The 64712-nt window shown below is 32.4% G+C and overlaps 3 protein-coding genes across 6 annotated transcripts; 1 reads left to right on the top strand and 2 right to left on the bottom strand.

The window, feature by feature from the left end:
• Positions 1 to 9310: 9310 nt before the first annotated feature.
• Positions 9311 to 16348, bottom strand: LOC133177044 (palmitoyltransferase ZDHHC6-like). Of its 3 annotated transcripts, none has more exons than XM_061312133.1 (10): positions 16310 to 16348; positions 15870 to 16128; positions 14015 to 14106; positions 13684 to 13840; positions 13283 to 13411; positions 13118 to 13171; positions 12723 to 12884; positions 12364 to 12551; positions 12213 to 12259; positions 9311 to 11979 (listed from the first exon to the last, which is right to left on the bottom strand). In XM_061312133.1, exons 2-10 carry the CDS (start codon positions 16095 to 16097, stop codon positions 11864 to 11866), a joined length of 1173 nt encoding a protein of 390 aa, XP_061168117.1. In that variant the 5' UTR covers positions 16098 to 16128; positions 16310 to 16348; the 3' UTR covers positions 9311 to 11863. The 3 variants fall into 3 exon arrangements, with proteins under 3 accessions (XP_061168117.1, XP_061168118.1, XP_061168119.1); XM_061312134.1 differs by having other exon boundaries at positions 16302 to 16337; XM_061312135.1 differs by having other exon boundaries at positions 16263 to 16313.
• A 312-nt stretch (positions 16349 to 16660) lies between these two features.
• On the top strand, positions 16661 to 20631 carry LOC133177076 (anaphase-promoting complex subunit 16-like). Of its 2 annotated transcripts, none has more exons than XM_061312167.1 (3): positions 16661 to 16747; positions 18728 to 18808; positions 19805 to 20631. In XM_061312167.1, exons 1-3 carry the CDS (start codon positions 16675 to 16677, stop codon positions 19906 to 19908), a joined length of 258 nt encoding a protein of 85 aa, XP_061168151.1. In that variant the 5' UTR covers positions 16661 to 16674; the 3' UTR covers positions 19909 to 20631. The 2 variants fall into 2 exon arrangements, with proteins under 2 accessions (XP_061168151.1, XP_061168152.1); XM_061312168.1 differs by having other exon boundaries at positions 16674 to 16739.
• Positions 20632 to 34084: 13453 nt separating this feature from the next.
• On the bottom strand, positions 34085 to 51958 carry LOC133176990 (atrial natriuretic peptide-converting enzyme-like). The gene is made up of 19 exons (XM_061312064.1): positions 51655 to 51958; positions 51223 to 51282; positions 50873 to 51003; positions 47513 to 47580; positions 47247 to 47410; positions 46865 to 46900; positions 46420 to 46656; positions 44490 to 44576; positions 44134 to 44400; positions 43755 to 43898; positions 43353 to 43460; positions 42842 to 42958; positions 42028 to 42160; positions 41648 to 41761; positions 41475 to 41524; positions 40693 to 40873; positions 40192 to 40457; positions 39814 to 39971; positions 34085 to 34459 (listed from the first exon to the last, which is right to left on the bottom strand). The coding sequence occupies exons 1-19, from the start codon at positions 51947 to 51949 to the stop codon at positions 34265 to 34267; spliced, it is 2811 nt and encodes a 936-aa protein (XP_061168048.1). The 5' UTR covers positions 51950 to 51958; the 3' UTR covers positions 34085 to 34264.
• Between the last annotated feature and the right edge of the window lie 12754 nt (positions 51959 to 64712).

Here is a 64712-nt window from a genome sequence, read left to right as displayed (position 1 = left end):
TCATTTAAAAATGTTACTATATGTAGTTTAAAAAAATATTCTTCCATTACTTTTACAATCAAGAAAGCTTGTTGCATAATTGGTAAGACTTTGTTGTAAAAGAACTGAAGATCACGTCTTTCACTGACATTTTAATAACACATACCATATAGACAAAAATAAAGAGCTAGTGCAGACGTGGAATACATTATTATTGTTCCTTCTGTGTGTTCCATCATATACTGTATAGATAATGATGCAGAATTAAATTACTGGTAATCAAGTCCAAAATCTTAGCAATATCTGATTTGGAATCATATGGTATGTAAATGTTTAGAAATATATATCTGCGGTTGGTACATGAAAAAAGAAAAGAATTTATCCACGCAAATTATACTCTGTAGTGTGCTGGTGTAGAAGCTAAGGAGATTATTTTGCAAAAGGAAACCGGGTAATTTAATGTATACCTATTTAAATTAGGTCTGCTTAGCGTCATGGGCGGTGTCAATTCTGACGCTTGATGAATCCCACTGGCCCTTGGTCCATTCTGACGTGCCTCAGAACGGCGATAATTCACTTATAACAACGAGACGCCTCGGTATTAATTCAATAGTAAAACACTATTCCTCATTTAGTCCCCTGCTTTAACCAAATATACACCATAATTTGGCGCTCTGGAAGACAAATTTGTCACATTTTGCTGGCAAAATTGGTTAATTGGCCGACCAGAGCTTCAAATTTGTCGGTGTAATTTATTAAAGTTGTAGGAAAGTAATTGAAATTGTCTCATTTTGCCATATAATGTATGGGTTTACTGTCCATAATGAAGTTAGACAGCTTAATTAGTTCTAGAATCTCAGATCATCGAAGGTACTTGAATTATTTATTTTATAGTCAATCATCTCTTGTGCGCCTTTCCGTCGTTTTTCGGAATGCATCCTAGTTTTTCATAGTATGTGTCAACTTTTAATTGATTTATCTTTTTCTGTAGAGAAACTAATTCAATATATATTATAAATCTACGACAAAAAACAAGTGGTCACCACGGGGCGCCACCTGTAACGAAGAACTGACGCACCATGAAAAGCCCGGATAGAATGGGAACACCTGATCTTTTTTATGACATGATTTCTAATGACCTTTAGATCCAGCCACGTTTATGAGGGTAATACACAATTTGGCGAAGAAGACAAAGCAATGAAGTCGGTAATGTCACAACATGAAATGAGAATGCATTATTAACCATAGATCTCAATTTGATGCTCCTTGAGCAGTAAAATTCCAAATGTCACCAATCACAAACTTCATAATTGATAACATCTTTCTATAATCATGTTGCTATGAACAATATTCTTGAACACACACTGCCTTCGTCGGAGTCAGTTTCAATCACCAAAGCCTATATAATTTTTTCCATGGTGAAAATGTTGTGTTCAAACAGTATTTAAAATTTAAAACGCAACTGGGGAAACCTTTCTTTATGACTAATTGTTTACTATATGTACGATGTACATGTATCACTATATTATAAACAAACATTTGTTTGAGAGGGAAAAAAGTCCTAGTATGCTAATTAAATAACTAGGTCATTGTAATACATGCTTTTGTTACTATAAGCAATCAGCACAATTTTGTCACAATATTGATTTGGATATAACTCGATAAGTAAATTCAATCTGCTTTCTGTTAGTCATTGGATATGCAAGAACTCCTACATAGCCTATACAAAGGCGCAGACAGTTTGGACAACCAGAGTTGTGCGGAGAAGGGCACTTGATTGGTCATTGAAAAAGAAAATAGTAATGTACGTATATTTAACAAGTGAAATAAAGGCGATGAAAATATCATATTAATTAAGACAAGGGCTTTGAGAAATATACATGTAGGAGTTACAAGTAAAAATTTGAAAGATTTTCATTAGGCGCCGAATGCACTTAAATAGCTGTAAACAAAATGGAATTTAAAAATGAAAATGCAACGGAAAGAATTTTTCCTGGCAAGTTTTTGATTTGCAAGTATTCGAATGAAATATGGAGATAATGAAAAGTAATCAAGCTCAAAAGTCCATTCAAACAATACAAATCAGGAGCAGAGCAAACAAGGACCTCTAAAACATCAGAGGTGGGATCAGGTGCCATGGAGGAGTAAGCATCCCCGGCGTATGCTCATTGTCATGATATAGCATGGAAAAATCGGTAGACAACTCAGTGTTAAAATAATGGCTTAACAATTAGAATAAAAAACGACAGTCAGCATTCGCCTTATTGATAAATTGTATTTGCTGACAAAGTCATTGATTCGACCACTGAACTTGCGATATGATGACTTTAAACAAGACTGTTGATATCTTTGTTTCATCAACTTGTTTTTCAATCGTTTGCCTCGTTTTAGGTATTGTTCGTACGTGGAGTTTGCTCTTGCGTATCGAATCAACTGGGAGATATATATATTGCTACATAAGTAAGGAAAGTTGACGACTGAAAAGTTGAAGTCATCACATTTATCATAAAGTTTTGTTTTTAGGTTACCATTAACGTCCTTTTTTAGAAAAATATCCAAATATGAAACAGATGTGTCAGACCCTTTGTTATCTTTTATTTCAAGTTTACTGGGATATATCGAGTCAACATATGAATGGAAGTAAGTATTGTTAATTGATAATACGTCGTCGATATATCTACATGTCGAGTTGAAGGCCACAATAAGTGTCTTCTTCTTTTCATGCATAAGTTTTTGAATAAATTCTGCTTCATATGGATATTAATAACGGGGTGCAATTGGTACTCATTAGAATTACAACAGATTGTTGAAAGACATAATTTCTCATAAGTACATAGATATTATCAATTAGACACTCAAGCATCTTTTTTTAAAGAGCCATTCTCTGTAACGACTTGAACTTTTATATAGAAACTGTGGCACGCATAGTCTCAGAATTTCTCCAAACTCTCTATGATAAAAGTCTTTAATACCGTAAACTCAAATCAGGCAGAAATTGGTTGCTACGTGTCATGATTACCATGGCAACATGTCCTGAAGTTTGAAAAATGGCATTTTTCAGCATGTTCAGAGTCCCACAGTTAACGTTTGCAGCAGAGCAAACAAGTGGCAATGATTGTTTCTGAAAGTTGAAGGCCTGATGTCTTAAATGCATGATAAACATGTTTGGTAAATCAACTTTTACATACGTTACTATGGAAACAAAGTATTCAAAAGTAATAATTTTGCTTATTTAATTTTATAAAATCATACACTTGAGAATAAAAAAAAAATTATAGGTTGAAATGCAAGCAAATAATAGACAAAAGATCCTTGTAACATATACCAAGGAAGAAATATGATATTTCTGATAGGTTGGCAATGGTTGCCATGGTTTTAATACCAAGAAAAGATTTTAAATTTACTCTCTTAGTGATTAAATCTAATCCTATTTTTTTAAAAAAGCATATTTCTATATAACCAAAGATCAATTTTTAAAGATGTTTATGTGACCCTAATTCTCACATTTCAAAAAATTCAAATTCAATTCTTTAAATAGAGCGTTGCTATGGAAATAAGACGAAAAAATATGCATAAAAATCTGAAAAATATTCTGTTTCCTTGGATACGTACCCTTGTATGTAGATTCCCAAAACTTTTATGATTGGTAATTATGAACAACTAACCTGACTTTCAATTTTGACTGCCACCCAATCTCTAACTGGATGCAAAAAGCTGGCACATAGGGTTTAATATTGATATAAAATTAACAAAATCGAACATTTTCCCTTCTTGGTTACCATAGCAATAGTGTTGTATTTTTCAACAAACGTTATCAATATATGATATTCAACTTTAGTTTTACCAGATAAGTACTATTCAAGGTGAGTCAAATAATATGTTTCTTGAATAAAAGGTAAGTAAATTCCTAAGGCAGCAAAAAAATATCACTTTAAACAACTGGTACATTGTTTCCATGGTTACACTGCAAAGTAGCAATTAATCCCAATTTTTCTTATGTTATCGGTGTTGCAAGGTCCTCAGGATGTATATGTGCCAGTCATAAATTTTATTGTTTTTCCTGAAGATAGTAGCATTAACCCAATCTTAGCAACACATTTTGGATGGTAACACTGTGTTACCATGGCAACCATAAAAGTTATTTTTAGAATAATATTGCCAATACCTAATTACTTAAGGTCAAATATTTTTATGGTTTTTTCTTAGGTTGTTGATCGAGTTTAATCATTTAACACCCATCATTAGTGAATATTGAGCGTTTTTCTGCATTTTTCAGCATCTAAAATGTATTCCAAATGTATCCATGGTTACCACTTACTTAGAGATAAATTCTAAATAGTTTCTTTATAGCATAAGTGGCAACAAGGTGTCAGGTTTTGGGGAGAATGGTTTGTTTGTTATTCTTATTCTTTATTAAGGCTTAATAAAGATTCAAAGTAGCTGAAAATCTCAATTTTTCCAACTTTTCTGGCTGTTACCATGGCAACCAAGACACATAGCAACGAAATTTTATTTGATATATGTTTCTGGTGTCAAGTTGTAATAATGGGCAAAGTTTCATCAAAATCGGTGACCATGCGTGGCAAAGAAGTTTAAGGATATCCAATCCTCAGGCAGGAAGGATAACTCTTAAATTTATTACTTTATTTAAAAAGTCTCAAAATGAAGCTTGAAATTGAGATCTTTTCGTGCAACAATTTTCATTTTATGCATCTTACTATGATTCAAGGTTCTTTGAAGTCTTAGAAACGGTCTTGTAAAAAGTTGAAATTTGTACCCCACAAAAGAAAAAAATGAATTCATTTTTAGAGAAATTGAATTTCCTTTAGTCTAGCATTAGTTACTGCTGATTTTAGCATTGTATGAAATTAGATGTGATATGTGATGTCTAGCAATGATAGCACAAGCTTTTTACACTATTTATTATACCACAATTGAAGTAAAAAGAGGAACTAAAATACTGTATAAGCATAAAAAAGATACAATTTTCTCCAAATGCATGGATACCTATATTTTTCTATCCTAAATTATATTTGTTAATCAATTTTCAATTAGAAAATGCATATCTGGTGTTTTTATTCGCATTTCCTGAAAATATATTTGAGATTTAATAAATAGAGGATATTCAATGTTTTGTAGATGAATATGGAATTTATTTCACGAGTGGGACAGGATTTTTTGATATTTTCACGAGTGCGAAGCACGAGTGAAAATATCAAAAAATCCTGTCTCACGAGTGAAATAAATTCCATATTCATCTATAAAACATTGAATTTTCTGTTTATTACATTTTCTTTGATTTTCCCTTGGCCTCTGTCTTTTCTTAACACAGTGTCATAGGCTTGACGTCATAGTTAAGCGGTTGAGACGTCATAGCTTAGAAGTTGTTTGTCAGATTGAAAACATTACATAGCATGGATTTTAGCAACATATTTAGGAAGAAATTTGCAGTTTTAGCTCTATCAAGATGCGTAGTTACTACCTCTATCTTATGACAGGCCAGAAATTATTTTTTACTTACTTTGATATCCTTTCACACTGTGAGAGAATATCATTTTTGGTATTCTTTCACACTGTGAGAGAATATCACTTTTATTCAATAAATAAATCACAGTATTTCACTGTTGAAAATGTAATAATTTTCCCTATATAATATGATTAACTATAATAATGAACTTTGAAGAAATTCCATGGGTAAAATCGCGTTATTATGTGAAATCAGAGACATTTTTGTGAGCATTTTCAATTACTTAAAAGCTGATTTTCAGAACCTGAGGATTGGACTACCTTAAGTGTTACAGAGAATCGCTATTTAAAATATCTACTTCAGAGTACTTGTGTGTACAATGAGAATGTTTTTTTAACAAAATAATTTTGCAAATGACCAATGACAAGGTAAGTAAATTTACAAGTTCCATTTTTATTGAAAAAGCAGATGTTTATGATGTCAAAAAGCCTGGACTTTAATTTATAGTAAGGAATAGTTGTATAAAGTGTTGAAAAGTCGTACGTTTTGATGCTATTGATTTTGGTAAAATATGTGATTACAAATTTTCTAAAAGTTGCTTGAAGTTTTTAAGAATTCACATCTGATTTACACCACTACTCGAATATATTGTTGTACAATACTCCTTAAGTTTCTCCTTCACTGCTGTTAATAGTTTAAGTATAATGAGGAGTAAAGAAAGGGGCTTCGTAGAACATTTACTGGAACCCGCTATGTATCTTTGTAAGGATTTTTATGAAGTTTAGGGATCCAGTATAGGTATGGTAATTCAAATTCATTTTGGGAATATTAAAAACACAGAAGTGTAAAGTGTATTTAAAATACGGACATATGATTTGGAATACGATGATTTAGCCACCTGAGGAGTACAATATTCACCGAGCTCGAAGGGCGAGGTGAATATTGTACTCCTCAGGTGGCTAAAACATTGTATTGACCAATAATTGTTTATTATATAGGTAGTGACTGTTCCTTCGCTAGGCGCATTAGCAGTGAAAGTCACGGGTCTTTCGGATGAGACCTTAACAGCCGAGACCCCCTGTCATGGTAGGCATTGGCAACATAAGAAATTCTCACTGCTCAATGATCCCTGCATGCCTAGTAATGGTCTAAACTGAAGCCCTTCACCGGTATATGGTGGCGACTCGTATGAGTGAAAAATTCTCGCAAGGGACGTAAAATAAAAAAAACTCGATCAATCAATAAAAGTAATAGTAACTGAAGTATATTCACCTATATTGGTCAAGTTTGTTCAGGTAGAGCTCAATGTAACACAGACAAGCGCTAAAAAATAATTAAAAAAAGAAAACTTTTCCTTCATTATAGAATTTCATATCAATTACCGCTGATTGCTAAGTGTAGCGGGGAAATAAATCCTTTTTATCCGCCAATGCGTGTTAGCAACGTTTCATAGACGTCATATGACAAGTTTGCACAGGCAATTCCATGGTAAAGTTTGGTAAAAAAAGAACCAAATATAACTAAGACTCAGATGATGGTGTACTTACAAGCACTTTCTCTGTTATGTTTTCATTTCAGCTGGTGAGTTGATTTAAATTCATTTTAAATAATAATAAGAAGAAAATCAAAATTTTATATTATTTAAATTATAGTTCTGAAGTGTTTCGTTTTATTTTTATATTCTTTATCATAAGTAATTCTTGATCAGACCAAATTACACATCATTATCTAAACTGAGTTGTATAAGGGATGTATGAGGGTTCCAAATATTGTCGGGATGGACGGGGAGCAAAAAGATTGAATTTTGAAGAAATACCATAGGTAAATACACATTAATTTGAGAATTATAGACATTTTTGAGAATATTTTCAAGTGCTCAACTCCTAATTTTCAGAACATGAGGATCGGACTACCTTCATAAATTTAGATTTACTAAAATAAATATTACTGTTATATATAAAATATAGCTACACGAGTTTGAAAATTTCAGAAAGTTTGTTTGTTCGTTTAATTTTGGTTACTTTTTTATTTTCTTCGTATTTTATAGCTTTGGAAATGCCTTTAAAAAAATAAAACGGGAAAGCGAATTTTGAAAAATTATCAAAATTTTGTGAAATCCATAGCCAAGGTTTAATGTGACATTACATAAAGCAGCCTCACTCGTGTTCGATGTAACGACGATATTGACCCATGATACTAGACCGTCAATCATACGGTAATGCCGTATCTGGACTATGTATATTACACAAATTATTGTTTTAAAATCTGATTTTCTCCAGTCTCTTAGGCGATTAGACATTATATAAAATATAAACCAGAAAATAATTTGGTTAGCTTCGCCAATAAAGACAGGGGAAAATGAAATATGACTTTAGTTATTCCGGATTATTAAATTGTATTCGAGTTTGTTCTTTATCATACCTTCATATTAACTTGCTAATTCAATAACAACTGAATAATGTCCAGTTATTCCGCATTGCGTTATTTTTCCACATTGCTCAATGGGATGGTTTTTGGGGTTTAAAAATAGTGGCCTGTATATTGACTACAAGTCGTGAATTGCAAATTAAGTTTTTTTTTTTTTGCGTGATAACCTCAAAACAAAGCTACAAATTATGCAACTAGCAATATATCTTCCATTTCAGTTTAAATATCAGATGCCCGGTGGTAAAGTAGAAACATGTAATGTGAAAATATATATATACTCGGACTTTGATTTTTCTGTAATCAGATGGATAAACTAAATTATTTAACATTCTAATTCGTGAGGATCTTGATGTATAAAGTTAAACACGCAACCTAATAAAATATCTAGATAAAACGCACTGAATATAAGTGTTGTCTTGGTGCAATGCCCAATATTGAACATTAGACAGACCCAAAGGTCCCTAATATAACTGAAAGCATGTTCTATATATACATATACCTATACTGTAAACGAAGAAAGTGAAGTTAGTTGTATCGATACTACTACTAACTCTCAAAAGAGAATTTTGTTAAAAGTAAGGTTAACTAAATACTGGACATCATTCATATGAGGCCTCTAGTAAAATTATTTAAAATGATTATTATTGCATTAAATGGGCTTAATTACTATAATTTGGACAAGATGGTCTAAATACTGTATATGTACAGACTGTAGTCATTGTTAGAAGGATCTGTGAATCTCTATTAGGAGTTCCGAATGACAATGTCAGAATATGGGCACCGCAAAGCGGAGCATCCACTCGCAAAAGAGCAAACAGTGTATCAATCCTCATATGAATTATTACTGTGAATCAGGTATATAAGGAGCGTAGGGACGTTAACCGAGGCTCTTACTTGTAGGAGTATGTACGTAGGTAATTCAAGCTACGTAGCTAAATATGATGTTAACGAAAATTTCGAACCCGATTACACACAACTATATTATAATTTACACTTGGAAAAGCAAAATACTATATTTTATTATCCTCTCGTTCAGTTTTATTTATGTGATTGGAATATGAGAAAATCACACATATGTCAAGGCAACATTCGATCGGGTGCAAATCACGTCATTTCCGTTTCGCACAGGACAATCTAACCATCCACAAACACACAACTGTGTTACTATATCCCCTCCAACTCCGTTGCGAGGGGATAACAAGCGCAAATCTGTGAACGGTACGCGCAAGCTGAACTAATGATGAACGCACGTGATGCGGTGAACGTATGAAAAAAGGAAAAGTAGAAAGTTTCAGGTACTGAAACATCCTCAGATGACCACTGCGTTTATTATGACATAAGTTCTTACTTATACATGTAACTCAGGTTACTGTAGTTATAAGAAATCATGTCTTGCATTGTTTTAGATTTTTTTCTTGACAAATAATCAACCTAGCCTTGCTGTGTACATAAAAATATTTATTTGGAAGCTTTGAAAGCACTGTCATACATATTAATTTACATGTAACAAATATACAATTTTTTGTCTTGTCAAGTCAAAATTTAAATATTCATCAAAATAAAAATTCAGACAGAACAACATCATGTTGGATTTTCATAACTCTCAACTAGCTCTAAAACTCCACAGGATTTAGAAAATGCATGATTGTTGCCATAAAATAATTTGGGGGGGGGGGCATAAAAAAGGAAATAAGAGGGAGAGAATAAAGAAAATAATAGAAGGCATCATTTCACAAAAAAATAAAAAAAAAAACACCCTTAAAATGTCAAAAAAAAAAACCCTTACTATCATATTTCAAATCTTAAACATACATATGAAAAAAATGAAATGCATATCCATGAAAATCCATATGCATTTATATCTACAAAATTTCAAAGACATCACAAAAACAAATTGTTTAAATAGATAGATGCATTTCATTTATCTTAATTTCATCCACTGAAAAGTAAATATTTACTATGGACTACTTAAATTCACAATTTCAAATGTGGTGCTAGGCTACCATGTACACAACAAATCTCACAGACAACACCAACATGCACAAAACTACCTGTAGTGCATAGAAAAAAATATTATAAAACAAACTGATTTCTAACTTAAATAAAAAAGTATACCAAGAGATCATGACTTCTCCTTGCCCATAGGTGCAGATTCAACAGGGGGATTATTACAATAGATATGAAGTTATAAAAGACAATAAGTAACCAATATACCCAGATAATGTTTGGACTTTCATTGTCAAACCCCCCCCCCCCCCCCCCCAGATTGTTGCTATGATAGATGTAGTAGTGAAAATGTCTGAAGCAATACAAGAGGGGTGATCCTGTAAGTATACATTAGCTTACATTAGCTTAGTATCAATTCCATTTATTACAATGCACAGAAATGTACCAAAGAAGATGGGTGTATTTGGTGTGTAATCTGCAGGCTTCATGTATACGACTAATTCATAGTTTATTAGCTGCAATAATTTTTTTATCTAATGTTTTCTGGAAAGGGCCTCTCCCAATAAAAAAAAATCGTAGAGGGCTACATTATTGCAGCTAATAGTTTATATGTGCAGAAAAGCAAAAAATTGGGTTTGCTGAGCTCAGCTGGACAGACTTTATGAAAATAATTAAAAGTGTACACACAGGAAAATGTAACATCTTGTCAGAGAATGTAATATTTAAGTCAGCTCATTTTAACAGTTATGGCATTAAATAATATCACTTCACATAATTAGTAAAGAATTATAAGGTACATGTAATAGGGTAAAGTTAAATGCAAATGTATTAAAATTTCAGTGGGTGGGAAGAATTGCTTTCACTCTCTGTGTAACATAATCAAAATCTAACTTAATTTTAAAATTTACTAAATCAACAAGTCAAATCAAAGCAACAAACTAAGTTTTTGTTAACAAAAAAAAAATGTCTGGATTGAACCAAAAAGTATTGATTCCTCACCACCACATATACATGTACCACTGAGCTATCATCGCAAAATCTGAATTTTAAAACAGCAATGAAGCACTGCTTTTAAACAACGTAATTTTTCCCCAAAACCTTATTTTTTATAGTCTCTGGGTCTTCTCTCCATTTTTAATAAACATTTGCACGTTTTGCTGAATTAAAATGCACACAAATAACATTTTTTAAAAATAGTGGAGAGATGATCGATCTTGAGACAACAAATTCATGGAAACACTTGATTTAAAATGCTAAATTTATTCCAAATGACCCATGTAGCCAGTTTAATTGCATATTTTAGCAAATCAAAACGCAATATTGGAAAAATATTTCCCTTTGCTATATCGCAGAAGCCTGACAAATCAATAGAGTGCTAAAATATATGGATTGGTGTGAGGGTTGTTGAAATTTTCTTTTTTCAAGTGTACCAAGATTCCTGCCAAATCCATATCAAATGTGCCCTTATTCTTCAATTTATATTAACACATTTTAATGATTACATATATATATTAGCCTTCAATGTTTTAATAATACAGAAATGAAATTCTATTTTAAAATTAAGAACAATGTCTAATTAGAGGAAAAATTAGTAAATTTTACTGATTGTTTATGGCAACTGACAAAGAATCTAAGTTCAGTTTCAAATTTGATAGATATATACAAGTTAGAATATTCAACTTCAAGGATCACAGTTTATCAGTTTGTGACAATGTCATAACAGCAGTAATACAAACATTTCTCATCATTAGAATCTAATAAAATATAAAATCCAAATAAAGTTCAACATCCAAAACAATTTATAAACACGATGTAAAGGCTTAACAGAGATTTATCATATAAAGTGATGTCTAGATTAAAATAATCTATAGGTTTGTTGGCTGACCAAATCACCGAGGTTGCAAAATGATACAAAACTGACTCTGCACCATAATAAAAAAAAAAATCATGCAGATTTCACACTGAAAATAATAAATACCTGAGGCTGTCTAACTGTCATCAAATATTATTAATGTAAAATCCAATTACTCTGTTGAATGAACATTACGCTGCTTTTTCATGTTCTACCTCCATTTCACTTCCACCATAATGCCCGTTAGAAATGTCTTGTTTCGCACAAATTCTTGGGAACCAACCTCTCTCTCTTTCTTTTGTTTGACCTTTAAAATATTTTACTTATATCATAGCACATGAGTATCTGTGCTACATAAAGACATATCTCAAACTTTCTTCTGTCAATTTTAATTCATTGGAATTTCTTGTAAGCAACAGAAAAATTCTTTTAAACAATTCCTCATATTTTACCATGAATTGAGCATTTTTTTCAATTTAAACTTTAAAATTAACATGTCATTATATTACTTTTAAAAGTTTTAAATAAAGTATGACTCACCTTTTAATTTTCCCTCCAAATTTACTTTTGTTCCATATAACCAGTGCCTAAATATAAATTTAACCACACACAATGAACTAAAACAAGTGGGCAATGAAAAAAAAATCTGAATACATTTTTGTAAATGTAATAATTATTAAAGTTGACCTACTTTTTCCATCGTGTGACCCTGACTCTGTCTCCTACTTTCACTTTTATTCTAGGTTCATCAGTACAAGGGAAATTTATACAAACTCTCCATCCCATTGTGATGGGAAACCAAGAACCACTGAAGTCTTTTCCAATCACATACTCCACAGTTCTCTCTCTTTTTAAGGCCTTTTGATTTATTTGTTCAATCTACAATACAATTCAATGCAAATTAATACATGTAATATGATTACCAGTAACTTACTCTTAAGCTTGATTTTATATGTACTGTGGTATTATAAACATCAATTTACAGTTTCTTGATAATGTTTTACAAAGAAATTAAAGATAAGAAGTTATATATTCAAACAGTGTACTTACAGTAAGTGTAAACTGATTACATTCTTGGACTATATTCCATGTAAAACCGTCAGATTTTGGTTTGCCATTCAAGGTGAAAACTTCACATATATTTTTCCAACATCCGAGGTTATAAGGATAAATAAACTCTCCTTCCTCCTCATCTCTCTCTCTGTCTTTTGCCTAAAACCAGGGAAGAATATATACTTTTACACTTGTATATTTATACCTGCACATAAGTGTCATTTCTACAGATATAATGTAGATATCAACTATCCCATTAAAACCACATATATATATGTTAAACAAATTCCCTAGAATGCTCAACAGCTTCTTCTCTTTGAAATTGAAATGTCTCAATAAGAATTATTTACATACAGAAATAGGAACATGGATTTATGAATAATTAATCTGACCTTTTCTATGATCCACTGCTCTATTCCAGTTTCATTTTTTATTATGGACTTCATCTGAAAACAGTCATTTATCTGCTTTGTAGAGACAAAGATGACAAACTTTTGCAAATTCTGTGATTCAACACGTCTGATATACATGTATCTGTATTGTAATTTAATGCTTACTTGTATGAAAAACAGCATGCCCACTGCAATTGTAACCCCAATGGCAAGGCCTATAGAAAACATTGCACAGATAAATCCTACAAAGTCCAGGTGAACCACAGGCTCATTTGTATAGTAAAAGTAGTACTGCTGTAAAAAAGAAATGGATCATTATTTGTTAATGAAACTGAAATAAGTTTTTAACAAATATATGACAAAAATAAGACATATCAATACACAGAATGGGTGCATCATACTTTTAAGATTTAAAGAAATCTGGTGCATTTTTCCTCAATTGATTTGATAATTTACTCTTTTTGTAATTTTTGCTGAACATTTTAATTTTACTGTACACGTTTCAAATGATTTAAATTATATCATTTAAAAAAATCTCTGTGTATTCCAGTAGTTATTACACTTACCCAATTTAAAGCCCTATATACAGAACATATTAAAATGATAGCAGCATGAATACATCCAATCGGAGCAAAGAATAGAAAGTAGGTAAAGTTGGCATGGTTAAAATGTCCACAGCAGGTGTTTATCCAAGGACAGTGATGGTCCATCTTTATTACACATCTGTAAGTATTAGATATGTGACAATTCAAATAAATTCAATGTACTTAAACCTTTCCAAGACTTGTGCAGTCCTTTCATTTTGCAAATGCACTGAATAAAGTAACACTGCTTTCCTACAAGATTGTGAGGCATGTACAAATGTTTAATGCTTTATTCCACCAATTTGCATCTAACCTGTTGCATTTTCTGCAGTGGTGTGCCCTGGGACTTTTATATCCTTTGCAAAATACACAGTACTGTAGATATTGTGTCTCTTCTTCATTTTCCTGTTTAAGAGAATTCATGAACAATAGATAATATGTGTGTAATGTGTCATACTGATTTATATTAGATTATGTTTACATCATTTTATTGTTTGCAAATAAAATCCCCCAAAACCTCAAAATGTGAATGAGATTTTTCATAAAATCTGACAAAGCATGAAAAGCAAAAGGGCTTTGTTTATTGCAAAAACAAACTTTACTGCATCTAGAAACATCTAATATACACGTTAATTTCTGTTAATAGTTTTGAAAGAAATCCATTTTCAATTCACAATGACAGAAATTTTGCAGAAAAACGACCAATTCATGATTTATGAACATTGTAGGCCAATATGAGCCAAACTCTCCAATAAGCTTTTCTGATCTAATTTTTTTCTGTTTCTCTTGGCATTGTAGTAATACCTGTCATCATTATAAACTTTCCAAATTTTCATTTTTTTTTCTACAGACCAATTAATTTTAACCAAACTTTGCACAAAGCATCCTTGAGTAAAGGAAGTTCAAGATGATTCAAATAAAGGGCCACAGCTTCTTTCAAGGGGAAATTATAAATAAATAGCAAAAATAGGGTGTGGTCGTTGGAAAATTTTCTCAAGAACCACTTGGCCAGAAAAGACAACACTTAAATGAAAGCTTTCTTAATGAGTTTAGATTTTATTTTTTCATATCAGGACTCCTGGGGTAGGGTGGGCCACAATAAGGGAGAATTACAAGGTAATATAAATAATTAAGAAAATATCTTTAAAATCTCTCTTCTATGAACAATAATTAGTCATATTGATTTAAGTAAACATCCTCATGTAGTTGTAGTTTAGAGTCTCCAAACAATGAACCCTGGGGCAGAGCACAGGCACCTGACATATAGATAGTGAAGAAATTGCAGATAGATTAACAGTGATTAAATGCTCTTCATAAAAAAAATTACAGTTTATTTTTACTCCAATCTGGAAATGCAACTAACATAATAATTATGTGATGTCACAGTCTTGTGTGCTCTAACTTTAACTTTCCAAATGTATCATGCAGTTTGAAGAGGCAAATCTAAGATTAAAGTGGGTTAAATGTGCATGTTTTTTCTTAAAAAATAATATCTAGTAATTCTTTTGTAACTTCACTCAGTAATAATAAACACTGAATCATAAATAATACATTTTCTATTTTTTGCATTTTGCACTCATTGCTATGCATAAAGTCACTCCAATTTTATTTATATGTACTAGTACACACTTTACAATCTTCTACATCATTCAACAAAACTTATGAAGTTTTCAATCTGACAAGCAGCTTGTCCAACTGGCTCAAGAGCCCTTTATTTTACACCTTGATAAGCAGCTTATCAAGTACTGCATAAATCAATATGTAAATATATATATGTATATAAATTTTTCATAAAATCAAACTTTCCCGTGCAAAGTTTGAATGCCAGAATGAATACCAAACCAATCGAACTTAACTTCCCTTCATAACCTTAAGCCAAACCCGTCATTATTATTCATGTTCCCACAAAAGAAAATAATTTTATTCTAATTCACCAGGTTCAACCGAAATAAATTATATTAATACTTAAGTGTGCTAACCCTAACAGTCACACAGTCAAACATATTAATGAGGCTAGCTTTGTAGTGGATCAGTTTTCTCTGGACAATCTGAAGTTTCTTATTTGATTGCAATGAAGACCAACCCAAAACATAAGCAGACTGAACTCCTGTCACTGCCACATTTGGATATTGCAAGTGAATATACTGTAATTATGAAAAATGACTTACAGGTCTCCAACCTAATGGTACAAATCCTGGACCTTTGAATGCTGCTAGGAAGTAGTTGTACAAAATAAGAAATAACCAAGTAAAGTATATCATCAAGTTTATCCAACTTCCTTTCATGTGAACAGGCCACCACATTAAAGAGCATTTAAACCCAACCACTGTGATGATGAAGATGACTGACAGTGCCAGAATGGGGCCCCAGTGTAATAGCTGTTTTATGCCTGGCATGGTTACTTCCGACTAGGTTATCATTTGATACCTGTAAATAAAACTAAGTATATAGGAAACTTCACCTAACACTATCTTAATCAATCTGCAAGAGAAACTGATACTGAATGCATATCTTTCAGAATTTTAAGCTTTCAAAAAAAAAAAAAGAAAAAAGGTTCATACAAAAAGATCACCGAATGATTCTCTGCTTACGGCAGTTACGGTTTTACCCTCCCTGGAAACTTGAAAATCCGTACAAATAGTAGGTAATGGATAGAGATATCTCGAAAGAAATACTTCACGTCTTCTCTGAAATCGCCCCTTTTAAAAACGTTTACAAAATTAAGATTTTTTCTTCAGAGGAGCTCCGAATGGAAAAGAAATTAAAGAGTTCGTAAAGTGTTTCGTTCATTATTTTGAAAACTGATGAACAAGTCTGGCTTAAGTTAAATCAATTTAATCAGTTGTTAACAACTAAGCTATATCTTTAGTGATTCTAAAGTGTGATGCAAATACTTCACAATAAGCACAGTTTCGACAATAATAAGCTCAGGTAGAATAATTTATAGTACGATATATTTATAATGGTTTCAAGATGGCGCAGGATGCAACCGAAATCAGGAAAAAATTATTTAGATCTCCTATGGTTGAGGGCGATAGGTTAGCAGGTAACTGACTGTAGCTTAAGGCATTTTATTATGACATTCCCGATAAACTTATAACTATTTTAGCTGTCAATAGACTCATTAATTTTTTTTTCGCTCTGACCACCAGGTTGTTTGTTGTTAATGATTGAAGCATTTCTTCCTATTAAATAAAAATAAATGATTAATATGTTGACGGCGCGACCGTTAGGGCGAGCGCAGATACCTATATTCAGTTTTAATTCAGATCGGGCTCTTCAAACCGACATTTAGTACGTCTGGACTCTGACGTCACATGACGTCGCTTGTAAGTTGCATTACCAAAACGAAGTCTGAACAGTGCTTACTTTAATAAAGAAGGTTTAATCTACTATTTATCTGCTATATATCCATCAAATCAAGGAACTTTTTGTTACCACGATTACGTTGTTTGCGGAGAGATGTAATTCACAAAGCATTATGGGACAGCACGTTACTGCAGAAAAAAATTCAATATGATCAATATGCACAGTCCGAATTTTCTCTTCGCCCAGGCATTGCTTTAAGAGCTCGCACTGACGACCGGCGCTTTGCACCGCTCACTGCGCTCGCTAGAAGGTCAAATGTCATTTTTCATTATTCTTTCTCCATACAATGGTAGATTATAAATGAAATTTGCTTAAATACCTTCTAGATCTAATAAAATCAAGTGATAGGTACAGTCTACCTCAGACAGCGATGTGTGACTCAAGGGAAACATGACAGCCAAGATAAATTTTCTGTTAGGAAGGATAACTCCTATCTATAACCCGTTTCTTTGTTTTAGTATAGCAAAGCATAGAACATGAAAAAATGGGATGCATTTAAATTAAACGTATTCACTACATGTATATATAATATCATTCATAAGCAGATGTTGCCATTATTTAAAGTAATGAAACTACATAGAACATATCTAATGTGAAAATATGTGATGTATGTAGAACCAAATTATAAACAACAGGGAGGTAATAAAACACAAAATCACCACTTCAATATACATGTACTTAAAAAATGAGTGAAAAAATTTCTCTGTTCGAACTGCAATTTTACATAAAAATATCTATTAATTATATTTTGCAATTTTTAATCGATGATGCAACTTGAAGCAGCCAGGAATACCTTTGCAAATAATTTTTTTCTGTTTGACGAAATTCATAATACGTGCATTTAGAATGGTTTTTTGTTAGCATTTCAAGTTGCAGTTGATTAAATCTGAGTAAGAATAACTTTCTATGAACCTACAAAAATTATAATTACCTTGTTCGGACAATGTCATACACCAGGGAAGCGTTACAAGTAGAATTCATGACCCGGTGTATTGCTTGTCTACTCACTAGTAAAAAAATGTCAACAGGTCACAACTTCGCTGATTTAGAGTTATCGTTCTTTGCCTCCCCCTAGCTTTCAGTACTTCAGTACAAATGCTAACCAATGCTAAGAAGATAGACGACTTTCACATTTACAAAAGTTATTTCCCTTTGCGGGGTCAACCTGGGATCAACTGGCGTAAGACACTGTTTTTTCTCCTCTATGTCACTGCCATCTTTATGGGGCAATGTCTTACAGATGAAATCTGAATGAATATGTTTGTTATGTTTTTTATGTTGTTCCATACTATGGCAATACAGGAACAGATTAGAATTGTCCGATAGCATTTAAAGGTTAAAAATATTTACAGGTAAGTTACAAAGGTTATAGTGAGAAAAATGAGCGTTACGCCGACAATGGGAGATAACTCTTAGGAATGTGAAATTCATCTATTGGGAGTTTTAGAATTGCTCCACATGGACTTATAAAAATTTTCTTGAACAATGCATATATTTCAACTCTAATATATCTTCTGTTCGTACAAAATCAAAAGAGCTCGCTTCTAGAGCATCACTTGTCTTCATGTTGCTTGCTGCACTCACTATAAAATGTAGGTTATGAAAAGCATAATTGTTATAATGGTACAAATTTAATAAATGCTATATTTTTTTTCAGACAACAATACATCCATGAATCTAATGACAAGATTACATATTGAACATGATATGGAACATGTATTTAAAACAGTTAAAAAAGGTATATTTGCTTAAAGGTGCATAGACACAGATTTGAAGTTTACATTTTCTCAAATTTTCTGTATAATATCACAACTTATATGTTGCTATAGCATTTCACACGAAAATAAAATTAAAAACTTATTTAATCTGGAATTTATTGAAACTACGAATTTCGGGAGGCGTTTGATTAACACATCCTTGCATTTTTACAATTTTTAACTTTATCCTTAATACTTAAGAAAAGTAGCAATTTTGTTGTGTATTAATGAATAATATTACATCTATAATCCAGAAAATTCAGAGTAAAAAATGTGCGAAAGCAAAACCCACCTCACTTCAGTATTGTCAGCCCGTGCTCAATGTTGTGTAGTTGTGTACAGAGTTTAACAAATTGAATACACCCGTGAAACGTAAACTGTTTTTGTAAAAAGGGCACGAGCTCTGTTGTTGTTAATGTTTACATTTCACCGGGTGTGTTCAATTGTTAAACTCTGCACACACCACTGAGCACGGACTAACAATACTGGTGAGAGGATTTTCCTTTCTACATTTCTACTCTGAAATTTTTGCATTACAGTTTTAATATTTTTCATTAGTAAACAACAAAATTGCTACTTTTCTAAAGTAATAAGGATAAAGTTAAAATTTGTGAAAGTGCAAGGATGTGTCTATCAAACGCGTCCAGAAATTCAAAGTTTCAATAACTTCCAGATAAAATAAGATTTTTATCAAATTTTCGTATAAAATGCTATAGCAACATATAAGTCATGAAATTATACAGAAAATTTGAGTAAATATTAACTTCAAATCTGTGTCCAAGTACCTTTAATACGCAGCTTTGCAAATTCTGTGCATACGAATATGCAAAAAAAGTACATATGAAAATTTGATACCATGTTTATGTTCATGTATGACTACATCTTTCAAAAGTTTAAAATTTTATCTGTATGTATAAAAGATACTTTATAAAAAAAAATTATTTATATAATGTATTTTTATTATAATTTTGTATTAGATATGCATGAACAAAGGTTAAAGCAATTAAGACAGAAACTGAAGACATTAGAAGAAGATGATTGGAGATACCCTCCTGTGGAGAAGTTGATTGGTCTGCATTGACAGGCATGCATATAAAGAAAGGGAATGAGTATATACAGGGCAAATTCACAAACAAATAAAATCACAAGATCATGCCCAGAAGACTTCATTTTGATCAGTGAAGAGTGCTATGGAGCTGTGTAGTGGTGTCAAATGATTTCAATTTGACTTCATTTGAAAGAAATAACAAATTAAAGCACAGTCTTTTGATTAGTTTACCAGTGAAAAATTGTGCCCTGTTATCTACTTCTTTTGGTTGTACAGTATATGATATGAAGGGGAGTGAGAGTATAAAACTATATCTTTATTTTAGTTTATCTGTTTTTCTTGTATTAGAAAAGATGTACAATGTAATTTGAAAAAAAATATTCTCCTTCACTGCAAGATGTAAAATATTATATTATTTGTAATGTAAGATGTCTTTCCATTTTATACACAGTATTTTGATTTTAAGAATATTTTAAGTATTGTAAGAGTTGTCTTTCCTTTTACACATACTATACATGAATATCTTGATTTAAAGGAGGAATGCTACAAAATCAGATTAAAATCAGATCCTTTGATCCACTCACATAGATCGTAGCGATCTATGTGAGCGGATCAAAGGCTCTGATTTTAATCAGATTGAAATGCTAAATCAAAGTTTTATTTACCGGGGCAATGAATATTTAAGACATATTCCTTATTGAAAACCATGAATTAATTTTTTATGAAAATTTTAGAAATAAAATTATTTAAACTTGAGTACATACATGTATTATAATTAATGTAAGAGTACAAACAAGGTAAGAAACAGTCAATATCATCATTTTATTGATTGAAAAGAAAAAAAAGAGACATCTGCTCAAAAGAAAAGACCTGCCTATCACATGGAATTAGGAAATTTTTGGCCTGAGAAACTTAAAAAAAATTTTTTTTGGCCATACATATATATATAACGGTATTTTTTTTTTTCAGAGAAAATATATAAAATCTTTTGTCTTTGTTATTACATCAGATTGTAATTTAGACTGTAGTTTAGACTGGCTGATGTTTGTAACATCCATCCAGCTAAACTTTTAGTATACAAATACTTGCACCCCCAAAAAGGAATGATTGGAATCTTTGGCAGTAACAATAGAAAGGATAAGTATTTTTTGGACATTGAATGGCTGTATGGGTTCCTTTTAATCAACAAGTTTAAAATGAAACTGTTGTGATGTAGAGTTCTACAATCTATTTCCACTTGCTTCTTCATGGAAAACAAAATGACTTTAGTCTGCAGATTTGTATAGGGTTGTCTACTGTACATCTTTTTGACATTGCTGTATAATTATGCTGAATGAGAGACCTTCAATCCATATATCTAGCATTTACAATTATTTCCAGGTCCAAGATTTCCCAGATGTTCTTTATAGTCAGTCAAGTTGAGATTTGGCTATATTCATAGCCAATACACTGTATTTATAAGTTAATGCAAGAGCATGCTCCAAATATGATCAATTTTTTAAACCGATGCAAGCTACTGACAAATAAGTTAATGTTACAAGGATTTCAACAACCTCGTTTAAAATCAGCTTATTTTGCAAATTTTACGGTCGTTATAATGAGGTTGTTTGTAAATACAGCCTATTTTTGGGTCATATTTTGTATGAAGTGTCTTATACCATTTGTTAGGTCATTGTTTTTATACTAAATTTGATAACAGGGTACTCTGTCTACCTGATCAATACATATGGCTCACTGCAGGTGTGACTGGTCGACGGGGCACCCGATCTCACCTCTGGTGTTTCTAGGAGTTTGTTTGTTTGTTTGTTTGTTTTGCCCTGCCCACGATTCCATTTGTTTACAGGATTTGTGAGATTTATCATTGTTTGCTATTTTCACGTTTTACATTCAAGTAATCTTACTGGACAGAGCTTCTATACCAAAACTTGGGAAAATCTGAATTGCAAATCTTCTAATGTTGTCTACGGAATAGAATGTACCCTTTATGGGCTTATTTATGTTGGTAAAACCTTGGGTTCACTTAATGAAAGCATATAGAAAAGGCATAAATTTCAGGTTAACAACGGGGACCAGCAGCTTCTATACAAGAATTTTAGTTTACCTGATCATTCTATTTTGTCAATAAAAATTAGAATTCTAGAAAAGATTTACTATCATACTAATAGCCCATCACTGGGTACACAACGAGAAGAATACTGGATTAGATAACTAGTGACAGCCTTTCCATATGATAGCAATGACAATGTCGATAGTGTTATGAATCTTTCAAGCCTACCGTGTAGCAATGTGAATTTTTGACAATACAAAGAGACGTAAGTGTAGTCATGGACATCGGTCTTTCAATAAACCCATTGTACACGAGGTCTCCTTTGATTCACTACTACCTAACGTAAATATATATAAACACTGAGGCCTTCATCAGATTCGCATCAAACTTTACTCTGTCCTTTTGAAAGTTTCGAATAATCTATTTGTAAAAGTCAAGTAAAGTCCATATTTGGATTCCTCAACACCAGAATACAAGCGCGGATCTGCGATTATGGATATAACAAATCAAAGGCTTTTTAAACCACCACGTTTTACGGAAGAAAATACAGCTAAAATTACCCGTTTTTTCCTTAAACTTCAATATGCCAACAAAGGATTGACGCGGTTAATATAAGTAATATTCTTAATTACAATTTAAGAGTCCAGTCTTGTATTCCACCATATTTCCAATTGAAGACTACACCCTGTATTTCCTATAAATATACATCGACTATTGCTTCCAAACTTTTTAATTACAAGAAAACTTTACAGAGCCTGGATATTGAGCATTTGAAACATAATCCTACATCGTGTTCATGTTCTTCACACTACAACTAAAGTCCTGCTGGACATGGACTGGTGACGTAAATATAGTTAATAATGAGGACCTTAAGTCACTTATTTTAAAAGGGCCAAAATTTAGAGAACCCCGATCTTTCAACTTCAACAATCATAATTTCATAAATATTATGAATTCTGTGGAAGATTACGCCAGGCGATGGGCCAGACATGAAAAAGACATTGACACTCAGAATGGATTAAATGTATCAGATGTATGTTAAAATCTCGCATTAAGCGATTGAGGGGCATTATGAAAACCATCTATCCTTCTGTGTTCAATAATTCAGAAGTGAAAAAAGAATTAGACTACACGATCAGTATGTACTGGTCCCAGCTGACAAACAGGTAACAACATTGTTAGGCTCATTATTTTAATTGTATATTAGAAGAACTGGGATTTAATTCTACAAGTGGCAATCCAAATTGTACCCATATCTCCCTTTCTAAGGAGGAAATTCTTCAAAATCATATGTCAGTTTTGAATATTTTTAATATTCCCAAGAACCCAAATGAATTTGAATTACCATATTTATACTGGATTCCGAAACTTCATAAAAATCCTTACAAACAAAGATACATAGCGGGTTCCAGTAAAAGTTCTACCAAACCTCTTTCTTTACTCTTCACAAAAATATTAACAGCAATGAAGGAGAAACTTCAGGAGTACTGTGCAACAATATATTCGAGAAATGGTGTAAATCAGATGTGGATAAGGAACTTTTGAAAAATTTGAAATCACTAAATTTTACCAAAATCAATAACATAAAAACTTACGATTTTTCAACTCTGTATACAACCATTCCCCACGATAAATTAAAGTCCAGGCTTTTTGACATCATTGACAACTGCTTTGTCAATAAAAATGGAACTAGTAAATTTACTTACCTTGTCATTGGTCATTTGCAAAATTATTTTGTTAAAAACATTCTGATTGAACGCACAAGTACTCTGAAGTAGATATGAAAAGATGCTTGAGTTTCTGATTGACAACATATATGTGGTTTTTGGAGACCAGGTCTTCCAGCAATCTGTTGGAATTCCCATGGGTACCATTTGTGCCCCGTTGTTAGCAGACCTCTTTTGTATTCATGTAACCAGGTGTTAGTTATTGGATCCACCTACTTGTCTTATTTCCCTAAGCAACTGATCATAGTTTTGAATAGTATCGTACTTATGTCTAGTTTGGGATTTAAGTTTTTCACAACGTAATGAAGTCCAAAATTTGTGACGTAAGAGATCATTTTTAGCTTCCTTACGCAAATGATTATTGTCCATAGCTGTTTGTAAAAGAGACTCAATTCTACAACCAAAGGATGTAACATTTTCATTTGGTAACTGAAAAGAATTGAAAAACTCCTGCATAATCATTCCATTTGTTGAAATATCTGAAAACAATGCATCAAGTTTGTCTAAAATCTCACCAGTAGTTGCTTTTTCACCGAGAGGTATCAACATCTTTCTAGCTGTGCCTCTAAGGGATCTACGCATTGCTTGTAGCAAATGACTAGAACTTACCTCTGGATCACTCTGTAGACATCTGATCTCAAATCTCCATTCTGAATAACTTACATCTCCTTTCTGGGGTGGTTCATCACCTGAGAATGGTGGAATCTTGGGAATTACTTCTGTTGAAATAATTTGAGAATGTCCCATACTATGTCCTATATTCTGATCATCCTTTGTCTGATTTAAACTGAAAGTATCTGACAGTTTAGCTCTACCTCTTCCAACAAAATATGTTTTAGGTATTGCTCCATGAACTCCTTTGGGTGTGCTTATCTTTGGCAGTATATCATACTTACCACTTGCAAGTAACTTCTTAATCATGGCATCTTCAGAATCTATGTCCTCACCTCCTTCTGCGCCTTCAACTTTATTTTCTGTTTTTGACATACTTACTTCCAATTGCAGAAGAAAAAAACAACACGCAGAAAAAATCACAAACAGCCGTACCAGCTTGGAAATGGGAAACTATCCATCAGACAGCGTTTGAAAGCATCAAAGATTTACTTACCCAGCCACCAGTGTTAGCATATGCAGACTACACCAAGCCATTCATTGTACATACAGATTCCAGCAGTTACGGACTAGGCGCAGTTCTATATCAGAAACAAGACGGGTTAGATAAGGTAATCGCCTATGCAAGCAGAGGGTTAAGACCAGCAGAGCGAAACTATCCTGCTCACAAATTGGAGTTTCTAGCGTTAAAGTGGGCCATTACTGACAAACTACACAGGTGTCTTCACCTTATGTTACATTCACTATCATATCTCTGCTGTAACTATACGAGTGTCTCTAAATAAAACATTTCTGGCTCACATCTTGGACAAACTGCCACTCTCCGTATCTCTGTGGTGGTCTACTTACTCTAGATGTTCTTCTGGGAGGTGGTGTATTATATGTTGGTGAAATAACTGACACTGAAGATTCAGAATAGGAAGGTGGTATTGTAGAGTGGTCATAGAAAGAAGAACGACAAGTAGGTGGATCCAATAACTTACTGTTTTTCTTTAAAACCAACTTTTCTAACAAGAACTCTATCCCCTACTTCTAACTTTGAATTCTTCACTTTCCTATCAAAATTCTCTTTGTTTTTGTCTGCATTCTTCTGTGACTCTTCTGCTGCAACTCTGTACGAGTACTGTAATCTCTCTTGAAGTTTATGAACATAGGACTGGTGATCTTTTGCTCCTTCATTTCCTGGCTCTATACCTAAAAATGCATCAAGTGATAGGCGAGGGTGCCATCCAAACATTAAAAAATGTGGTGAATACCCAGTGGCATCATTTTTAATTGAATTGTAAGCATGTACTAAAGATGAAACATAAGATTTCCAATCTGATTTTTGATTTTCTTCTAAAGAACTTAACATTTTGATAAGAGTTTGGTTGAATCGTTCGACTGCTCCATTGCCTTCAGGATGATATGGCATTGTTCTTGACTTTTTGATGTTGGCCATTTTGCAGAATTCTTTTATTACTTTGCTTTCAAAGTCCCAACGTGGGCGCCATTGTAACCCGTCGGTAGAAATTCATACAAACAGATCTTGGGTTTTTGTAAATTATATTATGGATTAAACCAGCCTACACGACCCTATATCATATACGATAGATGCGTCTACCTAGACGGCGTGCATGGATGGGTATAGCAGGTAATTTAAAAACTGGTTTTGGTTAGTATTATGAACACCACTCACTATCTCTCTCTCTCATAAACCCCTTTCTCTCTATTACCCTAAATCACGTGACGAACAAACAATGAAGAGACCAACGGCAAGTAGGTGGATCCAATAACTAACACCTGGTTACATATTTCCCTGCCAGGAGAAAATGGCTCCTGACATTACCTTATAAGTCATAATTCAAGCAAGGGTACCAGGGCATGGGTCAAGAGGTCATAAAAATTATACTATCATACATCAGTAATGACACTGAAGAAGAATAAACTTCATTGTTGTTATATATATATATATATATATATATATATATATATATATATATATATATATATATATATATATATATATATATATATATATATATACATAACTTATTATAATACATTTTTTTAAAAAAATGATTAGAAGTGTAACTTCATAAAAAATCTATAAATACAGAATTTAAAAAAAAAGCAGAATTTATTCAAAATCTTATACATGAGAAAAGAAATCTCTTGCTGTGGCCTTCAACTCGACATTTAGATATATCGACGACGTATTATCAATTAACAATAGTTATTTCCATACATGTGTCGACACGATATATCCCAGTGAGCTCGAAACAAAAGACACCAAAGAGTCTGACCCACCTGTTTCACATCTGGGTATTTTACAAGAAAAAGACATTAATGTTTATCTAACAACAAAGCTTAATGATAAACGTGATGACTTTAACTTTTCAATCGTCAACTTTCCTTGCTTATGCAGCAATATATCCTCATCACCTGCATATGGGTTGTATATCTCTCAGTTGATTCGATACACAATAGCATGTTCTACGTATGAACAATTTCTTAAACGAGGTAAATTATTGACAAACAAGTTGATGAAACAAAAATAGAAACAGTCTCGTTTAAAGTCTTTATTTCGTAAGTTCTATGGTCGATACAATGGCCTTGTCAGCAAATACAATCTATCATTAAGTCATATGCTGACTGACGTTTTTCATACTAATTGTTAGGCCAATATTTACATACAGAATTTTGGACGGATTTTTCCGTTATACCCGATCATGACAAGGAGCACACGGCGGGTATCATCGGTCGGCAGGGGATGCTCACTCCTCCATGGCACATGATCACACCTCTGATGTTTTTGGAAGTCCGTGTTTGTTCTGCTCCCGATTTGTATTGTTTTAATGGACTTTGAGCTTGAATACTGTTCGTTATCTTCATATGTCATTCACAAAACTTCATGGATTGGATTTAAGAATGATTATTTTTAAAGGCTGCAGCTTATTTTTCAACATTTAATAATGGGCCATAATAAACAAAAACCTTGTCTTTGTCTCAATTAAAAATCTGTTTTTTCCCTCGTATAAATGAAAATCTGCTTCTTAATTCTCTCTGGACATCTTACAATAATTACACATAAACTTTCTTCATCTCTCCGGAGCTCTGGCAATAATTACATGTAAATTTGCTTTTTCTCTCTTGAGCTCTAGCAATTATTTCATGTAAATCCGCTTTTTCTCGCGTGAGCTCTAGCAATTATTACATGTAAATTTGCTTCTTATCTCTGGAGCTCTAGCAATTACTAGTATTACATGTTAATCTGCTTCTTCTCTCTTGAGCTCTAGCAATAAATAAATGTAAATCTGCTTCTTCTCTTTGGAGCTCTAGCAATAATTACATGTTTGTGCAATTTGCTTCTTTTCTCGGGAGCTCTGGCAATAAATACATGTAAATCTGCTTACTTTTCTCTGGAGCTCTGGCAATAATTGCATATAAACCTTCTTCTTTCTGAAGCTCAGACAATAATTTCATATAGATCTGTGTTTTTTCTCTCGGGCCCTGGCAATAATTATAGGCAAGTCTTTTCCCTGGAGCTCAGACAATAATTTCGGATAGATCTGTGTTTTTTCTCTCGGGCCCTGGCAATAATTATAGGCAAGTCTTTTCCCTGGAGCTCTGGCAATAATTGCACGTAAATTTGCTTCTTCTCTCTGGAGCTCTGGCGATAATTATGCGTATTTCTGGATGTCTTGCAACAATTACACGTAAATATGCCCACATTTTTTTTTATCTCTGGTACTCTGGTAATAATAACGTAATCTGCTTCCTCTCTCAAAAACTCCTGAAATAACCCTCACACAAATACAATTCGGTAAGCAAAATGCTGACTGATGATTTTTCATACAAATCGTTAGGCCATTATTTTCACACTGCATTGTCTACGGATTTTTCCGTTTGCCTGATCATGACAAAAAGCACACTGCGGGTGTGACCATTCGACAGGGGATGCTTACTCCTTTATTACACATGATCCCACCTCTGATGTTTTTAGAGGTCCTTGTTTGCTCTGTTCTGTATTTTGTATTGTTCCATTGAACTTCTGAGCTTGATTGCTGTTCATTATTTTCATATTTCATTTTTATCTTAGAAGCTCAGATAATTATTGAATGCAAAGCTGTTTTTTTTCTCTCTGGGGCTCTGGGAATAACGGTGAACCTGATTCTTTTCTTTGTTGTTTTGACTATATATATATATATATATATATATATATATATATATATATATATATATATATATATATATATATATATATATATATTACATAAAATTTGCTTCTTCTTCTTTCAAAAGTCCTGAAAATTATTTCATATAAATCTACTTCTTCATTCTTGAGCCTCTTGCTCATGTTTATGTAAATCTGCTTCTTTTTTCCTCTGGCGCATTGGTAATAATTACATGTAAATTTGCTTGTTTTCCCTGGAGTTCTGGCAACAATCACATGCAAATCCGTTTCTTACCACTGGAGCTCTGATAAAAATTGCTCGTGAATATGATTTCTTTCTAGGGAGCTTTGACAAAACTTATATTATATACAATTCATGCATTTAATATTTATAACTTAGATATATACATGTACATTCTTTTCAGTATATTCAAACATGTAATACATGGCTTAACGATATAAAATATCAAGAGATTGTCCGTTGTTACAACATTATTCATGTAAATCTGTTCCTTTTTCTTGGAGTTCTGGCAATAATTATACATAGATAGTAAATATGCTTCTCTCTCAGGTGTTCTGGCATTTATAACATGTAATTTTGCTCCGTCTATCATTGCTCTGACAATAATTACAGTAATTTTTTCTCTGGAGCTCTGACAATAACATGTAACATATAAATTTGCTTCCTCTCTCTGGAGCTCTGGCAATAATTACATGTAAATCTGCTTCTTCTCTCTGAAACTCTGGCAGACCTGGGGTCAATTACTTTAAAATGTAATGCATATACAATTACTTTAGAATTTCTACCTATATAATTACCATTGCTCCCATTCAGAAAAGTAATTGTTATATTACAATTATTTTGTTAAAGTGTATATAATTAATTACATTACACATTACATTTTTACCCCCCAAAACCACAAATTTTATGACATTATGCTTGGTCGATATGCTTTCTCTAGGTCTGTAAGTTAGAGCTAATTTGTATTTAACATACATTTATCAATTTCATGTAGTTTACCAATTTACAGTTGACAAAGAAAGTGGATCGGAACACTTTCAATGTTGTAATTATTTTCTTCAGTATCTGATGTAAGTTCCTCTGATTTTTTTTTTTAAATTAATGATAAACATTCCTCACTATGTTTTATGTAATATGTTATATATCTTATTAACTGGTAATGGTATAATTGTAAAATGAGTATGCATTGTTAATTTAATAAATTAGCACTTGTAATTAGCTGGGCAGGCATAATCAATGAAAATGTAAATTTAACACAATTAAAGGTGATAATTACCAGTACCTAGATAGCAGTGATTCTCAAGCTGCCAAAAATGAATGTTGGATAATATAAATATTTACATTTGGCCTCAGTTTCCATTTGACCATACTGCTCTTGTCTTTAGCTTACCAAGTCCATTTTACCAGAATGAACTTTTGAAAAGAAAATCTTAGTTGGTTGTCATAGTATACATACTAGTATACTAATGTCATTTGTTTTGAGGCTATCATTTCTTTTAATACATGTATTATTTTTCTGGTTCTCTTATTTCATAAATATCAAAACAATTATTTACTGTGTCTATCAATCACCATTGAATAAACACCCCTCCCCCAAAAAATTACCGTGATTTCTTTCAAATTCAATAATAAAGAGAATAATATACATAATGTAATTAAAATGTAATTGAAAAGAAATGGTAATTACTGACATTTTAAAGAAAGTAATGCATTACATTAAAATAACTTGTAATTGAAAGATAGATTCATTACTCATTGCATCCCATTACTTTGAAAAAATGTAATGATAACAATGCATTACCATTACACATTACCATTACCCCAGGTTTGAGCTCTGGCAATAATTACACGTAAATTTGCTTCTTCTCTCAGGAGCTCTGACAATAATAACACGTAAATTTGCTTCTTCTCTCAGGAGCTCTGACAATAATTACACGCAAATTCGCTTCCTCTTTCAGGAGCTCTGGCAATAATTACACGTAAACCTGCTTCTTCTCTTAGGAGTTCTAGCAATTATTACATGTAAATCTGCTTCTTATCTCTGAAGCTCTGGCAATAATTATACGTAATTTTGCTTCTTCTCTCTGGAGCATATACAATAATAACACGTAAATCTACTTCTTCTCTCTGGAGCATAGGCAATAATTACACATAATTTATCTGCTGCTTCTCTCTCGAGCATTGGCAATATTCTGCCTTTTCTCTGGAGCTCTGGCAATAATAACATTTTGTCTCTGGAGCTCTTGTAACAATTGCATGTAAATCTGTTTCTTTTCTCTGGGGCTCTTGCAATATTGCACTTAAAACTGTTTCTTTTCTTTGGAGTTAAGGCAATAATTACATGTAAATTTGCTTTTTCTAGAGTTGTGAATGATGTAAAGTATATGCATTTATCATAAACATAATAATCGATTTATACCCTCGTAATTGAGGAAATTGTGAAAACTCTTAATTCCACACATTTCTTAATGTATCAAATTTGGCAATGATTGGTGTCAGTCGTGGAGAAGTTTAATTCAAGAGAAATACAGTATTCAATGATTACTGCATGATACATAATAAAGACCTATCTCTGGTATGGAATTCAAGTCTCTGAAAAATATTTCGATATTTGATCCTTGTAGGTTACGGGTATTTGCCATTTTTTGCTGTCAGTGACCTTGAACATATCTAAATAATCTCCGGTTTCCCATGTGTCTTTGTAATTTTTGTTTGAAGGTATGAGCTTCCAATGTTTCTTCATTAGAAAGTTATAGACCGGACACAAATTTACACTTTATTTTGGCCATCTTTGAATTTTCCTAGATATGACTTTCGGTGAAGGTCAATGCATATTCTCAGATTACAAGCAATCTTTGTTTCAGAGATGTTTTTTTCCGTACGGAGTTATGGCCTGGATACGATTGCTGGAACAGACGGACAAAGCGATTGCTAAAAAATAAAGCTCTCATAAATTTCTATAATTGTGAAATGTGGTCTCTAACTTCTATAGTTCAAAAGTTAGAAGAAAGACTAAGTTTATGGCAGAAACAGAATAACAGATTTTCAGACAGAACAAAAACAAACTTCAGTCTCAGGACATGGAAAGAGAGTGGGTTAGCTGAATAATGCTTTACAGCACGACCAAAAAGAATTGATAACGAACGACTCACGCCAACCTAGACAGACAATTTTTAGGTGTGGTGTAGGTGGGGGCTCGGGGCGCTAACATAATGTTGCAGATCGATAATATGACTGTCACATTTAATTAAAGTTTTCGTATATTTACCGGTCTTGTAGAGTAGGCTTTCCCCTCTGAACCCCCCCCCCCCCCGGAAAACTGGCTCTAGAGAAGGATTCTCCCTTCCACCCAAATTGGCTCCACGAAAAAATGACTCTAGAGTAGGATTTCCCCTCCGGAAATCCCACATCAGAGTCAGTTTTCCGGGGGGAAAATCCTGCTCTATGTATTAGATATAGAGTGCGATTTCCCCCAGAGCTAATCTCCCCCCCCCCAATAGAATATCATGGCTATGTTTATGTATGAGGGGAAAGGGGCGACACATTATTACGAATGTCCCATCTTCAAAATGGCGACCAGTTCCATTGAAAGTACGAAGCATGAAAATTGAAAATTTGAAACTCTTTTTTTTCCTCAGTAACCGACCTACCAATTCTCTTGAATCATTAAAATATTATTCTTTTCATCTGGTCAAACTGAGTTCTGAAAAATGATACAATGTAATCGGTTTGACAAATTTTTAACTGTATCCATGGAATTTTATTTGAAATGGATTTTTTTTTCTCCAATTGTATTTCATATTACATGTACATAATATTGATGTGTTAGTGTCTCTCCAAGTTTCTGGGGTTTAAATGTCCAAAATAGCTGTCATTGCCATGAGACTAAAAATGGGTCATCTATTTCTTTAAAAAAATGAAATTTTGTAAAACTTTAAGGCAGTATTTGCTCTTTGCTTTCAAATCCAGAATTACACCACAGGGGTCAAGGGGAGATACAGTACTTATGTTTCGATTGGCAAAAACATCGTTTCTTGTATTTTTGTTTTGTTTGGTTTTTGGCTTTTTTCCTTTGAAGAACTTTTCCGATTCAAATACTGTGGAAGCTAGTTTTACAATTTTGAATGAGTTAAAATTTTGGGTGACTTAATGATTTGAAATTTTAGATTTTATACTAAATTTGACAATTCTTGAATCGAAAACACTCATATTTCCATTAGAAAATCAGTTGACTTTCAACTGTTGACATAAACCTTTAGCCAAAATATTGTCAATATGATTTAAGAATTGGTACAAGGGGGATCCTACTCTGAGAAAGAACAAGGGGAAAATTTGGCTCTATTGTGAGATTTTCCCCCGGGGGAAATCCTACTCTATAGTAAAGTTTCCGGAGGGGTCAAACAAAGATCCGAGCGGAACCATACAATGAGATAAATATATATCAGAAAAATCCCTGCAATTTTGATAGTGTATCTTTATGGTCAAATGAGTAATAAACAAAGTTCAAAAAAAGTTTTAATTATTTATCTTATATGTAATTGAAATCAACAGAATTTATTCATGCGAGATATACATTCTTTTCAATATATAGGTACAAATAAACAAGTTAATACATGTTTCATCCATATAAAATGGTAAGATTGTATTTATTTATTTTCATATATTTGATATCAACAAATTTATACATATGAGATAAACATTCTTTTCAATAGACAACATATTTCAACCATATAAAATATTAAATTGGATTTATTTTATTTTATGTATTTGATATCAACAAAATTTATATACATGTACGTGATATATATTTATATATATTCTTTTCAATATACAATATACAATGTATTTAAAAATGTGTATATACTAGTACATGGTTCAATCATATAAAATATCATAAGATTGTCCACTGACAAATGTTGCAACATTATTCCCATGATTATAACTAAGGTTTGATACATATCCATATAAAATCTTTATAAGTAGATATTATATTTTGTATGTAAAACTAATTGCGATTTATCGAAATCAACAGAAAAAAAATTTAATGTATCCAAGTATACAAATAAGATACATATTTCAAAACGTTACAAACTGACAAAAAGGCCCGATTTTATACTTAACATTAATCAAGTCTACCAAAGTTAATTTTACAGCATTACAGTAAATCAGTAAAATGTCACAAAAGTACCTTCGATTCAATGAAGTATTTATTCAAGAAATAAAATGACGGTTGAGGTAGGTTTGTAATCATTGCTTTTATACATAGATTTAATTATTCCAAAGAACTTTGAAATCGTTTTCATTTTTTGAAAATTATTATTAATAAATGTAAAAATGTAGTATCCATGAGGGAAGGACAATATTTTTCACTATGATAAGATTATGGAAAATTGGTCAATTGAATAAAAAGGCATATAAAGCTATTGGTTTAAAAACTGCAGCTGTATATAGATCTATTTTTATAACTAGTATTTTGAAGTGACGGGTGATATATTTATTTGTACTAGCATAAGCATATTTTTCAATTATTAATTTAACTTGCACAAAAATTAAATATTATAACAAGAAAAATGAGGAATAAATATCATTGCATATAGCAAAATAAACAAAATGCAGAAAAAAAATCTTTGGATTTAGGACTTAATGACAAAACCATGGTAAAACAAATGTGTAAAAAAAATATATTTTATCATGTAAGAAATAAACAATGAGATCGTCCGTGACATGCATTGCATCAAAAATGAAATTGGATTTCTGTTCATTAAAAACGTTATGAAATTCGAAAAAAAAAATCTAGATTCAGATATGATCGTCTTGATAATAAATCAAATTATGCCGTATTCAATGGGAAGTTCAAGATTTGTGATATTTCTTATCCAGTCAATGAACTTAAAAACCTCGGTGTAAATTCCAGGAACATTTGGCACAGCACAACCAAGTCCCCATGACGTCACTCCCGCTACATACCACGTGTCTGGCTCGTTTTCCATAGGACACATTAATGGACCTCCACTGTCTCCCTACATGTAAATATCATGTTAAGAAGTTATCCAGAATATTATGAATATGAAATTATTTAAGTTTCCTTCTAAATGATTTGGATATTGATTCAGGGTCTGGTATAAAGACGAATAATGACCCCCGTCGAAAAATGACTCCCAATTATTATTTGTCATTGGAAAATAACGCTTTTTTTCCTGTAGAAAAAGTGGCGTCACCCTTAAAATATGCATACCCTACATAAAGAAAAATGACCCCTATAGAATGACCCCTTGTGGATTTTATTTTTTTGGAAATATTTCTTTTTTTGGAAATATTTCTTTGGTTAATAAGATAAAGAATTATAAATCAAGAGGCCAAAATGCTCTCCTGAAGTAAATTATAGATACAGCGATTATATGTTGGTCTCATTAACCTTTCGAATAAACTGATCGTTTTTAATTTGCTTACAAAGGTATGGACGCTGTAAACATTAGCCACATTCTTAATCATAAAAAAAGCTCAGTCTGTATTGGCATATTACAAGTTGAAAAGTACATATTGTATTTCCCACAAATATTCCCCAACCGTTGCATTCAAAATTTTCAATCCTAAACTCTACAGTGTGTAGATATTGACTATCTTAAACAAAATCCTCCTAAGTGTTCTTGTTCTTTCTCTTCTTTCAACTGTTGTTCAGCTGGACGCATATTTACTAGTGATGTAAGTAAAGTTCAAAATTACGACCTAAAAGCTATCATTTAAAATGGTCCTAAATTCAGGGAGCCCAGCTCTTCTAAATGGCGACAAATTTAATTTCAATTATGAATTCAGACGAGGAGTTTGCTAGAGATGTGCTAAATATAAAGGGAAAGACCTTGACACTGTCAGAATGGCACGGATTAAACGTTTTAGATAAATATAGAATTGCATTAGAAAATTAAAGGGTAAAACGCAAACCATCTGTCCTTCCGTTGACAGTAGACACCGGAAGTGATAAAAGAATTAGAAAGACCATACAAAGTACATGTAGTATGTTTTACTTTCAGATGACAAAGCTTGTCTTTGTTTGTAAGGTTCATTATTATAACAGCATTTTAGAAGAACTCGATTTTAAGTCCACATCTGATAATCCAACCTATGCTCACAGTTCCCTTTCAAAGGACAAAATTCTTTAAAATCACCAATTAGTCTTTAATACATTTGACATTCCAGTCAATGGAAGTGAGTTTGATTTACCGTAAGATCCCCACACTTTATAACATCCTTACAAATAAAAATATATTGCAGGGTCCGGTAAATGTTCAACCAAGCCCCTATCCTTAGTCCTCACCAAAATATTAATTGCAGTGAAGGAGAAACTTCATACGTATTACATTGTTCTAAAACATATTCAAAAAGTGGCGTAAATTAAATATGGATTCTAAAAAAACTTATACAACCATTCCTCCAATAAATTAATGAGCATTATTTTTGACATCATAGACAACTGCTTCATCAATAAAAATGAAACTCGTAAATTAACAAGTCTTGTGATTGGTCATCTGCAAAATTAGTTAAAAATCATTCCGATCCTACAAAAAAGTACTCTGAAGTTGATATTAAAAAGATGTTGCCGTTCCTTACTGATAATTTCTATGTTGTCTTTGAAGACCAGGTCTTCTAAAATCTGTTGGAATTCTGATGCACCTTTATTAACCGACCTGTTTTTATATTCTTATGAAGCAGAATATATTCAAAAACCTCTTCATAAGAAGAAGGAAATTCTTACTGTCGCCTTGAAATCGACATTTAGATATTTCACACTGACTTTTTCGTCTGTGAAGTTTGGGGAAATTAGCCTGGTAGGATAGCTACTCGCTTTTTCTACTGTTATGCTAAATTGGCAAAGAGAAACAATTCCGATTAAAGTTGAATGATGTTTATTGTAAAGTCAGCAGATAGAAAGTGAATTTTATAAAAGTTGTTACACACACAAAAATAATAATAATAATAATAAACAGGTACAAGTAATTATCGAATAAACAATGCCAGATAAGTAAATAACTTTTGAAACAACCTGTAGCGAAACCCGCTAAGAGAAGGAACGATTACTAAAACATCAAATAAAGATCGATCGGTTACGTGAAATCAGTCATGCATAGCGCTTACCAAAGTTGTTACAGTTACAAAAGTTAAAAACCAAAAGTAGACAATAAAATCAGAAAACTTACAAACATTTACATGTAACTCCAAAGACAATATTTACAAAACTTCGGGAAAATTTAGTTACCTTCTCTGACTAGAGAGTTCCGAACAGGGAACATAATTCATGAGCGGTAAAATTAAATTGCCAAAAATTTATAAAAATAGAAAAATTCCAAAAACCTTATTTCGTGAATAATTCAACAAAGAAATGATTGCTAATAATGTAATTATATAATTTTAAACATTATTTGAACATTAAATGAAACAAGCAATTTGAAATTAATAACATTTCAGATATTTAAAAATGAAGTGCAAGTCAAATGAACAAAGTAATTTATCCTAATTCCTTATCAAAAATACTTTATAGGAAATCATTAAAATATTAATTAAAAATAATTGTTATAGTTAATTTTAAATTCTATGAATTCTAAAACTTTAATGTAACAGATTTAAGGACGATGTTTAATTAATTAACAATACTTACTTCATTCACATGTCTACTTTATATATCCCACTGAACTCGAAATAAAAGATGCTACAACGTCTACCATATCCAATTCATATTTGGATGTTTTACTGACTATAGATGATAATGGCCAACTAATAACTAAACTGAATGACAAACGGGACGGCAATAGCTTTTCCATCGTCAACTTCCCTTATCTATGTAGCATTATTCTAACATCACCTGCGTATGTTGGTTGTGTCTCTCAACTGATTCGATACGAATAGCAAGTTTTGAATACGATCTATTATTAAACCAAGGCAAGTTATTGACAAATAAGTTGATGTTACATGGATTTCAACAAAACGTTTAAAGTTAGCTTTTTGCACATTCTCCGGTCATTATAATGATCTTATTTGTAAATATATACAACCTATATTTAGGTTTTATTTTGTTTGACATGTTTCATACTATTTGTTAGGTTCGAACAATTCTAAACAAAAACAATTTAATCTAATTTCTTCTAACATACAAGTATATTTAGAACTTATTTTTTCCACACACGGGGCTCTCCATCATTTGAAATTTTACTGTGTTGCAGACTTTACGCAAAGCAGTAATATTCGCAACTGAACTACTATTCTTATAATTACACAAGCATACACACAACTATTTTGACTCACTTATTCGTTATAAAATTGGTATGATCGTCCATATTAATAAAAAAAAAAATAAATTAATAGATATTGAAATCATCTAGAATGTCTCCAATTAAATATAATAATGTACATACTATAACACAAACCAACTGAACCCCCCCCCCCCAACACACACACGCACACGACACACAACTTTAAAAATACGATTATAAGAAAATATATAATATACATGTATCAGTATTTACTAGTTGTAAGTATTAAACTTTGATATTTTTATGTATAAATTTACATTTTACACATGCAATGACGAGCAGAGGAAATTCTGGTCGATACAATTGAATTACTTACCATCTTTAAAAGTAAATTTGCCCTGCTTTTGTTTGTCGATCGAATTACGGATTAGTTTTTGAATTTAAAAAAGAAATTTAGAATAGTAAAATACTTTGGGGGTATGCCTTTAAATTCTTCAATAATACATGTACATCAATTAAATTACAGTATGATGGTTGACTCACAATGCCATCATTATTCTAGAGACGTGATTCTGAAGTAAAGACATATATTTTTAAATTAATTTTAATATATTTAAATATTTAAAAATGCAACTAGCAATTATACGGTTACATGGAAGTGTGAAAACAAATGATTTGTCTTTGTTCCTTCATTCGTAAAGCTCAGCGAGGGTCTAGGAGATAGTTGATAATGCAAGGTGAAGCAAGACAATGTGGCATAATTAAGTGCTCTGCATTAAAAATTGAAATACGGTAGATTTGTTGGACTAAAGTTTCAGTTATAGAAAATTTATGTTCTGGTTTTCTGATTATCACGGATCTTACCGCGTCGCAAAATTTTTACTGTGTCGCACGCATAAAATTTGAATTTTTACTGTGTCGGGCAAAATTTTACCGTGTCGGGCCCGACACAGTAAAACTGCTTATGGAGAACTCTGCACACAAATATCTTGTCTGAACGAAGAACAGACTTATTAGAATAAAAAAGATGAAGATAACGAACATTGAGCAATCTAAAAAAATATCTAAAAACAAAACAAATCTGTGAACTGGGCATAAAACAGCCAACAGTCAAACGTCTGTAAATGAAGTATTTTTAAGGGTATGTCCCAGTCTAAGAGGACCAGCCTAAGCATTCCACTTCCAAGTCCCTAAACATTTACAATGCTTTGATCCAAAAGAGTCTTCTAGAGTTAATGAATTTTCGAAATTTTATCTCGCTCTCTTTGGTTATTACAAGCACAATAAGTTTTCTCGTATCTAGGTGTTTAATAAATCACTAAACTGTGATCCCATTGCTGCCATGTTAATTAATTTTGAAAATTCAAACATCCTACGTTTTTACATTCCTACAAATGAATGTGTCATTACTACTGCACAGTGGTAATCATTTTTGTTCAAGACGTAATTCTGTGAAATCAATACTTAATCCTACTTCCATGAAGTCAATGCTGGTAAATATAAGAGAATTTACACTGCTGGTTTAATTGACGTACCTTGCCCACTGATGATTTTTCAAGATATGCTTCATTTAAAATCATACATTGTAGTACAATTTGATGTAATTAGACAAAAAATTCAGCATACATTAGGTCATCTTTAAAATATTGTTGGTTTGCCCTCTCCCGACCGACTGGCTAAAAACCTTTTTTAACCTTCAGGAAGCAACGATTTTTTATATATTCTGGAAAATATATTTTAAAAATTTAGCACTGAAATTTTCTGAGAAATTTTTTTCACCTACCTACCGACCCAAATTTTTCATCCAGAGTCGGGAGAGGGCAAACAAACATTATTTTAAAGTTAGCCTTACCAGATATTATATAAATGTGACAATATATTGATGACAATGATAAAAGATGAAAGAAAAATTACCAAATATACATTATTAACTGGTCTTTCAATTATTGAAACTCTTCAAATATACTGGGAATAAGAAAAAAATTCAAAATTACGTTGCATGTGTTCTTTATAGATATAGTATCGCAGTATATTTTTTAATTCTAATTTTCATATGTATGAAATAAATTAAGGATATTTTTTTTTTTTTGAAAAAAAAATCTTATCAAAAGCAGAGTAGAGTTTCGACTTACCTGGCATGAATCGTGGCCTCTAGTTCCGCCAGCACACATCATGTCCTCTGAAAGTTTGTAAGGAGTCTGAATACCGGAAGTAGCTATAGCATGCTTGCATCCTTGCCAAGATGCTACATCCAAATTGACTTGTCGCAAGACCGGTTCATAATCCGCAGCTAAATGAGACGTAACGAAAATATTCACATCAAGATTAGAGATATCAGTTGAGTTTTCATAAAAGATTAAAACTGTACATTTTATTGCATTATGACCTTATCTTAAAATATCATGAAATAGATGTCCATTATATTAAATCAAGATACTCTTGATTAATTCCTACGAGTTATGTATTTCTGATTCATTACCTTTAATTCAGATGCTTTAGCACATACTTACCCTTTTGTTTGACTTTACCCCAGCCTACGGCAAAACAGCGTGTACCAACAACTGTCGTGTTATCAGGCAAGCAAAGGGGCCTTACATAGTCACTGAAGTACACTGGTGAAGCCAGTTGTATCAGGGCTATATCATTCATCACAGTCTCTGAGGAATATGCTTCGTGGACATGCAATGACTTAGCTTTCTTAAGCTGTCTATATCTGTTATAAGCAAATCGCCTTGTGTCACCAACAATTATAGTTAAATCATCAGTTGTTGTTTTGCTGAAAAACAATGTTTGAAAGGTCTGCTTGAAAATTTCAAAATAAATGTAAAGAAATCATTTTCATAATTTTTAAGAGTGTATAAGTTTATCTACAAATAACAAAACGTACAATTTCTAAAGTAATTTATTTTAAATTTTCATATTCATTACCCAAAATACTATAATTTCATTTTAACTCTTCTGTTTAAGTTATGCATTAATTAGTATATAATGTTAATTTTTGGTAACCTTACCCTCCGAGGCAGTGGGCAGCAGTAACGACCCAGTTCTGGTTTAAGATGCTTCCTCCACAAAAGTAACGCATCCCTCTGCCCCCATACAGACCCACATGAAAAGGCCATGTACCGGGTTTGACTTGTTTTCCATTAACAATACGGAGAGCGGACTGGAAATGGGCTGGTCGTGTTCCACAGACTAGGACAAACAAGAGAAGATTATTGAACAATCAACAAGTAAATAGGTCTTAAACATTTCAGACGTTTTTTTAACTTTTAAAAAGACGTAAAAGAAGCTTGTATAAGAACTAGTTCGTATTATTTTGCTTGTTATATGGAAGTACATATAAATATGATTGGGCAATTCAATGTCATTTATTGATTCATTTAATATTTGATCTAATAAAATACCTATATGCATAAAATATGATTGGTATACAGTATTCTATGTTTATTACAAAATATATAACGTACTATATTGTAAACAACATCAACCATATCAAACAATCCAAAATATAAATGTAGTTTTGGCAAAAAAATGCAACACCCCCCTACCCCCCAAGGAAAACATTTATTTGTTCTCTTCTGATGTGTTAATTGATTGAAGGACTAAACTTGATAAAATTACTCAGTACTTTATTGTATAATTTATGAAAATAATTATGAATTCTTGCATGTTTTGAAGATTTTGAAGCAAACCTTTTTTTTTTAACTTGAGTAACGAAGTTTGTTCCCCTTACATTATATTTAATAATTACTTTAATTACATACATGTATCTCTTGAATCTACATATGCTTACCAGGATGACCACACTGTAAATGGACAACATTGTTTCCGGTACACGTAGAACTAAGATTAAAAAAACATCATCATTTACATAGATTCTTTAAAGTGTTTGATAATAACTTGAAAGTAATCCAACATATAAAACCAGATTTTACTTGACAATGCTAAAGCGGTGACGGAAATTACCCTTTTCTTAGGAATGATTGCAACCAATTTGTGTTAGCTGATCCATTTACATTTTGAAAATCTAGTTTTGCCGTGGTTGTAGTTTTGTTCTTGAAAATGGTTGTTCTTGTTCCCCTGAAATTGTAAAGTTTTCAAAAAAAATTAATAATTAGACATTTTACTTATTGCACTGGATACATTTCTACTTAGCAATACACTATGAAGCAAAAAGCACTGTATAATAACTTTAGAAAAAAAAAGAATAGTTGTCTACATGAACTACTCAAGGCCAACTTTTCAATGTTGTAGTTGTAGTTTCTTAGAGTGAATCCTCAATATTTTTGTCTTAATAATAGTGACACTTGTTTCAGTGCTTCTTTTATCATCTTATACACGGATACCTATATCCCAGTTGTTGACAGACAAGGTCACTTAACGTCTCATTCCAATCGTCCGCACAGACTTCTTCCCAGTCATCTGATACGGAGTTGTAAACCTGAATAACGCCACTATCTGATCCGTTCCCCAATTTTACTGCAAAGAATTATATTATTTATACGTAATGTACAGTGTAATTTTCATTACTCCTCATTCATATTACAATGTAATTGGAACGACAATGAAGTTGCTCAGATTTGAACGTACATCTACAGTCTCGTTTAAAGTCATCATTTCGTAAGTTCTATGGTCAATATAATGACTTGTCAGCAAATACTATCTATCATTAAGTCAAATGCTGACTGACGTTTTTCATACTAATTGTTAGCCATTATTTACACACTGAATTGTCTTCGAATTTTTTATTTGTTTCCCGATCATGATAAAGAGTACACGGCGAGTGTGACCGGGCGAGAGAGAATGCTCACTCCTCTGTGGCCCCTGATCCCCACTCTGATGTTTTAGAGGTCCGTGTTTGCTAGATGCTCCTGATTTGTACTGTTTAAATGGACTTTTGAGCTAGAATACTGTTCGTTATCTCCATATATTTCATGTACTGTGCATTGAAGAAAAATATACAATGTAACTGTGTTGACTTTCCTTTTCAGGATTGCATTTATTAATAATATCCAACCGTCAATAAAATTTTATTTTTTATTTATTTGAATATGAATAGGAGCATATTTATTCATTAATTTACAGAACATCAACTTAAGTTTGAGAGGACTTTCTCATTGAAATTATTAAATTTTGAGTCAGTGATTCTAATTGACATACTACATTCAGCTTCCTCCACCTCCTCATAACAATCTGGGACGCCATTACAGACCTCAGAGTGCTTGATACAGAGACTGGACACAGGGTTACATTTGTATTCTCCTGTGGAGCACGCAGCTGAAAACAGAAAGGTAAATTATCAGTTGAACTTACTTATAGAGAAAGCAACTAAATATGTAGTTAAATATCTTTTTTTCTCTCTTTCGTTCCAAAAAAAAAAAAAAAAATGGAATTTTAAGTAACCATACTTTCCCTCCTAACAGACCGCCGTTTTTAGTTCTTTCAGTGAACCATGAAATATTTTGGAATAAATTTTGAAAAAACTATTTACATGGTGTAATATTTTGTCCTAACTCTTGCCCCCTTTGACCAAAACTGCATCCCCCAACCCCTGCAATACAATCGTGAATGAATGACCCTAACTATGAAGAAAACAATAACATCAAAACATTTCTACAATAATCCAAATTATAATATGAAAATCCAAATAATATTGAAAATTTTTTTTTACCACAATGAGCTTCATCAGCGTTATCTTCACAATCGCGATAATCGTCACACAAGAACGATATATCGATACAACGATCAGTATCACATGATATCTGGTTTGACTGGCATTCTACAAAAAAAAAAAAATTAAATATTTAAAACAAAAGAAAGTAAATTGTGACTAAATATTTTTTTACTGAAAGATGCAAGAAAACTAGCTAAGATATTGATTCCTCGTTTTATTTTTCATAAACATTTCTATTTTAACATAAACAACCATAATAAATACACTTACATGTAGTAATGGTAAAATTTCTCTCAGGAGACTTACTTAAAGAAGAAAATCTAAGAAACACAATACTGATAGTTTCAAGAAATTTTCTAAATGGATAAATACTGGTATGTGTAAGAAGAAAATGTATACCTTTAATTTCTAGTGGTTGGTGAGCCTCGTTGTAACCGATACAGATAGATGTGTCATTTACATCAGGTAAAGAAGAACACGTTAGATTCCTAGGCCATGGAGTAGAAAAGATCTCCCAGAACGTGAAACAGTTCTTCTTGTATTCTAAAAATGGAATTACAGGCTCTCTTTAGTTTCTATGGCCACTAGGGATTTACTTCGCACTTTGAAACATCTAATATACATGTAATATGTTACATATGAGTATTTCATCACAGTATTTTTTTTGGGGGGTACATTTATAATTACCATTAACGTTCATGACGATATTAATTGCTTGTTGAAAACCCTGAAGACAGTAGTTTCAATAAAAAAAATTAAATTAAAAAATGTTGGAAACCTTCACAGAGAGATCGGCATGGCGGTATGGTATGATAAGGAACCACCTCTGATCCTGAACATTTCGGAACAAACACAGAACACCCAAACAACTCTGAATGTTTATAACAATTCGTCATTCTTTGCATAGAGAAAACTAGATCCAGTATCATATTGGGCTTCGGGAAGTTGATTTCAAGATCGTAATTTGGTAGAGCAGACTGGGTAAATCCTAAATTAATGCAGGTATTATAATTTCGCCCATATGGAACATCCACGCATTTTCCGGCTGAAAAAACAAAATTCTGCTTCTCAGGACAAACAGGCCACTTCATACCAAGAAGATCATGATAATATAGAAAAAGATTGTATCCTTACGTTTGAATGGGTTTTCTCGGCAGTTGGAAGTTGGTAGACTGTTACAATCTAATGGAAATGATGTATTTTCGCAAGCTGATTTAACGTCTGGAAAAAAAAGATTTATTAGAAGTCGTTTATCGGACTTCTTTCTGGACATAATGACTACATTTATGAAAAATATACATAGATACATTAGGAATATTGTGATTATAATGAGACGTTTTGTTTTAGTATACTAGTAAGTAGTAATCACGTATGCGTCTTATCTTTACATAAAGGCATTACATGAGAGAATGAAGAAAATGTATATTGCTGCAACTATTGGATGAAATATATGGAGATAACGAACAGTATTCAAGCTCAAAAGTCCATAATACAATATAAAATAGGAGCAGAGCAAACACGGACCTCCAAACATCAGAGGTGGGATCAGGTGCCATGGAGGAGTGAGCATCCCCTGCCGACCGGTCACACCCGCCGTGTGCTCCTTGTCATGATCGGGAAATAACGAAAAAATCCGTCGACAATTCAGTGTGTAAATAATGGCCTAACAATTAGTATGAAAAACGTCAGTCAGCATTTGACTCAATGAAGTATATCTTTTCATAAAGGCATTACAAGAGAGAAAAAGGAAAATGTGTATTGCTGCAACTATTGGATATGAAGTATATCTTTAAATAAAGGCATTACAAGAGAGAAAGAAGAAAATGTATATTGCTACAACTATTGGATATTAAGTATATCTTTACATAAAGACAATTTACAAGAGAGAAAAAGGAAAATGTGTATTGCTGCAACTATTGGATATTATATATATATCTTTACATAAAGACATTTCACAAGAGAGAGAGAGAGAAAAAAAAAGAAAATGTGTATTTCACAAGAGAGAAAAAAATGTGTATTGCTGCAACTATTGGATGTGAAGTATATCTTTACATAAAGACATTTAAAACGAGAGAAAAGGGAAAATGTGTATTGCTGCAACTATTGGATATTAAGTATATCTTTACATAAAGACATTTCACAAGAGAGAAAAAGGAAAATGTATATTGCTGCAACTATTGGATATTAAGTATATCTTTACATAAAGACATCTCACAAGAGAGAAAAAGGAAAATGTGTATTGCTGCAACTATTGGATATTAAGTATATCTTTACATAAAGACATTGCACATGAGAGGGAAAAAAATGTGTATTGCTGCAACTATTGGATGTGAAGTATATCTTTACATAAAGACATTTAAAACGAGAGAAAAAAGAAAATGTGTATTGCTGCAACTATTGGATATTAAGTTTATCTTTACATAAAGACATTTCACAAGAGAGAAAAAGGAAAATGTATATTGCTGCAACTATTGGATATTAAGTACATCTTTACATAAAGACATTTTACATGAGAGAAAAAGGAAAATGTGTATTGCTGCAACTATTAGATATTAAGTATATCTTTACATAAAGATATTTCACAAGAGAGAGTAGAAAAAAAAGAAAATGTGTATTTCACAAGAGAGAAAAGGGAAAATGTGTATTGCAGCAACTATTGGATATTAAGTATATCTTTACATAAAGACATTTCACAAGAGAGAAAAAGGAAAATGTATATTGCTGCAACTATTGGATATTAAGTATATCTTTACATAAAGACATTTCACAAGAGAGAAAAAGGAAAATGTGTATTGCTGCAACTATTGGATATTAAGTATATCTTTACATAAAGACATTTTACATGAGAGAAAAAGGAGAATGTGTATTGCTGCAACTATTGGATATGAAGTATATCTTTACATAAAGACATTTCACAAGAGAGAAAAAGGAAAATATGTATTGCTGCAACTATTAGATATTAAGTTTTCTTAGTACATGTACTATCATAGGGAGTTATTGCATTGGCAGTAACAGTGATCGAAACTGGTCAAGATATCTTTGCTATTAAAAGTAAAATAATTACCTTGGCAATATTGTTTACACGGCAATACTGGTTGATTATTTTTGCACTCAGGGTTATACGCTGAGCACCAGAAATCTTTAGCATATCCATAACAAAATCCGTCGAAAATTTCAGCGTACTTTGACGAAGATTCTGCTACTTCTTGTAGTGTGCTGTGCCCGAATGCGTTTGGAAGAGTTGTCAGAGTGTAGGTCGTGTGATTAACGCAGTGATTTACACTAACTTTAAAGCACTGTCCTAGAAAAAAGGGTAAAAATCTCTCGAGTACAATTGTAGGAGCGAGTGACTCAATTACTGCCATATATAACATTGTTCTAACCCTGCCTTTTTGATATATTTTCCCTAACTCCAGTGATTCATGTGATACAGGTAAAAATTTGACCATTTTGCAAAAGTTAAACCTTGTTGTTTTAAAGAGATACAGGAAAAAATAGCTGCTCTTTACCTGGTGATACAGAAGGAAGCACTGTTGTTTCTGTCCCTAAGAATTAAACTAGGTATTATTATTTTGTTTACAACATAAAAAAATGTATGAATTGGTCTTTAAAAAATAATAAAGGGCTCTTATTCTATCTTTTCATTTTTTGTGTCAGTTTCCTAATAACTCATTATAACCTTACTTGGAACAAAAAAAATTGTCTTCAATTGTCCCTTAATTGTAAGTAAATAACTTAAAATGTACCGTAATTCTCTTTTAATTATTTATCGGTACTTAACAATCAATTTATGCTTATGTAATTACGAACATGATCGGTACAGTAAAAATTATATGATTAAAGTCTTTTTTAATTTGGTAATTTACGGATAAAGACATCCATAAAACTGACTGAGCGCTGTAATTTTTATCGAATCCGGCGACGCTTGGATCACTCCACTTCCAAGTCCGGAAACTAGTAGCGACACCAGCGATGATTCCGTCCAATTGAAGACATTTATTGGCGAAGTAAATTTTATGCTGTAGAGGACGCTAGACAATTGCCCATTTCCAGATCTACAATATGAAAAAAAATTATACTTATAATAATTGGGACAACTTGTCATCTAAACAACGATTGTTTCCATATAACAATCAAGGAAATTGTTCAAAAAATACCTAATTTCGTTAATGATTGTAGAGCTGTACTGTGATCGGAATGGACTTTTTGAGAAAATTAATTTCATCTGAAAAAAATAAAAGTACAAGATTTCATAAAACTCGTCGTACTTCATCATTCTCTCTCTCTCTCTCTCTTAACGTTTCAGTACCTGAAGTTCAATGAAGTAAATTTTAGTTTTTACTGTTACCATCAAAGGTCTCGGTGCATTAATTGCATCATCTTGTTTACACTAGACAAAAACATTTTTTCAGTAAACTTAATTTTACACAGTTATAATTGTAACGCTTTTATTCTATGTCTTGACATGTTAAAATGTATTATGTTCCCGATGTATCAAATATAAATGGAACTGAACTGAACTGTGAAATGATGGAAAATTGCTTAAATAATAAAGTGTTTGCGACACTGGTCTAGGTCAAAAGTGACATTTAGTTTAAACCATATCTTATATTTAATTTTCTATTAATTTTAAAAGAAGTTTATACACACACAACTATATATAAAGACTGTTTTAAAAAAATTCTAAAAATTATTTGTTTCGTCTCGTAATGTACAATGTTGGACTCATATTAGTAAGTACAAGGTAAATACGGTAGTAGATGACTGACAATAGTGCAGAAAAATGTGGTTTTGTTATACCAGCACTTTCTAAAGAAAATCGGGTATACTAGTACTATTGTTAGCCTGGTCCGTGCGTCCGTCTTTCAAACAATAATCTTCCTCAAATTCCTCTTACAATTTAAGTAGTAGCCAATTTATTTTTTTGGAATACATGTATTATGAGTGGTGTTATAAAGTATCCGAATTTCATTTTCATCCTGGGGTCGTAAACGACGTTTTTCTGCAAAGTCTTCTGATTCGCACACTTCTTACATTTGAAGCAGTATTCATCTTTTAAAATATTTTCGTTCTCTAATTTACAATTTAATTTTCTATTCCCAGTGAGTACATGACTAATAGGCTAATCATATTATATATTATAGACTGTCTGTAAGTAAATGCTGAGAACAAGAATTTTACAGTTTGTCTGGGAAAGTTTAAAAAAAAAAGAAGAAGAAATTTCATACATGGGTTTGACGCCGATGTGCAATAAGGTTTTATTTTCTTTCTAGGAGCCAACTGTAATCGAAAACCGACGTTTTTCTTCAAATTTTCTTTCTCGTACTCCTCTGCGAATTTTAAGCAATAGCCAATTCATCTTTTGCCATATGATAGGTGATGTCCTATATACGTGCAATAAAGTGTCAGAAATTTTATTTTCACCATGTAGACCAACTGAGGGTGAAAAGCATTTCTTTTTAAACAAAACAATTTTTCCCTCAAATTCGTCTTACGCCTATTCATCTCTTAAAATATGATTGATTGTGTCCTGCAGGCCCCAGGATCATGAAACAGACTTATACTTAAGTTAGATTTTCAATTGCCTGTAGAATGTTTATCAACTATTGAATTAATCTCTAAATTTGCAGATAACAATACTTTTGTAATACAATATTGAAAAATATTTTAGTTTTGTTCTGCTTGACTTCTAGAACATTGTAATACAACATCAAGATTTGACTTACGCTTAAGACGTTTCATGATCCTGGGGCCGACAGATTTGCAATAAGGTTTGAGCATTTTAATTTTCATAAGGAAGGCAAATTCAGGCCATAAAATTTTTTTTTTTTTTTAGAAAAAGCATGTTCTCAAACTATTGTTGCATATTACACAGAAGCCAAATCATCAATAAAAACATGATTGATGGTGTCCTGTAGAAATGCAATAAGGTTTCGGATTTTTTTTTTCATCAGGAGGGGGGGGGGGGCTAAATATTTAGTTAATTTTTTTAGCACAGAAACTTTCTTCCAAAATTCATTTTTAGACAGAATTCATACTTCATTAAATTCTTTAATTTCATACTGGTAACTAATTTGTAGTTTGAAATACTTACATATGAAATCCTTGGGACACATTCACATGAGCATTTTCAGTTCAATTCAATACATACATAATTACGTATATTATATAATAACTACTGCTGCTTCTTCATCAGCTACACAGATACACAGAATAGTTTTAGAGACAACTGCTTAAGTGCGGGTATTACTGTCTTATAACAGCATTTAGTTTATTCTACATCAACTGTTGATACCTTCTGAGGGAATTTCGGAGGAAAAAAGCTCAATATTTCGAATACCTTTGACGTAACACCAAATAACAACGTAAACTACATGTATAATTTTTATATTGTACCAGGTGACTGTTTCATCACGGAAGTTACGATTATTTGCTCATCAGATTAGAAGTAACATTAGAAGTTATACTTTGCATAGAATCACTCTTCAAAAATAATCCTTTACCAAACTTAAATTCTTATATTACATTTGATATTGTCATATACGAATTCAAACTGGAAATGAATTAAGTTGGTAGAGGATGTTTGTAACGTATTCAATAATACGTCTCGTCATGCAGAAGATTACATTTTATATAACATTTACTCGGAACTCAAATCAACCACGTAAGAATTTTCGCAGTATATCGATATAAATTGGAAGATGCCTCCTGAATGAAAACAGAATTGATGTGATACATGGGATTAGGTTCGGAAACAGCACACATCACTTGTAACAAGCCATTTCCTTTTGTTACAAAATTAGATAAAAACATGGATTTCCTGCCAGCTTCGATATGCCAAAACAAGAAGAATATCATTAAAAAGAGGCTTTATTGGTAATATCATCGGTCTTCAAAGTGCTGTCTACTTTTAATTTTCTGTGAAGCAAAAAGGATAAAGAAGACGATTGGTAGGATCCTCAGGTGGCTAATGGCAAGAGACAGGAGGATATTCGCCGAGTTCGACAGAAGACCGATCCAAATAACGTGAAACTAATGCGGAAATGAATGTCAATCAGTCATTTTCAATTGGAAGCAATCTTATTACACGTATTTCTGTTAAATCTAATTGAAAGTGATTCTTTTTCAGTATTATTGAATTATTCTAGGTAAGAAACCGGAAGAGAAAAAAATGTAGTACTGAAATATGCAATGATTCCCCATCGTGTCAATTTATTTTCCTACTAGTTTAATGTACTTGATAAGCGAACATGGTACAGCATTAAATAAACCTCCATATATGCTTCTAGTGATCAAAATTATATTTTTATAAAACACTCTTTATATACTTTCATGGATGACAAAGTAGTTTTCTACATTCATGTAGTCCATAGTATATGTAAAATCTATTTAAAGTTTTAAACGCTATTGGCACTCATTGGTGCTGAAAAGATAAAAGTGTTCTCGCAAAGAGTTTTAAGATTCAGTTGCTTTAGAAGGAAACCCAGGAACAATTATAGTGTAACGAAATGTCCTACCTGATATAAAAATGTCCTAGAAAAATACTGGTATGCAATTGAGGTTTTATCTGAATATTCTGTGTTGTAATTAGAGTAGGGCCCGGCTATTATAAGCAGGCTTCCATTAAAGGTATCTGTCTTGAATGAAACTGAAAGTAAACAATGGTGATCTTTATTCATTTTTTTTTAATTGCAAATAATATTATTCTCCTAGGTGCTTCTTAGACATATCTTTAGTAGATTACTTTATGATCATTTTATGTTTGCATAATTTGTATATATTCATTTGATTTCAAATTTAAAAATTTCGTTTTTTCGTCCATCTGCTTCACAAGCTTCAAAATTTCCAATACGTTCTCCATACTTACATGAAGGCACGTGAGTTGTGGTGATGGCTGTATAAACAGGGGGATATGTCGTGTCTTTTTCTGAAAAAAAAAAATGAAAATAAAAGTTAAACTGATAATATATACTGATATGATCAAAAGCAAATTTTCATGTCATATTTAAATCATTACTCAGTATATACTGCAATTCTGTTGTACTGCAACAACACATTCATGCTGAATTTTAGAAATGTTAAAACTTGAAAGAAATTTTTCATATTACTAAAGTTAGATTTTTTAAAATTAAAAATTTGTAGACGAGAACAAATTCAATTAATTGCACAATAAAATTTATAAAACAAGTAAAGTGCATTTTTATCCAAGCATGCTTTCTAGCTAGGAAATAATCATTTTTAATCATCATGGTCATCAACATTATCATCATCATCATCACTTAAAAATAAGCTGGCATACTTTGTGCGGAACTGATTAAATATCCAACTAAAAATCCAATGACGGCTACACAACAGATGATGAATCCAATGAGACACAACTTTCTTTTTCTCTTGGCCTCATCTTTTTCTTGGAATTCAATTTCTGGGATGTCTTCGGCCGGAGTGTAGTCCTTGGAGCGTGGTTTCTTTTCCAGGACTCCATCTGGATTGAACTTCGACTCTTCTTGTTGAAACAACGGATTGTCATAACATGCCTGAAGAAGGGTAACATTTTCATCACATCCTTTATAACTTCTCAAATGAAAAACTTGCATTGGAATTTTATGAACAGTCCCACTCATTTTTTTCACTCTTAAAATGACTAAAATCAATCGTTTTTCGGATACATTTTACAAAGATTCATTTCTAGTTCAAGAGGAAAGGAACCACATGATCAAACACCAAATGTCTTAGAGACTTTAAAAAAGACTGTCATCTAGAGTGGACGCGCCATCATAAGATTCTGATAAACGAAAAAAGGCTAATCAAGTATTCATTGGATCCACGGATCGATCCTGTCTAACCAACTCATGCTGTGTGTACAGAGTAATTATTGTCCGAATGTGCATACTACTTAGCCATTATTACGTGATCTTTCACAGATTTCTTTAAAAAATGGATTCCTTAAACAGGAGGCTATTAGCAAACAATTGCGGAAGATTCCTTGATAGTTTTGAAAGAACAAATTGCATCGGAGTTGGAGAGACGAGTAGGAAGTACCAGTATAATAACAGTGTCAAATTGTACTGCATGTTATTTTTTTAATAGAATACCCTAATGTATGCTTTTAACATCAATTTTAAGTTACGTATAAAAGTATTTAAGAAAAGTCCGTGGTCTTCTTAGATACCATTTTCCTAGTATTATTCCCTGCTCAAAAACTGAATTTTTTAAAATTGAAAACACTATCAATATATGGTAAATAAATTAATCAATGAATGGCAAATATTGCTAATCTTTTAATGTAACCAGCAGTAAAGATATAAAATAGATAATGGAGACGACTATTTTGTTTCACGGCATCTTCAAAATATACTGAAGACACACGGATTTTGAATCTTAATATGTTTTACATGTATTTATCAGTTTGTATGAGCTTTAAAATTAGATTTGGAATATCGGATTTAATTAAGGAAGACGAGTTTGAATGCAATAGCATCACAGATGCAAAGTTTGCTAGTTTTTACGGCTAAAACACGGCAAGGCAAAATAATTCCCGAATCGAGGAATCTTAAGGACAAGATATTCATTAGATTAGAAAAACTTTGCTAAAATTTCTTTTATCAGATCTCCATATAAATGGAGAATATATAATTTTTATGTATAAGAAATACCTGTCAAATGTTAGAAATAATTTTATCCACGACAGATGCCTTCTCAATAGGAGACATTTCTTTTTTCACAAAAATATTTATTTTAACAAAGAGTCAGTTCTTTTAATCACGAAATAACTTTTAAAGAGAGATCTCTGCACAGCAAAAGAGATGTTTACTTTAAGAGATGTCTTCTGACCGATCTAATACCCCCCCCCCCCCCCGCTTCATGCATCCGCCGTTTAAAGTTAAAAAGACATTTTACATATACAGTGTAAAAGCAACAGCATTCTGCAAATACCAAGGAACACAAACAAAAACAGGTTGTACATTATCTTGAAAAAAGTCATGTCTCTAATGAATACATGTACTGATTACGCCTCTTACAACTTCTTAGTCATTGTACCGTCCTGTAGGAATTAATTGAATGCTTCATTCTGAAACGAGGATGCATATGGTGATCTGTCTTATTGTGTTTATCCAATTGTCATATTTATTAGTATCCAAGTTTAACTAGATGCTATTTAAGACAGTAATACCCGCACATAAGTGTTTACCTATAAAATTACACTATTCAATCTCCTTTGTACCTGGGAAACTAGTGTAGAAGCAAAATTAATTATGCCAAAATTTACATATATATATTTACATTTGCTATGTTTTTCTACTAAGCCAACTGTGAAATTGATTTGAAAGCCATTTTCGTGTATACTCACGCGTAGAAATATGCACGGAGAAACTTGCGCTAAAGTGACGTCACAATAAGCTACAGAGACGTTAAAAACGTAACAATATAGGGCAGCGAATAATTCAAACATTGAGTATATTTTTGGTGCTTTTGAACATGTAAACTGTAAATATAAGGAATGTTTAACTTTTTAAGTTTAGTGTGAATTATAGGTGTGTAAATCACAGACTTGCACGTAGGCATATTTTTCATGAAGCGCTAGCGCGCTTCATGAAATATGCCTACGTGACAAGTCCGTGTGATTTACACACCAATAACTCACACAAAACTTTAAAAAAAATTCCTTAATTAGACACCACCAGTCATATTCTAGAGCATTTCTGAAAACCAGTTTTTTTGTTTTGTTTAAAAAGGTGTAAAATTATTTGTTAAGAGGAGTTGAACCAGGTATTTAAAGAAAAAGTCATTTTCAACCTCTTATTGGCCCCAGGATTAAATTGAGAATTCTAAAACCTTATTACACATCTTAGAGACGCCACCATTCATATTCCAGAGGATAAACTGGCTACAGCTTTAAATGCTGGGGAAGTTCTGGAATAAAGTTTGTTCGACTCCAAATGACCCCTAAGGTAAAAATAAAATTCTGAAACCTTTTTGCAAATCTACAATACACTACCTATCATATTCCAAAACAAAAATTGGCCACTGCTTAATGTAAGAGGAGTTTGAAGCAGACGAAAGTGTGACAGACAGACGAACGAAACGAACAGACCAGGATAACAGCAATGTATTCCAACTTTATTGATTGATTGTATATTGTTTTAGGTCCCATTTGAGAATTTTTTACTCATATTGAGACTCACCACATACCGATGAAAGGCTTCAAATTTAGACCTATACTCGGCACTTAGGGCCATTGAGCAGTGAAGGTTATTTATCAAGCCAACGCCTACTGTGACACAGGACCTCCTCGGCTTTTCAGGTCTCATCCGAAAGACCCATGATATCCACTTCCAATGCCGGTGTAACGATGAAAAGTGACCCCCGTAGAATATTGACCAGGGATCATTTTTCTATGTAGAAATTTGACCCCCCTGATCAATAATGACCCACGTTTTCGTAGAAAATATTGCCTTTGGGTCATTTTTCTCCGTGTGGATTGTAGAAAAATGACACCGCAGAATAATGACCCTCTGTCATTTTTTGATAAATATGGCTTTGTAAAGAAATTATTTGTTAGGCAAATACGTGGGAGTCATTAAAATCACAAAGTCTTATGATATGAAGTGTTCATTTCTAAAAGCTTTAAAGTTTAAATAACAAAATTAAAAGGTATTACTATACTTTACATAAATAATACAAGGTGGTTTATCCCAATTAAAGGAAAACATAACAAGGCTATAATGATGTTCTTTGACTATTAGAACAAGAATACGAGCTTTCTTTGATTTGTTTTATCACAATCAAGGTTTTCCATCCCTAATAGGACCAAATTCTCTATCCTTAAATGTTCATCATGTACATAATACTTTGATATTAATTTAAAGTATTTTATAGTTCAAAAGGATTTACCTAGAGAAAGTTTCAAAAATGTAATTTACTGAGCAGTAATTAATTAACAAAAATTGCTTTGAAGTCTATGGGGACAAGAATTTTTTTAAAAATTCATATCATAATATCAATAAATATTGTGGTAGAAGGATGCATTAAACATTGGAAATAGAATGACAATTGAAAACGGTTTTTTTTACCAGATAAGTTGTTAAGATTAATTTTTTTTATTAATTAAAAACAGATAACTCTTACCAAAATTCAAGATCATAAATTAGGACACATCCCACCCTTCCATGCTTATAGTAATAAATGGGAATTATGTCTAAATATACTGAGTATTCAACACCTACACATCTGATATGTATTCAGTTTCATTGTATCTTTTGCTATTAGGGTTGCAATATCTTAATAATAAATTTTCAGTTTCCACAGTTTTAATTATCTAAATGTGCAAAAAATCAAAATAAAGTCTTCTTTACGAAAGCCCATTGAGCTCATTTTCGTAGATAAAAAAAAATATTTTTCGCGTTATAACGCGAAACTTTCGCGAATAAACGCGTAACTTTCGCGTTATAACGCGTAACTTTCGCGAATAAACGCGAAACTTTCGCGAATAAACGCGTAACTTTCGCGAATAAACGCGAAACTTTCGCGTTATAACGCGAAACTTTCCCTGTAAAACAGAGACATTTGCATAAGTCTACAGTTTGTTTTACTTTTTAATGATCTAGTTTATTCATTACAGAGAAAAACGTTATAACGCGAAAAATATATTTTTGTTACCTACGAAAATGAGCTCAATGGGCTTTCGTACTTCTTTCTTCTTCATAAGTTATAAGAAAGATTAACGTTTTAAAACTCATCCCAATTAAATTTGCTTTAAAAAGAGAGATTGTTAAGAAAATTTTATCTCATAATTATCTTTCAATTTCTATGAATGAAATCTCAAACTTCTTCTCATAAAAATATAGGGAAGATTAAATGTGTGAAATATATAAATAATAAAAAATATCACACAGGACTGAATCAATATGCCTCTGACCTTCGATATCAGGGGTACAAAACGTGATTAGCTCAAAATCTTTACCAGTGTCTTTTGTTGTTTGCTAGTGCCTTCACAAAATGAGGCTTTTTACATAAAAAAAGAGGTGTTTAAGACAAGTCTATACACGGTAATATCATCTTCTATCCCTCTGCCTCCCTCTTCCCACTCCTTCCTCTTATCTCTCTCTCGACTTCCTCTTTCTCTCTCCACCTACTCTCTCTCTCCCACCCTCTCTTCTCTCTCTCCCCACTTTCTCTCCCCTCTCCCGTCCCTTTCTCTCTCCACCCTCTCCCGTCTCTCTCTCTCCACCCTCTCCCGTCTCTCCCCATTCTACTCTCTCTCCCCTCCCTCTCTCTCCACTCTCTCTCCCCCCTTTTTCTCCCCCACTCTCTCTCTCCCCTTTTCTCCCCCACTCTCTCTCCTCTCTCCACACTATCTCCCAACTATCTCCCTCTCCCTTTATTTTTTTTTGACCGTCTGACTCATTTATTATTATGCCTTGTGAAAAAAACCTAACATATATGCATAATACATCGATGTTTCAAAGTTATTTACAATAAAATTAAAGGAAAAAATACTTATTCCAGAATAAAGATAAAATTCTTATGCTATTATAAAAGACATTATAAAATGTTTATTCTTGATGTTTTTACTTTAAATTGGATTGGCAAATTTGTTTATTTTTGCAAAAAAATGAATGTAATTTAAAATTATAAGGGCGATAACTTCAAACAACAGAAAATACTACTTCCCTGTTCACATTTTTGTTCATTGCGTTATTTGTTTGCGCATTTAATTTTATATGCTTGGAAAACAATATTTATTTGCTTACTAACATGTAAGGAACATATGTCAGCTTGAAATCTAAGTTGGATATCATTTGTTGTACCGTTATGAAAAATAGATGTGCGGCCAATGTCCTAAATTATCCAAATGCAGATAGGAGGTCTATAAATATTCTTTATTTGATCTAGTATGTAATAAGGGTTTGACATTCACTATCCTTTTCCCATGTAAGCTTTCAGTTTACTATATTTTCATAATTTTTATCTTGTTCAGACATAGTGTCGTTGCTTTCAATGTCAACCAAAATGCACTTGCATCATGACTCACTCGTTGTTCTACTCATTACCCGGCATTTCATATTCATTTTCTTATTGCATATAAACGTTCGTTTGGTGTTTGTTCAAATACGTACTCTTAATAAAACTATGTATAATCTTTACTTGTTGCATGGTTCTACTCTGCTAACCATAGATTTCTACTAAACGGTTTTGAATGGACAGTGTTAAATGATTAACCGTTGGGCTATCAACGTAATTTGAGTAAATGTTCACCTTATTACAGGTCCTAGCAAAGCTTCTGGGAAAATTAAAATCATTCACTTAAGTAATAGAGCCATTCAATCAAAAAAAAAAAAAAAAAAAAAAAAAAAAAAAAAAAAGTCAAGCAAATTGTGGGCTTAAAAATTGTTCCAAAGTTGCCTCTGTCGCGCATAGGAACCCTCCTCAATCTACATGTACTGTACATAACATTATGGAGATAAAATTTATAAATTGTAAAACACTTGAAGTAAGCATTTAATTCTAAGTCTGAAGGAAGAATTTAAGAGGGAATGCCACACCAATTTTTTTTTTATAGATCTTTAAGATATCCCCTTTAAACTATGGTTTCAGCATTAAAAGGCCGATATTAGCTCTCAATTATTTTATAAGATTTTCCCCCCAATTTTTCATAGAAAATGAAAAAAAAAGATTTAAAAAAAAATAAAATGAAACTGCCAAATTTATGGAATTCCATATCCATATTCCACAGCCAACTGCTTACTGCCAACTGCTCACTGCTTACTGCCAACTGCTCACTGCTTATAGACGATATTGCCTGTTATTATCTTAAAGTTTTGCCAAAGGTCAACGTGTCCAAAAATTTATTTTTACAATAGCTCCAAAACTATGTGGTTTATAAAGTTCAAACTTTTACAGTTTATAAATATATCATTGATTAACAGGTAGAAAGTATCACTTGATAACAAATACTTAAAGAAAGTATTTATCGAGAAAAATTCTTTTTTAAAAATGCATATATTTAAAAAAAAAACACACCTAATTAATTCCGTACTTTTAGTGAAAGCCATCATTGCAGAAACAATATATGTTTATCAATGAAAGGCAAGTTGGACTTCGATAGCCTCTGGAAAGTTGTTTTCTCTGTTTATTTTCTCCAAATGTTAAGATTTGAAACCGAAAGTACATTGCAAATGGCGGATTTTATATAAATTATACCAAACTTATTTACATGTATGGGTTTCAGCTTAAAATAAATAAACACAGAAAAGCATAATAATCAGAGGAACAATATTCAATTTAATATATTTCTTAAATAATACACAAGATGTATAGAATTCGTAAAAAGTGATAATTGTATCAACCAAATCAACCTGACTTTTTAATAAATGTTTGTACAATGGAAAATAGGTATTCATTTTCAATATCGTTTAACGTTTCATCACCCCACAGTAGAGTGTGAGTATCAACAGTATGTAATTTCCCCCGGCATTTGCAGAAATGTGTCAAAAATACTTTTCTGGCCTCTGTATATTTTTGCATGAAAAGAAATAATGATGAATATCCTCCACTCTTCCACAAGAACGAAAAAGATCGCTATTAAGCACACAGTTGTGTCGAAGCCTTGTATGTAATATATTTAAGCGTCGAATTCCGTAACTGAAATAAGAGGGTGGCATAGTTTTATTGTAAGAAATGGACTTTTTAAAGATAGACAATGAGGAAGAATTTCTTACAATAAGAGGTAATGAGTTCAATTCGTCAATAACAAGGGGAATGAAAGTTGACTTATATGTTTGCAATCTGCATTTAGGTATGTTATAGTTATATGAATTTCTCGTACTGTAACTTGATGAATTACAACGCAAATTTGGGATTATATCAGTTAGATATTCAGGAACTTGGTTATTATAAATTTTATACATTGTAGTTAATCTAGTATTTTTTCTTCTTTCATGTAATGGTTCCCATCCAGTTTCAAAGTATAGTGCATCTTTAGAAGCTAATAGAAAGAGCTACATCGCCTACATTACATCCAACCCACACCAAGGAAGCATTCTAATTGGGGTCTAAGAAAGGTTGTGTGCATGAGTGAAAGAGTTTACCGATTTAAAACAAATTTGATTTTTTTTTAATAAGCATCTTTGCAAATAAACCTTTTTTTTGCATTTTCTCAGAAAACCCCCCCCCAAAATCGTATAAAATAATTAAGAGTTAATATCAGTCTTTCAATGCTGCAACCATAGTTAAAAGGGATGTCTTAAAGATCTAATTAAATAAAATTTTGGTGTGGCATTCCTCCTTAAATTATGAAAAGGACTGGGGTAGGAGGTAGAGAACATGTTAGAAATTCTATAACTGCAGTGCATGATTTGGAGACAAGCCAAGGCCATCTTTAAAAAAAAATGTTTGTTAACCCTCTCCCGACCGACTGGCTAAAATGGCCCGACTCAATTTTTTTTTACCTCCAGAAAACAAAATATTTTTTTCTTTTCTCACCCGTCCACATGTATGTTGAAATTTTCTTGGGGAAAAATTAACGCGTATCATATGTCATTCTAAAAGGTTTTTTTAAACAGGTTTTATTATAAAAGTAGGGGGTTCAGACTTCTATGGGGGTCATTTTTCAACGTGAGAGGAGTCGTAGAACTAACGGCCTGGAAGGTTTTCTACTGTCGAAAAATGATCCATCTTGTGGAACATTGACCCAGGATCATTTTTCTACGTAGAAATTTGTCAATATTCTATGGGGGTCACTTTTCGTCGTTACACCGGGCGCTTGGCGAAGGAACAGTCACTACCTACGTTGGCAGAAGGATAAAACGTACGTTCAAATAGGACCTAAGGTCACCAGCTCAATTCACAACTATCAAACCTTTTGATGTACAAAATAAGTTACCTCTGGTCCCCCTAATTATGTACAATATAAGGTTATCTCTGGTCCCCCTAATTATGTACAATATAAGGTGACCTCTGGTCTCCCTAATTATGTATAATATACAGTGTTCCCTACTCTCCCTATTTATGTACAATATAAGGTGACCTCTGGTCCCCCTAATTATGTACAATATAAGGTAACCTCTGGTCCCCCTAATTATGTACAATATAAGGTGACCTCTGGTCTCCCTATTGATATACAATATAAGTGACCTCTGGTCTCCCTAATTATGTATAATATTAGGTGACCACTGGTTTCCCTATTGATGTATTATAAAAGGTGACCTCTGGTCTCCCTATTAATGTACAATATGAGGTGGTCTCTGGTCTCCGTTTTGATGTGCAAAAAAGGGTACCTCTGGTCTCCCTGTTGATGTACAATATAAGGTGACCTCTAGTCTCCGTTTTGTTTTGAAACATAAGTTTACCACTGGTCTCCAAATTGGTGGTATCTGGTGACTGTTTTGCACTCTCTTGTCTCCTTATTGATATACAATACCTGATGACCTCCGGTCTCCGCATTGATATGACACATTGTTTTATCATTCTATATGCAAGACATTGCTCAAAGCAGGCTTAAGACAATAAATTTGATGTGACCAGGGATGATCCCTCCTATGCATCTGATCCTATCTCTGGAATTTAGAGATTTGTGTTTTATACTCTGTTTTCAAATTCCTTTGTTAATAGGATTTTTGAGATCAATCTCTGTTTGGTATCTCAACTTTTTATTTCATTTTCAATTATTTCAATTTTATTTAATTAACTGATTCATTGAAAATCAGTTTATTTGAAAACAAATTCAGGATATTAAAACTAAATTTGGACTTAACTTTATTCTCATTTAAAGTTCTTAAAGTCTGTGGATTTTCCTTTTTCTATAGGAACAGAGGTAACCTTTATTTGTATTATGATATAAAATAACCTTTATTTGTGTTATGATAATTTTTCATTGTCTTTTAGTTAAGGAGAGTAAGTATCGTAGATGACTGATGATAATACTAAACCATAGACCTACATTGAACACTTTAGGTCTATGACTGAACGAATGAAGAAGTCTCAATTTCCCTGTGTGCAATTTTTAACAAAGTAACAAATACATTGGTTCTCAAACTGCTGATAATAATACATGTATTGTTTAATAAAGTTAAGCAGTGAAATATTTGTGAAAGGGGGTGGGGACGTCCGACACCGAGCCTTAATTATGACATCAACTTGTTGTCATGTTTTAATGTTTAAAACATTACCTTCACGTCTCTGCTAATCTATTAGAAAGATCTATATAAAGTTATTAATATAACTGTATTGGAGTAAGACAGAGAAAACTTTTTTTAAAATAGAATTCAATCAAAATATAGGGTGACCTGAGGTCACCATATTGATACAGATGAATTTACTTTTGTGTCTTTAATGCCTGAAGAGTTCATATAATGTTTTATTACTACGCAAAATGACGAACTATTTGCGGGTGACCCGAGGTCCTAGTTGAGCGTACGTTTTATCCTCCTGCCCTACGTTTACGTCTTAGGTCTTGACGCGGCGCGGCGAACGATAATCGAACCCGGGCCTCTCGATCACGAAGCGAATGCCCTACCACTAGGCTACCGTGATCGATCCAACTTTCAGAAGAAAGAGTGGGCAGGATTATGAAATTACTCAATAAAATATGTAATAAATATGGAATTACTCAGTAAGGTAAAAAAGACAAATGCAATTAAAACGACAAGTCTTAAGATAAATCTCTTTAAACTATTTTCAGTGCCTGAATTTTCCTCAAATGGAGACTTAAGGGTATGTCCAATAAGGCATAAATTTTCCTGAATATATATAATCGAGTGCCTTTCAAGAAAACGAGAAATGTCTATGTCCAGAATAATTCAGCAAGAAATAAAAAAAATTGCAATGGATCGTCTACAACATGTATAAACAGATTAATTTTCATTATTAAAAAAGCTCGGCCTCCTCTTAATCTCTTTTTAAAGTTGATTTTGTTTATGAGAACAGGAACTTTTGAAAAATTAAAAGACAGAATGAAAATGAAAGTTCTTGCTGGTTGCATAAATGATTTTCTTGGAAGGACACATATAACCTCTTGCAAAGAGATTTTTATTTTGTGAAAGGATATACATTTCCACTCTATAAGAGATATCTTTGAAGCTTACGATATATCCTTTTTTGCATAATAAATATCTCAATTATGAAAGATGAATCAGATATCTCACTTTTTGTGATTAAAGACATATCTTTTCTAATTACCGAGATAGCTATAGTGGTAAGAGGGATATCGCTGATCATACATGTATATCCTCAGACTTATTCCTTTATCATAGGAAAAAATTAGAGAGATATCTCCTCAAGACTGTGAAATATCTCCTAAATTCAGGAGATTTCAAGTGATATATCTAGAAATAAAGATATATCCTTAAACAGATACCCTGTTCCTCAGAATAAATATCAAAAGTTTTTTGCCGTGTGGGCACCCACCTCACTGCTAAAAGAAAAGCAGGGTGCCTATAAATATACCTATACTCTCGCAATTAACCTGTAGGGACAGGCTAAAGTATCTACATGTACAAGAATATACTGATACACCAGTTTTAGAGCGATGGCAAGTTAATTGTACCTTGAAAACCGGAGCGGGTGGTATATTTACGTCTTGTAAGATCGTAAACTTGCTTTAGCCCAAACTATCTTTTAGAAGAATTTTATTCTATATATAATTATGTTCCAGTTAACATCTTTATGGCTTTTTAATACAGAGGAATAGAAGCAAATTCTAGAACTGGGCGATACGATCCTAGAGCTGGGTATTTAATATAAGCTGCAAACAGGAACAAATGTATGTAAAATTTATTTGAATAGATAAAGAACTTCATTTATTCATTACCTGTCCACAAAATCATATTTCAGATATTGTTTCTGATGAAAAATGGACTGAGACTGGGCGCAAAATTCAATGTGTTATATGCTAAGCAATTTTTAGGTTTGTGCCCTAGAACAATTCAACGTCTTAAAAAACAATGAAGACTGGAAGAAAAGAACATAGAACGATCGTTAATGCTTTATGACCTTTCTTGGCCAAGATCCTTGGTATAATAGATTACTGCTCATGAATTGCTATACATATATATTTACTCGATACTTACGACTGCAGGGTTGTATAACTTATAGTTCAACGGCACTAATGACAAATCTTTAAGATCGACCGCAAGATAAAGATCAACCAATACAAAGAATATATGGGAAAAGAATGTGGATGTCATAAAATTTCGGTGCTAACGTCCAATATAAATCTACTTTTCAACATTCTGTATACAAAGAATAGCCTAGGGTCAACTAAGGTCAAAATGGAATCTTAATCTGTGCCAGAGATTTTGACCATTCTTACTCTTAGTATTTATAGCAGAGTTTTGACTATTCTTATTCTTAGTATTTATAGCAGAGTTCTTATAGCTGACCAGAACCGAAGTTCAAGCGAGCTTTTCTGATCAAAGGGTATCCGTCTGTCGTACACGTGTGTCGTCTGTAAACTTTTCACATTTTCAACTTCTCAAGAACTACTGGGCCAATTTCAATTAAACTTGCCACAAAGAATTCTTGGGTATAGGGGATTCAAGTTTGTTCAAATGAAGGACCATGCCCTCTCTCAAAGGGGGATAATGAAGAATAAGTGAAAAATTAATGGAATCTTTTTAAAACCCTCTTTTCAGGAACCAATGGGTCAGAAAAGATGAAACGTGAAAGTTTCATTATATTGTGTAGAATTAGATTTGTTCAAATCATGACCCTCGGGGATAGGGTGGGACCATAGTATGCGATCAAAGTTTTACAAAATAGGAATATATAGGAAGGAAATTTTAAAAAATCTCCTCAAGAACAGCAAAGCCATAGTAGTCATATTTACAAGTATATGTAAGCATCCTCAGGTAGTGTAAATTCAAGTTGTTCAAATTATGACCCCAGGGGCCTGGTAGGTCTACATTCAGAGATAAAAGTTTTACATAAGAATATATATGAAAAAATCTTTAAAAATCTTCTCAAGAACAGCAAAGATGAGAGCGTCCTCAGGTAGTGTGACTTCAAGTTTGTCTAAATAATGACCCCTGGGGTGCAGAATAGGGCAAAAATAGGCGATATAAGTTTTTCCTAGGAATACATAGGAAAACTCTTAAAATCTTCTGGAATAGCTAAGACATGATTAATCGTATTTATATGGAGACATCCTCAGCCATGTAGTGTAGCTTCAAGTTTGTTCAAATCATGACCCCCAGGGCTAGGGCGGGGCCACAATAGGCAACTGAAGTTTTATATAGGGATATATATAGGAAAAAATATTCTTCTCAAGTACAGCAAAGCCATGATTATTCATATTTATGAGGAAGCATCCTCAGAGAGTGCAGATTTAAGTTTGTTCACATCATGACCCCCTGGAGTAGG

Source organism: Saccostrea echinata, unplaced genomic scaffold (assembly GCF_033153115.1).
Source record: "Saccostrea echinata isolate AGI-Se365-2 ecotype Australia unplaced genomic scaffold, CSIRO_AGI_Sech_v1 ptg000086l, whole genome shotgun sequence".
NCBI lineage: Eukaryota > Metazoa > Mollusca > Bivalvia > Ostreida > Ostreidae > Saccostrea > Saccostrea echinata.
Note: the sequence above shows the minus strand (reverse complement) of the source record. Positions and strands in the feature narration are given on the sequence as shown.

Coding starts and splice junctions, on each gene's coding strand:
- LOC133177044 (XM_061312133.1), bottom strand. CDS start 16,097: ATGCCAGGCATAAAACAGCTATTACACTGGGGCCCCATTCTGGCACTG. Junction 13,172..13,282: donor GCATGCTGTTTTTCATACAA/GTAAGCATTAAA, acceptor GACTGTTTTCAG/ATGAAGTCCATAATAAAAAA. Junction 11,980..12,212: donor TTTGGAGGGAAAATTAAAAG/GTGAGTCATACT, acceptor AATATTTTAAAG/GTCAAACAAAAGAAAGAGAG.
- LOC133177076 (XM_061312167.1), top strand. CDS start 16,675: ATGGCGCAGGATGCAACCGAAATCAGGAAAAAATTATTTAGATCTCCT. Junction 16,748..18,727: donor TGAGGGCGATAGGTTAGCAG/GTAACTGACTGT, acceptor ATTTTTTTTCAG/ACAACAATACATCCATGAAT. Junction 18,809..19,804: donor ATTTAAAACAGTTAAAAAAG/GTATATTTGCTT, acceptor ATTTTGTATTAG/ATATGCATGAACAAAGGTTA.
- LOC133176990 (XM_061312064.1), bottom strand. CDS start 51,949: ATGCAAGTTTTTCATTTGAGAAGTTATAAAGGATGTGATGAAAATGTT. Junction 41,762..42,027: donor TGTCAACAACTGGGATATAG/GTATCCGTGTAT, acceptor TTACAATTTCAG/GGGAACAAGAACAACCATTT. Junction 34,460..39,813: donor GAGGCCACGATTCATGCCAG/GTAAGTCGAAAC, acceptor ATTTACATGTAG/GGAGACAGTGGAGGTCCATT.